Here is a 72,089-nt window from a genome sequence, read left to right on the forward strand (position 1 = left end):
CGGACATCGCGGCCGCCGGGCACACGCACCGAGATCCCATCTGTGGACGTCATATGTCTATAGCTGGGTAATGAAGTGGTTAAAAAGGGCTGCATCAAGCACAGTGTTCCCCGCCATTACCTGGAATTTCATGATAAAGACCCTACGGGTACTTCTTTCCAGGTTATCTCAAGTTTGTTCCTCATTGGAGGGGTAAGTCCTGCCTTAGGGGTGTGCCGCAGCTTGAGATCTATTGGATTCATGAGCTAAAGTGCTACTCACCCCATGGTATAAATGTAGATTGGGATATCAATTGCATCATTAACCGGGCGTGAGTGGCACCATCCCTCCTGGTGTCCCATCTGCGACACACCCTTATTTACATGTTCTGAGGGCCCCTTTTTGCGTTCACTCTGTGATCATTTTTATACATATTCCTTCTTTTATTTTTACTTTTTATTTTTTTCATGCATATGATCCTGGTTGACATTATGTTTTTTATACTTATTTGGGATGTCTATACGACCTAAGGGTATTGCTTTACTCACACTCTGATATTTTTGATGAGTGGTACGATCCCAGGCATTTCCGTAAGTGACATTACCTATGTGTCTGTGAGGAATTTACTGGCTCCTTCTGGTGGACACTGATGAGTTACCTCGCACCCGTTATGGGAGCGGAGGCACTCTTAATGTGTTCCCCCTGTCGGTCTATATTTTCTCCACATGATGGCGTTGTGGTGTGACCATGCACCCTTTAAGGGGTGTGTGCGCGCGTATTACTTGCCTATCCTCTCGGTCCTGCCTGAGGAGTATTGTCCCCCTTTTTTACGCTCTCCGATACTGTTCTCATTTGGGGATTGATTATTTATCTCTCTATTTTCCGTTTGTCCTGGCATTTGTGCGGTCACGTGCCCTTACCTGGCATGTCCACCTCCCCCCACGTCGCCATAGTGATACCAGATGGTGATGCGGGATGCTGTTTGTGGGCAGTTACGAGATCTGACGACCCCGGAGTCACATGCTGGGTTCAGGACGTGCGCCTGACGTGGTTTAGCGGAAGTGACGTTGTGGCTGCTTCCCTCATCCACTATGAGGCTTGGGACACACCATCCCTACGTTCTGGCGGAAGTGACGTTATCGTCACTTCCTACATTCACTACGAGGCTTGGGACGCAAACGTGGGAGATTCTTGTGCTGGATTATAGAGAATATCAATATTTCGATCTAGCGGTAACGATTATTTACCAGGCAATGAGCATTACAATGTCATTTTTAATGTATTTAGGTGAGGTTCGGGACCCATGTTGTCAAATTCACTTCCGGTTCCGCCACGATGGGGGCGGACCCATACAATTTTGTAATTGATATTTTTTATATTTAGTAGCAATGTGGGGAGGTAAGGATATGCTTGAGTTGAAGACTAGTTGAAACGCGTCAGCCCAGCACTTCCTGCTTCTCATATTGCTGTTTTTTACATTTATATTTTTGTGATCACTTTTATCCATTACTGTTTGGTATTTTTATCTCCAATAAACCAACATTGGTTGACCTGCGCCGTGTGGAGCTTCCTTTTTTCTTCTTCCCCCATGATTGAGCGCTGATGACTACCTTCTGATTATCGCTATTTTGAACTAGTTCGGCTGCTGATCGTTTTGGAAACCTCGCTTTGGAACCATCACCCAACCTTGAGCGGATCGGATTTCGTGGTCATTACAGTACCATCCAGCCTGGCATCATCTCACCACTGGAGATCCAGTACTATAAGCCTATCAGACACACTGCCATACGGTAGGTGCGTCCACCTGATTCGGTAAGAGTACCCACCCTCTCATCTGAATGTTTTCATGTTTTTTGGTGCATTTTTGGTCCATTATGACCACGTATTTTCTGCTTCAGTTGAAGATTGAAGAGAAAGTCTTTCATCTATTGGACACTATACATGTGGGCATTTGGTCATTGGATCATTGCGGTTTATCGCTATTATTTTACAGCACTTTGATGTCACTTATATTTATTTTTGTCCACAGGACTTTATTTCCATTTATTATATATTTCCACTTTATTATATTTGAGGGTGGTTCAGTTGTTTTAATTTTTTTCAGCGCTACACTATCTTTTTGATCTCACTACTTGGACTTGGTTTGTTTGTGTGTTAGCAGCTTATTATCATCTTTTTTTCTCACGCACTTTGTGGGTTTAAGCGCAGTATTTTTACCCTTTCCCTCACAGGAAAGAACTCTTGCCTCCAGTGATGTTCTTGATGAGCTTGTCCAGGGATGCACCAAAGAAGTGGCCATCCGCAAAAGGCATGTCAGTAAGAACTTTTTTTTAAAAGGTCTTATGCACAGACCAGCACTTGGTAAACCCTTGATAAAAGTTTTTTTTCTCCCTCCCCTGCAAAGTAATGACATAATGTGCTAGTATGCGTCGTATACTAGCACATTTTGTGACACCTGCATACGAAACCCGCATCCATCTTAGCAAGTCTTCCTTCTGGGGGTCGCGGACTCCTGCTCTGTGACTGGCTGCAGCCGCGTGGGAGCCATTGGTAATGGCACTCGCTACTGAAGAAACGGCACGGGTACCCATTTCTTCAGTGCATGCGCCGATAACATCTTTGGAGCAGTATACTGTAAATATCTTTCAAACGGCACACGTTTAGGAGATATTTACAGTACCTATAGGTAAGCCTTATTCTAGGCTTACCTTAAGCCAGAGAAGCTTCAGCAAATCAACAGCAGACAGACAAATGAGAAGCCAACTGGCCAGAATCCAGTGCCACAGGTATTAAAGACCTTGAACTAGTTGATCCACCAATTCCACATAAGCAGGAGAAACTTGTTTTGAAGCCAAACTGTGGCATAGCAATTTAGCCCCTTCAATCAACGTCTAAGACAGTGGTCATCAACCCTGTCCTCAGGGCCCACTAACAGGCCAGGTTTATGTATTACCTTGGGGAGATGCAGGCTAGAATACTGCAATCAATGAGTAGCAAATTATATCACCTGTGATGTATTTCTGTTATCTTGCAAACCTGGCCTGTTAGTGGGTCCTGAGGACAGGGTTGATGACTACTGGTCTAAGAGACAATTACAGAGTATTGAACGATTTACAATTCCAGAAACTGCGTACATAGAAAGTGCAGTGATCTCCATCTCCGTGAGATGGGTCTCTAAAAGGAAGAGAATTCTTTGGATTAATGACTGCAGCCTTTTTCAGCCAGGAAACTGGAGGGTTCACTACTAGAGGGGTAGAGCAAGTTTTGATAAATGTATCCTCAAAAGAGATATCGCATGTAGGTAACGTAATTTACTTGATTGGCCATAACCAAGGTATGTAGATAAAATTGTCAAAAAAGGGGCCATATGAAAAAACTTTTTGCGTCTGCGAGTCCCATAGGACATTTGGGAATCCAACACCTGGGATTGGGAATCTTCCATTTTCAAAGTTTCCCTGACCACCATAACGAGATGCAAGAAACTCCTCACGTGCAATTTTTGCCTCCAACAGCTCCTCTTCATCAGCAGAAGGCATAGGGGAGGCCTCCGCCTCAGATGTTCCTGGATTCAGGGAAGGTGACTGTTTAGCATTTGCATAGTTGGGACACAAACGCGAGAGGAAGTGAGCAAAGCTAAACCCTGCATCGTGGCAGAAAATGAGTTAAAAGTTAAGGGGGGCCCCCGATAACCCCAACACCATCTGACTTGCGTCTGAAGAGGGAGCAGAGCTAAGACCAAAGGAGTCTGGCAGGCTAAGCAGTGTGGTTCATCCAAAAAGTGCCCTTTCCCCTATGGATACACTCACACCTGGACTGGCACCTGATTGCAGAGAGCACACTACAGGTGGACACAGACAGGAAGAGTACGAATGCTGTAGTCCTCCAAGCCGTATAGTTTTCTGTCTGTCAGTAGGGTGGGGTCCTGCTGTGAAGCATGTGCATTTGTGTGTGTTGTGAGCATTGATCTGTGTCCTCCAGTGGCTGACAGAAATGTGGCAATGGTGTGTGTGAGGTAAGGACCACCTCCTCCTGCCCACCCCAGGACTGAGAAAACAGAGAGCAGTGCCTGAAAATGGTGCTGAGGCTCCACCCCCAAGAACATGCCCCCCTCCCCTGGAACAGTGTATATTGCTGTGAGAGTAGCATGTGATGAGAGAATACTCAGCTGAACAGTGTGATGCTGTAGAGGGGAGCTATGACGAATGGAAACACTTACAGTAAAAAGAGAAAGATAGCCACAGGCAGAGAAAAGTACCAGTTCTCATTAAAAATAAAGGCACTGGATAATACGCATAGTCCAGAGGAACCCTGTCATCATAGACTGTACATACTATCTGTCGTATACACAGTGAGCGCAAACAAGTATTTGACCCCGTGCTGATTTTGTAGGTTTGCCCACTGATTAATAAATATCTAGAAAAACGCATTTAAAAAAAATCTATGAATTAATTTGCATTTTAATGAGTGAAATAAGTATTTGATCCCCTATCCATCAAGATTTCTGGCTCCCGGGTGTCTTCTATACCGGTAACAAGCTGAGATTAGGAGCAATCCCTTTAGGAGACTGCTCCTAATCTCAGCTTGTTACCTGTATATAAAAAAAAAAACACCTTTGTTCCATCTGCGAATAAACGCACCAACTGTCAATCTCCCTCCAGTTGGGGCTCTATGCACGATCTCACCTCGTGGCGTTTCAACGTTCATGAGAACCGTGAGGAATCAGCCCAGAGCTACACGGGAGAATCTGATCAAGGCAGTGACCATAGTCACCAAGAAAACAAATGGTAACACACTATGCCGTGAAGGTCTGAAATCCTACAGCGCCTGCAAGGTACCCCCTACTCAAGAAAGCACATGTACAGGCCCGTCTGAAGTTTGCTAATGAACATCTGAATGATTCAGAGGAGAACTGGTTGAAAGCGTTGTGGTCAGACGAGACCAAAATCAAGCTTTTTGACGTCAACTCAAGTTGCTGTGTTTGGAGGAGGAATGCTGCCTATGACCCCAGGAACAACATCAAACATGGAGGTGGAAACATTATGGTTTGGGTTTTTTTTTTTTTTTTTTCCTGTGAAGGGGGCAGGTTAACTTCACTGCATTAAAAGGGATGATGGATGGTGCCATGTACCATAAAAAAAAAAAATCTTGGGTGAGGACCTCCTTCTCTCAGCCAGGGCATTGAAGATGGGTCATGGATGGATATTCCATCATGACAATGACCCAAAACACACAGCCAAGGCAACAAAAGGAGTGGCTCAAGAAGCAGCACATTATAGTCATGGAATGGCCTAGCCTCAGGACCCACTAACAGGCCAGGTTTGCAACAACTCACAGGTGATATCATTTGCCGCTCAGTGATTGCAGTATTCTAGTCAGCATCTCCCCAAGGCAATACTTAAAAATCTGGCCTGTTAGTGGGTCCCAAGGACAGGAGTTGAGAACCACTGACCTAGCCAGTCTCCAGCCCTTAATCCCATAGAAAATATGTGGAGGGAGTTGAAGGTTTGAGTTACCAAACATCAGCCTTGAAACCCTAATGACTTGGAGAGGATCTGCAAAGAGGAGTGGGACAAAAGCCTTTTGCTATATGTAGAAAAGGTTCTCCCTGGGAAGCAAGGAACACAGTATTATTACTGATCACAGATTATGCAAGCATATAGATTAAGTACTGCATCCATGTAGGATTGTGTCCAAAATCTCACTGACCTTTGCAAAACTGAGACATAGCAGTATTAATTTAGTCAACTAAAATGGCATTTTGGTCAGACTGACTAAATCTAAATCAAAAGCAGTACATTTTAATCAACCAAATTCTAATCGCTTTAGTAAAATTGTAATGCACTTTTTTAAGTCTGTCTCTAGAATTTCCAAACTCATTATATAGTCCAGGAGTAAAAATATATAAAACTTATATCACATCACAGCGGCTCTGGCATACGCTCCAAACCACTGAGCATGCCCAATCTTCCTCTGTGACAGCAATTGAGCCTCCTGCCGTACAGCACGCTTTAGATGTCCCCCAACAGTTTAAGGGGCAGGCTCACTGAAGTTATAGTCCCCCTTGATTGGATGAGACTACCATTTGACTGCTGGAAACTCGCTGTAGTGTGCTGTTTGGGAACAAATGCAAGGTTGCAGTGTGTTAAAGTGGAGTTCCACCCAAAAATGGAACTTCCACTTTTTGGATCCCCCCCCTCCAGTGTCACATTTGGCACCTTTCAGGGGGGAGGAGGGAGCAGATACCTGTCTAATACAGGTATTTGCTCCCACTTCCTGGCATAGATCACCGCGGTGACCTACGCCACTTCTGTCACCTACCCCGTCCTCCCCGCTGTATTCTGTGAGACACAGAATACAGCAGGGACCTAAGAGGATGCGTAGCAGGGAACCAGGAAGTGAAGCCGCACGGCTTCACTTCCTTATTCCCTTACCAAGGATGGCGGCGGTAGCAGCCGAGAGCCGAAGGACGGATCGGCTTCCGACACCGCAGGCTCCCTGGACAGGTAAGTGTCCATATATTAAGTCAGCAGCTGCAGTATTTGTAGCTGCTGGCTTTTAATATTTTTTTTCAGCAAACCTCCGCTTTAAGCCATCCCCGGACCAGTGATTGAGGAGCTGAGCCGTGATTCCTTGCAGTGTTCATGTATAACCCAATATATGCTGAGTTCTGGTAAGCAGATTGGATTCTCACGTGGTGCACTTCATCATAAGCACTGAAAATTGGTGAAACCACCAAATCTTTCATCAATTTAGACTGTTGCCTTATATTAGTCCCACATGTGGTGTGTGTGTGTATATATATAGTTTTTATATATATAAAACTTTTTTTTTTTTTTGGTTAATCAACAAATAGTGCTGGCTGCTTTTTCAGATTTGTATAATATTTAACAGTTGCACAGGTCCCAAGTGTCATGACGCTTGGAATACTGAAGTATTTCTCCTTTGATGCTATTACAGAGCGTGGGGGTCTTCTGCCCTGTTTTAAGGCTAACACCCCCCCCCCCCCCCCCCCAGACAGCTTCATGGCCTGGAAGGAATGCATTGTTCTATGTTTGACTGTTTATGTACTTTAACCACTTGCTTACAGGGCACTTAAACCCCCCTCCTATCCAGACCAATTTTCAGCGCTGACACACTTTGAACGACAATTGCATGGTCATACAAAACTGTACCCATATGAAATTTTTATTATTTCTTCACCACAAATAGAGCTTTCTTTTGGTGGCATTTGATCACCTCTGCAGTTTTTACTTTTCGTTTGTAAAAAACTGAATTTTTTTTTTAAATTTTGTTATAAAAAATTAAAAACAGGTAATTTTTCTCCTTCATTGATGTACACTGATGAGGTGGCAGTGATTGGCACTGATCAGTTACACTGATCGGTTGCACTGATTGGCACTACTGGTGGGCACTGATTAAGCAGATGTGCCTCTTCCACTCCGGAACCAATGTCCCTCACATCTGAGCCGGTGATCAGCTTGCTTTTTTTTTTTTTTTTCTCTACTCACGCTGTCAGCGTGAGTAGAAAAAAAAAAAAAAAACACGATCTTTTGTTTACATCATGTGATCAGCTGTTATTGGCTGACAGCTGATCACATGGTAAGGGGCCGGGACTGGCCCCTTCCTTAGATCGGTGAGCACCCGAGTCTCAGTGACTCTGGGATCGCATGCACAGGGGAGGCCGTCATATGACGGCCTCCCGGGAATTCAGGTCCGCACTGTGGCCGTCGATCGGCCATAGCACAGATTGCCAAGTGGTTAATTACCCCCAGGGGCTTCTGTGTCATTATACATATCAGTCCTCCTACTCAAGTTTTGGGACCAATCCATGCTGACCCTATTTCAAGTCCTCATTTGCATGGCCAAGAGAACTTGAGTGAGAACTAAAGTGTACTTTACAGTTGACAAATAGGAAAGTGGTTGTTTGGGCAGGGTGTTCACACTGCTGTGTATAAAGGGATGTTGTGTGCATCCAATAAAAGTGAGATTCCTGTTTGAACTTGTACAGCCTGCCTGGTGTTTGTTCTGAGCCATCACAACTGGATTTGAACAGCATATAGCTGTAGTTTGAATCCCAGCACATCAGATGACCAAACCATCAGACGTTACGATCAGCAATCTGATTCAACAGCTGCAGAGGAGTGTCAGGAAAGTGGAACCAAGCAATTTATTGACATTGTTATATCACATCACAGCAACTAAATGTGTCTGTACTGCATGTTCAAACCTTTATTATAATCCTGGAGTAATAAATATCTGAAATATTTTTCTAGAATTTCTAAAGTTTGTTACTCTACCAAAAAAAAAGTATTCCGTCCTTTAAAGCAGTGCTCATCAACCCTATCCTCAGCGCCCACTAACAGGCCAGGTTTGCAAGATAACAGAAATACATCACAGGTGATATAATTTGCTGCTCATTGATTGCAGCATTCTAGTCTGCATCTCCCCAAGGTAATATATCTAAAACCTGGTCTGTTAGCAGGCCCTGAGGACAGGGTTAATGACCACTGCTTTAAAGGATGAAAACCAGGACAGTGCACATGTGTGATTTGACCCCTTGTAGCAGCTGAAATATCTGGCTGATCCTGCCAGTTTCTACCCTTGCCCTGTAATTTGACCACAGTTTATCATGGCTGCTCCGTCTCAACACTGGTCCGTGTGTACCTCATCAGCCACCCTCTCCCCCATGCTTATCAGCTTGCGACAGTGTCCACCTCTCTCGCTGCTATAATTAATTTCTGCAATCCTGTTAAGATAACTGCTATCTATATCTATAAAGCCCCTCTATACCTCATTTCCAAACACCATTCACATGACCAGCCACCTTTCTCTTCCCAACTGATGTCAGTGGAAATTCTCAGCCCCTCCCACTGTAGTTGTCAGATCGGGCAAAGGAACAGCAGACGGTCAACATGAACACCAAGCGGCACTGAGAAATTAAAAAAAAAAAAAAAAAATACAGCAGCTTTTTTAAAAAAAAAAAAAAAAAAAACAAAAAACAGACACTGGGAGACATTGCCTTATTTAACACAGGATGGTCAGAAAATTATATAGTTTTACAACCAGTGTAAAAGGCCAAGTGTACTTTTGAAATTACAGCTCCCCATGTACCAATATAGCATTAATGTACTTTCACAAAAATAAAAAAACTTTCCATTTAATTTACAAACAGCTTAGCTCACTGCTTGATTATTTCTGCCTTTACTGGACAGACTACAGGTCATGACATAAAAGGAATTGACCAGCTGAGGGGTAGAAGCAGGGTGTGTACTAAGATAAGCTGGTCAACTCCTTCCCGTGTCACAACCTAAGGCCCCTTTCACACAGACAGATCGAAAGGTGCTTTTAGCTGCAGATATTCTAGTTTTCTACTGTACACACACACACACACACACACACACACACACACACTTCCTATGGCCCCATTCACACACTGCATTTAGATTACATGCAGTTTGGTGCGGATAGAAAAAATAAAATAGACTGCGTCCAGGAGCAATTTAGCGCATAACTGCAGGTAATCGCAGTGCACTGTCAGCTGCAGACAACAGCACCGAGCTGCTGAGTGGGAAATGACCCGCACTGTTGGGTACGAATCTTAAAGGGGAACTCCACATCAAATTTTAAATAAAAACCAGCATCCCCCCGAGCATAGCAGGCCCTTTGGTCTGGTATGGATTCCAAAGGGCACCCCCTACGCCAAAAAAAAAAAAAAAAAAAAAAAACACTAGACAGGTTTTTAAAGTAATTAGGCAGGTCTTCCGACTTAGAGGGAGAAGCGTCCTGAGACCCCCGAAGTCAGAAGACCCCCGGACCTGCCTCATAAATTACTTTAAAAACCAGTCTAGTGTGTGTTTTTTTTTTTTTTGACACTTTTCCCCAGGTGAATGGGTAGGGGTATTTAAAATTTGGCATGGAGTTCCTCCTCAAGATTCATCCCAAACCATGCCTGGTATTGGCAGGGATCCAAGTCAGATCCCCATTCAATATGAGTCGGTACCCTGTCTGGTTGCTATGGAAATGGAAAACCGCAGCTAATCGCACTGTACAAATGCAGCTGATCCCAGTGCCTGGTGTCTTGAATTTCACAGGAAAAAACCATGCTTTTAACTGTGGCAGAATAGCAGTCCGTGTGAAAGGCACCTAAAGCCTGTCTAGGAAGTAAGGCAGATGTAATCAAGCAGTGTGTTTAAATGTCCATAAAGTCAGTGAGGTAAACATGTGTAGATTAAATGGAAAGCAGTTTTTGCTAAAGTACATTAATGCTATATTGGTACATGGGGGGCTGGAATTTAGAAAAAAGTGGACTTATCCTTTAAAGGATGCATTACAATTGGCAAATGCAGTTTAGTTCAACTAAAATATTGTTAAGATTTTAGTTGACTAAAAGTCAACGAAAACTAAAAACAATTCAGATGACTAAAATTCAAACCAAAATGCTATTTTAGTCAAAAGACTGACAATCTAAATTGAAATTTGACATCAAAATTATCATAGCTTCGTAGGTGGGTATATTTGTTTCCACCGGAGCAAAATACACCTTCACCGCATTCAAAAGGCGTATGGTTAGAGGCTTTGTATATTTGATAGGTCTGTTTGATAAGAGGTAAGCAAGCAGCCGGGTTGTCACTCACATCTACTAACCTAATGACCAACTTAAAGAATGAACCCGTTTTACCTTTCCACATAACTGTATGCATCCAGGATATGCCCATCCCAGGGGCCTACCCCCAGAGGGGTCTTTAGGGTTTGGGAACTAAAAAGAATGAACCACAGCCCTGTACAGCACACTGCGGCTAACCACACCCTATGCTTCAAATAGGTGATCCAGTGCCTAAAATAAAAACTACTACAGCATGACATTTGTTTTTTTTTTTTTTTTTAACCTATATTTGCAAGTACCTTCTCTTACCTAAAGTGTTTTAGCAGCATCACCATATGTTGGTTTCACTTTTCTTCCCATGCTGCCTGAGGTGAGCTATGCATTTTGAGGATTGGGTGTGCTGTATGCTTCCACATATTTCCCATTTTGAAAAACATGCAGAGAGGTTTAACGCTTTCCACAAGTGCATATGAATCTCCTTATAATACAGAGATCATTGATTCTTGGCAAGAAGCTGGCACTTTGAGCACCAAATGTTCAATTTCAACACATACTTTTATATAGATGGGGTAGTGGGGATATATGAATATTTTATGAATTAACCCCCCCCCCCCCCCCCAAGGATGCTAGCAAAAAACTGGAGGTCAGTGTGGAATAGTGTTTTTAGAGGTACACCCAGGCTTTGCCTGTCATCTGGAGGTGGCAGGGCCAGGCTGTGTCTTGTAGAATCTATTTTCTTATAAATGTGCAGTTATTCCAGGCTCAGAAGAAATGCATAGCAAGAATGTTTCCTTAAGGCTAGGTTCACACCATCTGCAGAGTGGCTTGCAGCAGGGGGATCCAGCAAGTCCCCATTCAACATTTCAGGCCTGAATTCAGACCTGAAACAGATCAAAGACTCACACAGGACCCTTCTGCAGTAGCCCCAGAGATGTGTGAACCTGCTTTGAGAGCTGGTCAGTCTCACGCGAATTTAATTTGCATAAGTGCAAAGCCTAAAGCCCAATTCTAGGAAACTTGAAAGTCCTCCCCCTGAAGGGGAGCTGCCTCTACACTGCAAGAGTTAGATGCTAGTTTAGTGGGCAGTCGTTTTGCTGATCTCCCCCTTTTCCCTGGCAAATGGCACTCTTACACTCTGGTAGTGGAATGCACCTTGGCTTCATGTTTAATGCATGGCTACAGTCCCATTCATCAGTTTTGACAGCAGGGGCATCTGTCAGTGTGCAGGGACCCTTCAGAAAATCTAATAAGCAACTGCTTTACCCAGTCCCCTAAACAGTTAATTACCCTTGGAGTGCACAGCCCCAATGCAAGGGAGGACTTTTCCCCAGAGGTCTATTGTTTACCTATAAAGATGCAGTCAGCTTAAAGTACAGAAAATACTTCAAAGAAATGTTGCAGCCTCAGAATTGCGTAACTACGGTAACATTGAATATGGCTCAACATAAAATCTTAAAATAAAAAAAAACTGTTGTGATTCACACTACCTCTGCCTGCAAGTGAATAGCAGGCAGGTTATCCAGCACTTCATGGAAGACCTGCCCAAAACACATTTTCCATAACCCTTTAACATTTGCAAAGAATGAGACGTCAACAAGTCATCGATGAGCGATTCTGGGGTGTAGATTATGCAAATAGACTAAAGCAGAGGCACAGGATAAAAATGCAGAAGGCCAAAACAGCAAGATTTCACATGCAAGAAAAGGTTTTGCAAAAATCTAAAAAATAAAATTATAAATCTGCATTAAATAACCTCCATGTGTGCGGAGAGAATGTAGACATTTAGTTTTCAGAAAAAAGGGAGACATCTTTAATTTGGTGGAAGAAATGGTGTAAAATAAAGAATTGTTGACATGGGGAGATTGTGTTCATGTTCACTTTACCCACATCTTCCAGTTTCTCATATTTTACTTTAAAGTAAAACGTCACAATCAACATTTTAGTGCTTATGCAGCTAGCATTAGTAAATAGATAGGAACACATAGCATATTTGAATTAAAAAAAAAGTTTAAACAGTTACTTCCTGGTTTCCATGCCTGGGGAAATGTCATACATCACAGTCTACAGTAAGGGAGGAAGGGCCATTAGCCAAGCACACCCTCTCCTGCTTGAATGTCTGAGCCGAGGACAGGTGGAATTCCAGAAGTAAATGCTACAATGAATCATTTTGTCAAGATGGCCTTGGCCAGAAATGCTAGGGGGAGCATTTCAAAATTATTTCTCAACAAAATAAAGCATGGGGGACATGGATGGATAAGTCTGCTTTGAATATTAAAAATGAAGTAGCATTTTTGGTTTGTTGAGCTCAGATGAAATATAGCTTCACTTTAATTTATCCCCATAACCTCTTGGCTGATAATACATACTTTGACAACCATAGCTAACAGCAATAGTGCTGGACATGAGTAGTGATGGTCTAGGCGACAGCAATGAGCTTGCAGCCAAACTTTGCTGAAAGCCCATGCATCTGTTTCGCCACATCATGTGCCAATTCCTGCCAACAAAAAGGGAAATTCCGATAACACCAATTTGGGAAAAAGTAATCACCTGCTGGAAGCGATGACATCAGATGCTAGCATTAAAATGGTAGATATTGCTGAACAAGGAAATTAAACTGGTGGAATGCGCTCCTAGATCATGTATCCACTGACAGCAAAAGTGATAATGTGATTTGGAAGTCCACCTGCCTTTCCAGTGTTGAGACTCAGTCAAAAGGCCACTAGAGGGGGAAGGGGGTCAATAGCAAAAGGACTGCATTTTGTAAGACATTTCACCGCAGTGCTGTTATTTTTCCTGTCATTACTATAATGAAGAAACATGCTACAAAACTATACAAGGCCCCAAAAGAAGTAAAAAATACAGATTTATTAAACATGTATATGCTTGAACTTCAGATCTGCCCAACCATCTTACCATACCTTGACAATGTGTGTACAAAATATGCAGTTTCAGGCATTTAAACATTCTTGGCAAGTATAACAGACCAATGCATTCTCATCTACTTACAAGAAAAAAAAAAAAAAAAATATAAAACAAGATGTGAAACCAAGGAGACAGCAAGAGATACAGGCGGGTTATTTATCTTTTAGCGACTGTCTCCACTTCCAGAGATCTTGTATTACCTGCAATGTTAACAAGAGTATATTAGAATAAAGAGAAATCCATTTGTGTCTTGTACACATTAAAGTAGTCTCAATGCCTGATAATTTGCAATGACAAAAAAGGTACAGTAGATTAATAAGGCCCCTTTCAGAGTTCAAGTGCTTCTGCATTAAAAAAAAAGCACCTGAAAAGCTCAAGAAAAAAGCTTCCATTTAAAATCAATGAACGCTTTCACACTAGGGTGGTGCTTGAAAAAAAAATACTGCTTGCAGCATCTTTGGGAGCTAAAACTGCACCAGATCACACCCCTCCCCACTGAAATGAATGCGAAGCAACTCAAAGATGCCCCACAGAGTTTGACTCACGTGTCTTTTAAAAACAGCACTGCAAACGCCCCAAAAGCGATCAGCGTTTTACTGGCAGTTTTGAAGCAATCCAGTGCGAAAGGAGCCCAATGTTGGCACAACCATGTGAACAAGGAGCCAATGGAAAAATTCTGCTTGCAAGTACCACATAGCACTTCTAAATTAAAAACCCACTTAAGGCATGAAAGGTTTATTTTATTTTGTCCAATTTGCTGGATTTCTGGAAAAAATGAAAATCTGATTTCCATCCATTAACTGTTGTACTACATACCACATTTTAGAAGGTAAGCCTAATCCATAAAGCAGTGAATAATGAATAGTCTGATTTGGAGAAAGTACCTGTCCCATTACCAATGGAGTGATTTACTAGGACTGTACTGGCAACGATTTGGGTTTTGGATATGCACAGATTAACTGATGTTTATTCACATATGTAACACACAAGGTCTTACCTTCTGGTCATCCATCCTGAAACAGTTCTTCACATAGTTTGTAAACTTTGGTTCAATTTTTGGAAGTGCACCACCCTGAAGAGTGAAATATAGATTACACTAATTGAATCTTTACATTGCTACACTGCATTATGCAAATATTTATAAAGTCTAAGTGACTAACATTTTCTTGTTTGTAGCACCTTATACCCCACTGGTTTGTATCTGTGAACCCATGAAGGTATTTTAAGGCTATACTTTTACTGAGATAGCTGCCAAACTTACTGGTCAAAAATTCCCTTGCAAGTCCCATGCAGGAGAGGTCAGGCAAAATCCCCCAACACAAAAGATGCAACATGACAAAATAAAGGAAAATCTGAAAGGGGTAGAAAAAAAAATTCTGATACTCCCATCCCTCACCCAAAGCAATGATGGTCAGCATGACAGTATAACTTGTGATCTGGGTATATAAAGACAGATCCAGCTGCTGAATGCAGAAATCTGAGCCCAGCAACTAAAGGTGCTCTTGCTGGACTTGGCTGTAACCAATTCAAGACCCCTATTGGAGCTAGAGGAGAGGGCTATTTGGGTAGGAGTTGCTGCCCAGGCAAAAGGGACCCAAAAGATGCCACAAGGCATGAAATGACTACCCGATAGTTTAAAAAAAAAGTATTAAAGGGATATTAAGCAATGATATAATCCTGCTGGACAAGCGTTCGGGAAAAATGTCGAACCCATGGAGGGCAAGGTAACATGCATGCTGCTTGGGACATTAGAAAACAGCCATCTAGCACTGGTTTTCCAGCTGTTCGCTAGCAACTTAGCTAGTTTTAGTGCTCTAGGCTTAATGTCTTCCTGTCACACAGGGCAAGTAAAATGTAAGGTACATGTTGCAGCTGCAGGGCCAGGCACCCCTATACCATGCAAGCCCACCTCTGGTAAGGGAAACATTGAAACAAAAAAGTTCCAGCTACACAGAATGTAGACTACATCTGTCTAGCGCAATTAATCCATCAGCCACTTAGCCAGGTGAATGTCCAGAGCTCTGAAACCTGAAAGCAATACTATGACAGGCATTCCCCTACGCAGACCCTTAGTACAAGCACTACGAAACTATTTTTTTCAGAAATAAAGTAATCTTCATTGCTCAACATTTGATGGAATTTTTGTTGTGGCTATACCATGCTAATATATTATTAGGATACAGGATTTATATAGCGCCAACAGTTTGCGCAGCGCTTAATAGAACAGTAAATGTTTGGCTGGAAAAGAGACTATAAAAATAGATGGATGGATAACAAAGTGGGGGGGAGTGGCAGGTAAGCGGTGGATTGCACCCCCAACCCCCCCCCCCTTCCTTTTCTAGTCTCTCCTCCATATATGCCGCAATCTGAGAAGCGGTAGGGGCTTTTGGCTTTCATTTTTGGCCCAAATCAGGTGATGAGGGGCTTTTGTGATTCTCCCCCCCCCCATACCACAATAGAACCCTCTGTATGTATGCTGTGTGGAGAACCAACAGAGTGCAGGCCACCAGGCATGTCCTGAAGGAGTACACAGCACCCCAGCTGCCAAACATCCTATAACAAAGTATTGCCAGATCTATGAGGGACCCTATATATAGCCCAGGCAAAACAACAAAGGACTCAAGGTTTGGGTTCTTGTGTAGCACCATGTGGCTGGCTACGTGCCTTGCACAAAGTGCCAAGGTGAGCACCCATGCAGAATCCATTGCCCAAAGCAATAGCACAGGCTGCACCCACTCCATGGGGTCTGAATATGGCACCCAAGGTTTTACAGGTGTTACACCAATATTGTGGCATTTGAGGACAGTGGAGTTGAATAATCTGAAGATAAAATCAACTTGAGTCAAGTGATTTCTTTGTAAGGGAGAAGAGGGCCATCATAGTCTAAATAGCAAAAAGCTGACGCCTCATGGAGTGGGATAGGATTATTGGGGAGGCACGATTTTAAAATCTTGCCAGTGTTTAATTACCTGCAGACAGGAGCCCATAACCTGAGGTTTATAAATATGCCGCCTGTGCCCTATACAGTTAGGATAACTATACGGTCAGTGCCACTTTGTTGCAAGTGAGGCTGTCGCAGTGGATCTTAATCTAGAAAATGGGTAGACAACAGTCAGCATGCCAGCTGGTGGAGCTACAGTTCCCATGAGGCATTGCAAGACTAACAACCACAGCTACACAGCAGCAACAGGTGCACAAGAATAGAATAAGGCCCAGCAAGCCCAAACTTAAAGCAGTGTTCCACCCGCAATTTTTTTTTTTTAAAAGTCAGCTATAAACACTGTAGCGGCTGACTTAATAAGGACACTTACCTGTCCAGGGGGCCAGCGATGTCAGCCCGAGGCCGATTCGTCCATCGGATCGGGTGCAGGCGCCACCATTCTAATTAAGGGAAACCAGCAATGGAGCCTTGCGGCTTCACTGCCTGTTTCCTACTGCGCAAGACGCCTTGTGAATGGGCCAGCTGTCTTCTGGGAAACATGTCCCAGAAGACATCGGGGAGGGGGGGGCGGATTGGTTTGCCAAAAGAATATGGCGTCCTGTGCCATGGACCGGAAGTACAAGCTGCACTTCCGGTCATAAAAAGGCACTCATAAAAAGGGAAGTTTTTAACTAGCCAAAAACAAGCAGTGAAGAGGCGCTCTCGTTTAAGACCACCTCTCAAAAGTGGGCGGAACTTTGCTTTAATGGTAAACGCACCTCACTGCTGGAGCAAGCAACAGAGGCTTAGCCACTTGGAAACCAATGGTTTGGAAGAAAGAGGAACAGGTGGCAGCTCTCTGCAAAAGAGAGTAGAGACACTAGGTGCTGTATAGGCCCAAGAACCCAACCTTTATGGGGGAATTGGCTCCGGCAGAGACATTGTTCACGAAGGGCAGAAGCCCTGTAAAAAGGGGTGGCAGAAGAACCGCCCAGCTGAGTGGGAGGGGGAAATCCAAAAGGGGCCTTCCAATACATGGAGAAAAAAAAAAAAAAAAAAAAAATTGTGGCACGTCAAGGGAATGTGCCAAATAGGAAATAACCTGAAGTATGGATATCAGAAATTCATCTAGCAGGATTGACTAGCTGCTGCATGTCAAGGAAGAAAACCGAGAAAGGCAGACAAGTGCTGATGCTTCTACAGAAAACACACCTCACTAGTACTGGGTTGGATCTTTTTGCCTTCAGAACTGCCTTAATTCTTCGTGGCACAGATTCAACAAGGTGTTGAAACGATTCCTCAAAACCTGGTCCATATTGACATGATAGCATCACGCAGTTGCCGTATATATGTCAGCTGCACATCCATAATGCAAATCTCCCGTTCCACCACATCCCAAAGGTGCTCTATCGGATTGGGATCTGGTGACCGGAGGCCATTTGAGTACATTAAACTCATTGACCTGTTCAAAAAACCAGTTTGAGATGATCCAAGTATGAAAGTAGCCATCAGAAGATGGGTACACTGCAGTCAAAGGAATGGACATGGTCAGCAATAATACTCAGGTAGGCCATGGTATTTAAAATGATGCTCAATTGGTACTAAGGGGACCCAAAGTATTCCAAGAAAACATCCCCCACTACATTACACCGCCAGGCTGAACTGTTGATACAAGGCAGGATGGATCCATGCTTTCATGTTTACGCCAAATTCTGACCCTACCATCTGAATGTCGCAGCTGAAAACAAACACTCAGACCAGGCAACATTTTTCTAATCTATTGTCCAATTTTGGTGAGGCGAGACAACAAAAAACCTGACAGAAAACCAAGCACATGTCTGTCATCACAGCTATTAGCTTACTTACCTCAAAATGCCTTACCATACTACTTGTGGCATGCAGTAAAACTGTTGGTAGTGGCATGCTTGCTTCTATGCATAAAATAAAGCAATTTGCTGAAGATAATGTATAGTTTAATTGTTCAATAACCTTACCTTGTCTAAAGTCCCCTGCATTTTTGCCTTAATCTCTTCAGGCGTAAAGGGTGTTTTTGGAGTTTTTGGGCTCTGTTTTGCCTCTTGTTTCCCTTTCTGTTCAGGTGTCTGTTAATAGATATACAAATACGTGATACAATATGAGCAGTACACCCATCTTCTGACAGATCACAAATACATAGAACTGACCTAGAGTAGAATGAATTTCAAAACGAGATATTTTGTAGGCTGAATAAAGTTTCTGGAAGGAGGGCAAGAAACTACAGGCCACTCTGTATACCCTCACATTTTGTACATTCAGAGCTACAGCGTAATGTTTTCAAGACAACCAGAATTAGTTTTCCATTTGAGTAAACTTCAGATTACAGCTAGTAGAACAGAATGGTCAGCTCATGTAATGGAAATTTCATTTTTTTTATAATCAAATTTTTTTTATTTCCTGTTATACTTTTCACAATTCATAATTAAACATCCTTAATTTCATATTTTACAATAATTACGCAGGATTAACATATTAAACATTAATAAGAGACCAATTGGTAACATCGTTCTCTTACAACTAATTATAACATCTATTAAAAAAAATAAATAAATAAAACCCTAGGTGATTAGCATAATTCCCATTGATTGTGTGTTTCAATCTTCATATCCCCTTCCTTAGTGACGTTCCCTACACCATGCGCTTACAAACCAGCACATTAAACAATAAGAAAAACAAAAAAACAAAAAAAAACAAGAAAACTAAGAGACATTCACCTTACCACCTCCCTCCCCCCCTTTCACCAAATCAGGTATCTCATTATACAGGTAAAAGGGACAGGACAGGGAAGGGGGGAGAGACAGCAGTCTAAACAAAAATAAATAAAAGAACCCCAATTCCTTCCTTTTCCTCCCTGGCTAAACCCCTATGCAACTAATCCAAGGTATTTATATGGCCCTGGCTCCCTGCACCTTCTCGTTTCATATTTCCCTCTTAATCTATCCCCTCTACACACTGTATCCAGCCTGCCCATATGGCAAATCCTCTATTACTATATCCTCCATATCCTCAAATCCCCCTTTTTTGTCTTTAACTGCATGAATCCATCTTTCCGCTTCCATTGTCCGGTTGCCCTCCCTTTTCCAATCCTCTAATGTTGGGCAGGTAATCTGCTTCCAAAATCTTGGAATATTTTGGCTGCATTTAATGTGGTGTAATGCTCCTCCTATAGGCCTTGATTGTGCCAGTTGTTCCATAAAATAAGTAGTCCAAAAGGTGTACACTCTATAGATCTAGGGGCTAACCTCTTGATCAATGGTGCAACTGCTTCCCAGAATTCCTTAATCCTGGGGCATTCCCACCACAGGTGAAGAAATGTACCCCTTTGCTCGCACCCTCTCCAGCATTGGGCATCTGCTGTTGGATATATCCTATTTAATCTTGCTGGTGTCCTATACCACCTTGTCAAAAATTTATAGGCCATTTCCTGAGAATACGAGCTTATGGATGTTGAATAAGTTGATTGGATCATTTTTTTAATTTGTTCGTCTGATAGTACTTTATTTAGTTCTTTCCCATTCCCTGACAAAGTATGGGATTGTTTTCTTTTGGGTACTAAGTATCAGGCTGTACATCTGGGACAACATATGTCTGCCCTCCCCCAGGTGTACACACGGGCTCTCAAACCTAGTTATTGTATTTAATGGTCTCAGAAGGGGTTTAATTTTTTTGAAAAAACTTTTCATTTGATTGTATCTCCATCCTGTTATAGATATATTCCCTAGTGCTGTAACAAGCTCTGAATAAGTTGCTAAGGTCCCCCGTGGGGCAAACTTGCCACAGGTGACATCTCCATCCCTCCCCCATGAATCCTCCTCCCTCCCCCGGTGCCATGGGACACCCTCCAGTGGCGCAAAGGGGGACACCCGGGGGGAGTACTCTCCTGTTTTATTTAGATTATCCCATGTTATCAGTGTGTTCCAGGTCAGGGGGGGGGGGGTGTGTCCATTTCGAGAGTCCTCTTTCCGTATTCGGAATCCAGGGAGCTCCTGCCAGGTTCCTCCTCACTATAGCTTTCTCTAATGGGACCCACATTTTACTAGGGGAATCATGGCACCAATTCAAAATACGGACCAGCGACATTGCCTTATAGTATGTTGATATATCAGGAAGGCTAAAACCTCCTTCAGCCTTACTTCTACACAGGATGTCATGTCAGCCTTGGTTTTTTATTATTCCACACAAATGCTGTAAAAGCCTTCCGTATCGGTTTAAAAAAAGATTCCTGGTAACTTAATCGGAACTGTATGTAACAAATAATTCTAGGTAGTATACACATCTTAATGGCACTCACTCTTCCAAACCATGTTAAATATTGTCCTGTCCATTTCTTTAAGTCCTCCCTTAACCCAGCTATTAGGGGAGTATAATTAAGATCATACAACCTTTTTTGATCGGAGGTGACATGAATCCCCAGGTAAAACACTGAATCTTTCTTCCACACAAAGGGGTATTCCCTCTTCAATATCTCTGCCATCTCTTGAGGGACATGACTGGGAAGTAGTATTGATTTTTCATAATTGATTTTAAAATTAGATAGTCTACCATATTTACCTACTTCCTGCATGAGTGACACTAGGGAAGTGGAAATTTCATATCTTAAAGCAGCGTTCCAGTGTTAAAAGTCAGCAGCTACAAAAAGTATAGCTGCTGACTTAGCACACTCCAGTCCCACGGTCTAGCGATGCGGACGCCCGGAAAACCACGATTTTACCCCTTTCAAACTCCCTAAATATATGAAGGGAGATTTTCTCCATCATTCATTGAACATACATTAAAATGAAGGTCTCTCTCTCTATACACACATACATATACACACACACATAATGCCTTTATTAAAGTACAAATAAGTAACCCCATCTTAAAGCGGAGTTCCACACAAAAAAGGAACTTTCGCTTTTCGGAACCCTCCCCCCCTCCGGTGTCACATTTGGCACCTTTCAGGGGGGGAGGGGGGTGCAGATACCTGTCTAAGACAGGTATTTGCACCCACTTCCGGCATAGACTAGAGTCTACGCCTCTTCCCGTCCCCACCACGCTGTCTCCTGGGAAACACACAGCTCGACTCCCGCATGCGCAGTAGGGAACCGGGAAGTGAAGCCGCAATGCTTCACTTCCTGATTCCCTCACCTAGGATGGCGGCGGCAGCCACCAAGATCCGAGCGGGTTCTCGGCGTCGCCTGCCGACATCGCTGGACCCTGGGACAGGTAAGTGGCCATGTATTAAAAGTCCTATAGACCCCACATCTCTCCATAGAAAGGACCGGTCACACACTATTCCTACTACAAGGGATGTTTACATTCCTTGTAATAGAAATTAAAGTAGGGATGCACAGAATAGATTTTTTGGTGCCGAAACCAATAATGAAAATACATTTTCCTTGATCCCGAAAACCCAAACACTGATACCGAAAGTGACTATTTTTAAAAATAATTTTATACAGGAGATGGTCAGGTGTCCCCAGTAGTGTAGCCAGTGAAGGGAGAGGAGAGCCGCTGCCTGTTTGATTACAGTGCCGGGAACATCACAGCTTTCATTTCAATAGCTGTGTGTTCCCAGCTGCACGCCGTCACATATAGCCCCTCCCCCTGGTCCAGGGAACTTTGACAGATCACCTGTCACAGGATTGGACAGGTGATCTGTCTCAAAGTGCCAGGACAAGAGGGAGAGACTGACTGTGTGCAGCGGGGAACACAGCTATTGAAATGAAAGCTGTGATGTTCCCGGTGCTGTAAACAGGCGGCGGCTCTCCCCCCTTTCAACGATATAGGAAGCCCCCCTGATAGGTGGAACCAGGGGCGGGGGGCAGAGCCCCACCCCATTTTCAGCTTTTTGCCGAATGGGCCATTTTCAGCCAATATGTTTCAGTGGCCGAAAATTCAGGGCATCCCTAAATTAAAGTGATTAAAAATTAAAGAGAAAGTAAAAATATTTTTAAAGCACCCCAGTACCCACATGCAGAAGCGAACGCATACGCAAGTTGCACTCACATATGTAAACGGCGTTCAAATCACATGTGAGGCATCGCCGCGTGCAGTAAAGAGCAACAATTCTAGCCCAAGACCTTTACTAACTCTAAACAATTAACCTGTAAAAAGTGCCGCCTAAGGAGAGTAAGTACCAAAGGTTGGCACTATTCCACAAGTGAACGCAATTTTAAAGCATGACATGCTAGGTATCTATTTGGCGTAACATCTATCAGTTTTTTTCTTACACAATGCAGAGTTTCCACAGTGAGTATAACAAGCATGCTTTACTGCATATAGACCAATTTTACTGTTGTGGGTTTAGTAACACTTTAAAGGAAACAGCCATTGGAACGCACTGCCTGGGTTAATGGTGATGCGGACACTTTCTATTATGCAAGAATTTTGGTGCCATTTGTTGTCCCACTTTAACCCTGTTCCTTCCCAGGCCAATTTTCAGATTTCAGCGCTGTCACACTTTATGCACAATGTCATGCAACACTGTACCCAAACTAATTTTTATAATTATTTGAGACAGATATAGCTTTCTTTTGGTGGCAATCACTTTTTTGCAAAAAAGAAAAAACTCCAAATTTTGAAGTTTGTTATAAAATGTTCTAAATAAGTAATTTGCTGGGCACTGTTAGTGTCCCAATTATCAGCGTAGATGCCCCATGTGTATTTGCTGGTTATTGGCTCTCCTCCCACACTGTCAGCTGTAACCGGCAAATCCGATAAGGCTTCCTATTAAGCAGTAAGACTTTCATAATGCACATTATATTGCCTTGCAGTCAGATTTTCCTCAACTGAGTTTACCATTTTAAAATGCCCCACCATCCTCTACAAAATATGTTCGAAATAAAATTAGATTTTATTAGATCTGCCAGAGATTGTTCAAAACAAAGTCAGTCCCTCCTTTTAGGTCAAACTTTGCTGACAAGATCTCCTCTAAACATATGGAAGCCAATTGTCCTCAAAACTAAACCTTCCACTTAAAATTCTCAAAGGGTTGACGAAATGCCATCTAGAGACTGGACACAAACAATTCCTTTCCCCCAAAATGGATCCTGGCACTCCATCTCTTAGCAGAGGATTTTGCTGTGAAATGATCTGCCAGTCAATTCCCTTGTAAAACAGATTTAAAAAAGCCCAGACCAGTCTCCTATTAAGAGAAAACCCCCCCCCCCCCCAAAAAAAAAAAACACACAAGTAACCAAAACCTGTGGATATTAACCCCTTCCCACCGAGCGTACGCAGATGTGCAGCCTTGGCTTTCAGGGGTTATACTGCAGCTGCAGGCATCATCCTGGTACCATTTTTTAGAGCGGGTGATTGGCTTTCCAGGGATAACAATCGATGCGCCTAAAAGCCGCTCGATTGTTATCCCAGAGGAGCAGGAGCCCCCCCACACCCCCCGCTCTAACCAAGCCTCCCCTGCCACTTCCGGCAGCTAGGGACAGACTGGCACGAAGCTGGAAACTGCTTTGTTCCAGTCTCTTAATTGTAAACACAGAAGCAAAGTCATGACATCACTTCCTGTTAACTCGGCTGCCAATGGCACCGGTTTTAAAAAAACACAGTAGTCAGAATCGCCAAAAATGTCGATCTGAATAATTTGAAGTGTAAAGGGGGGATTGGAGGTGTTTTAGATCCCCGATCCCTCCATAAAGAGTACCTGTCACCACCTATTACTGTCACAAGGGGTGTTTACATTCCTTGTGAATGTAATAAGTGATTTTTTTAAAACAATTTAATATAAAAAGAAAAAACTTTTTTAAATGGCCCCTGTCCCCACAAGCTCACGCAGTAAAGAACACATATGGTAGTCATGCCGCATATGTAAACGGTGATCAAATCACACGCGAGGTATCGTCGCACACGTGCAACTCTAACCTGGTAACCGTAAAAAAATTTAAAGCATCGCCTATGGAGATTTTTTTGGTACCGTAGTTTGCCGCCATTCCAGTGCATGCAATTATACAGTGTGACGTGTTTGGTATTTATTCGGCGTAACATATTTCACATAATATACAAAAAAAATTGGGCTACCATTTCGTTTTTTTAAAATTCATGAAAGTGTCCTTTTCCCAAAAAGTTGCGTTTAAAAACACTGCTGCACAAATACCATGTGACAAAATATTGCAACAATCGCCATTTTATTCTCTGCTAAAAAAAAAATGTTTGGGAGCTCCAAGTAATTTTCTAGCAAAAAAAATACAGATTTTAACTTGTAAACACCAAATTTCAGAAATAGGCTTAGTCATGAAAGGGTTATTCCACCTCCTGCAGCAGAAACTTATAAAGCTCCCACACAGAATGGGTAATCAGCAGTTTCGGGGGTCTTGCACCTGTGGACTTGGTCCTGGACAGAATTTTGGGCTGAAATTATATAACATTTTATGAAGCCGATGGAAACTGAACCCCGAGTTATCCTATTCCTGTTACCATACATTCCCCAATATTTGCACTTTGTAATTTTGCATCGTTACTGTGATTGTGTTTTAAGAGTGATTGCAACTCTGAATGTATCATATCTTATATAGTTCACAGGTCCACCACTATTGACCTGTATTTATTGGTTGTAACTGCTTTATTTACTGAGGCCCTCTTCTGCACAATTCCCCTTTGAGTACTCAGACCTTTTTAGCCAACAGCTTGTGGCCTCTGATATTTTATTTTCAGGACCATTCAACCGTTTCTGCTGCTAGCTTCGACACCTAGCTATTGAAACACAAGTTCAATGCAGATTCTGTATTCCTGTAATAAAAGCTCATAAGTTGCCTTCCTGCAAGAGTCAAACATTGAAGAGGACTTCCCACTGGTTGAGTCCCTGGGGATTTCCCCACACACTTATCTGGTGGGCCAGTTTTCACCCTTTAGCACCAAAGGTCAAGTGTCTGCAGTCTCCTCCCCCCATTGGGCTGGTTGACCTGTATTTGATGGGGTGGGTACAACCCATTGAATTGTTTTGGGTTGCTTAATCAAAGCATCCCTTAGACCAGGGGTCACCTTTCCACTTAAGGGCCAGATTCAATGTACGAATGCATGGAGGGCCTCATTAACCTAATGAATGAAGATTTTTTTTTGGGGGGGGAGATACAGAGGTAGCTGCGGACAAGGTGGTGGGGAATAAAAGAAAACGCTTGCCCAGGGTCCAACAATATTCCTATTCACTCTGTTTACTGTCATCTGCAAATGTTTGTTATATAATAAAAATGCAGCTATATACCTCAAGAGTGCCACTTGATGTGACCCGCTGCCTCCCTTCTCGTCTGACAATTGCAGTGAGTGGGGCAGAGAATGATGTCAGGAGAGGCTGTGAGTCATCCGAGTGCCAAGCGGCAATCTTAATGAGTTATACAACTGCATTTTTTATACTAGACTTTTGCAGATGACATTATTAAAACAGGCAACCACATGTCCACGGGCCAGATAGCGGCGGAAGGCTGGGTGCGGGCCGCCAACCCCGGCCTTAGACAATAGAGGAAAAGGATTTTTTACTCACCATAAAATTCTTAGTCAATGGAGAAACACTGCTCACTCCATTCAAACCTTTTGTACTGCTTGTGACAGCTGAGCAAGTGTGGGTGTTATGGCCTCAAGGGGGGGCTGACCTCCAGTTTCTTTTTGTGCCCAGAGTCCATTTCTCTTTAATGCGACAGTATAACCCTAGGTTACCCAATTAAGCCATGTCCCTCAAGAAGGACAGAAAACATTTGGAGTACAACATTTCTATTTGGATTAGGATGCAAGGTTTTTTTTATAAAAATGTCCATTTAACAAGGCATATTGTAGCAGGTACTCACTTTAGCAGGTTTAGCAGGAGTGGACGGTTCAGATAACTTTCCGTTGTGGTTGGATTTCTGGGCAGATTTAGGTTTTGCAGCTTGAGGCTAGAGAAAGAAAGAAACTGGATAAATAGAAATTTGCAGGATGATAAACATCACTTTCACAAAAAAGGTATTAAGTTCACCTTTGGGAACATTTTACATGGTCCACATGGCCAGGTCATTACTTCACACAGCTCTGCGTGAGTGAATTTCAATTCCCTAAATCCTTTGTGGCTGTCGGCTTGTAGTTCAATGAACTATCACGGTGCTGTAGAGGGCCATGGTAGTCAATTTATTCTTCCTGTCAGATTGCCTCTTGTTGCCCATACAGGATGTACGGGCACAGATAGACAGACCTGGGGGATACCTATATGGCAGCACTGATCTGCTTATCACTGATGCAATGCTCTTCAGGCTCAAAAAAAAAATTGCTTTTCTAAAAAGTGAACTTATCCTTTAAATAAAAGCACAAAGTGGAATAACCATGACACCAGCCAACTGACCTTAACACCGCATGCATCCCCGTCAGTGACTAGTACACTGCTTTGGATAACTAGGTTTCTAGTATTTAACCACTTCAAAAAAGGGACCCAAATTCAGCAATGCCACAACATTAATGGAAACAACTTTGTACTAGAAATACAAAGATCTCACCAAAAAAACAAAAACAGACCTTTGACAGTGGCCTAGTCACATCTCAGGATTTTAGGACACATTTTACCCAATAAAACCTAAAGCAGGCCATAAATGGAATAAAATTCATCCCGTTCTGCAGGGACAGGCAAATTTCAATTCACGTATAAGCAGCAGAGTTGAACAGAAGTTGCTCTACCGAGCAAACCGTGCACAATCGCCTTCGATTGAATTAGTTGAATTTTTGACATTTGATTGGCACTACCAGCTATAGCAGAACCCCAAAGTTCACATTCTAAGCGACCCCATTAAACCAGTCCAGCAGGGTTTGGGAACAGTGCTAATAATCAGTGTGGAAAAAAATGCAGAGACCATTTCACTTTCACCCGACTAGGCAAAGCAAGTCTAAAAGTCAAGCTTTCAATATTGCACCAGTACTGCCAAAAGTATTTAAATGGATACCTTTTTTACAGGCGTTTCTTCCTCTTCGTCATCATCATCATCTTCATCCCTTCAAATATATAAAAAAATTAAAAAAAAAAAAAAAAGTAGAGGTACCATTCGTTGATAAAAGCAAAGAACTAAACCATTATCACTGTAGACAAAATCTCCAGCACCAACTTATTACCCTGTAAAGCAGTTGAGCTCAGCTCAGGACTTGGTGGTGGCCTAATACTGCTCCTAGGTGGGTACTTGTGTGTTGCCATGTGGTTTGTGAGCGCCATTATCCTACAAACTAAAGCCAATCTGTATTTAAAATATTTTGGATATTGAGGAAGGTTTGATCAAACCACTTTTTGCTGCTCCCCCAAGTAGATTTCCCGCCACCCATCCTTCAACACTTATTAAATGTTATTTAACCACTTGCTGACCGCCCCACAGGACCTTTACTGCAGGTCACCAACACAAGCAGGCTGGAACACATACATGGATGTCATTCAGCCTGCTCTGGGTCAGGGGTGAGGATACTAGTACCAGTTGATCCTGTGACAGCTATGCAATCACACAATCATGTCAAAGCCATTATAAAATGAATTACAGCAATTTCCTAAGCTGTGATTGACCCACAGCTATCACATGGTACCCGGGCCAATTAAAGTACCCTGTGATTAGCTATAGCCAATCACAGCTGTTCTTCCAGGTTTGCTGACCTTGGTGATATGAATGACCAAGCCAGTGATGAAAAGCAGTTTACGGCACAGATATGCTGTTCATTCAAAACGCATGCAGTGATAAAGTCCCGGGCTGCATTTAAATTAAATGTCTCCTAAACCGTGCATGTTTAGAAGTTATTTACTGTACCTATAGGTAAGCTTTACCCATAGGTAAAGATTATACACCGGAGTTTACTCACTTTAAAAACAATCTGGTCCAAGGAAATGTGACATGTGTCAAATTGGTTACATGTCTGAAAGAGCTAGAACTGAATACACAGGTGTAAGGGCACTAGTGCGATGTCTGAAATCGGATGCGATTCACATGGCACTGCAAATCACATGCGATCTCAGCCAGATAGTATGGCTGAATTCACATCGCATTCAGAACAAACTCGCACAGGACCCTTTTCGTCTGCAGCAGAACCAGATTTCTGTCAGAGTTTGCAGTTCACACAGCGAAATGCTAACTGATTTGAGGGTTTCATTAACTTTCAATCGATACTCCCAGCAGTTTGCATAGGGCCGTGTGAACTACTGCCAGGAGACATGCGATGTGGGAACAGTGGATTCGCAGGTATCCCGCATCGCTGTAGTGTGAACAGAGCCTAAGGGATGCATTACCACTGTAGTTGTGTTGTGCATTCCTTTGGCAGAGCAAACATTTGTTTGCAATTTAGCATTGGCTCCCTTTCATCTAGTTTCTGCCACAGCTCACAGAATAGTGGATTAGGGTGTCTAAGGAGGTTGCAGTAACCCATGTGCACACTATCCTGAAACAAATCCTCACAGTGAAAGGAGTGCTCGAATACCCGACATGTTTCTCAGCCTTTCAGTCAAGGCGCCCTTTAAAAATTATGAGCAGTCTCAAGGTACCCTATTCTAAAATGTAAAAACTATTTAATAGTGTTACATGATATGGCAACGTTCACACACGTAGGACACCCAACGTTAGAGGCGCTTCATCCAAAGCAAATACACTTCTGCAAACTGGTAATGACTAGTATTCCAATGTTACACTTCTCCCTTAGTTTTTCTCCACTCAGCTAATTGACCCCAGCACTGATTGAGGGGGACAGGGAAAACAAGGATGCGATGCAGAAAACTGACATCCTCCATAACTACTGACGCCATTGGTCGTCTGGCAGCTAGAAGGTTGTAATGGTGCACAATGAAAATCTGTGGCTTTATGCAACTAAAAGGCAGCCTTCAGCCACACCAGTTTGTATAAAATTTTTGGGTATATTTTAGGCATTTTGCCAAGGCACCCCTGAAGAAACATCAAGGCACCCTTTTTGAAAAAGGCTGCCTTAGAAGGGAAGTAAAAAAAGAGGCATCAAGTAAGCATCCAGTGGTGTGATTAACACTGTCATCCACCTGAGCTTTGAGTGGTGATTGAATTTTACCACCAAGTTTGAAAAGTTTACACGAAGTGAACACAATTGAAACAGACCCATTTCACAGAGTGACCCAAGTCCAGCAAAGGCCATCAGGGACTGGTTTCTATAGCAAGATGACCACGGCTCTGGACCTGAATAGCACCCTGCGGATAATGCAAAGCAATGCACCAAGTGCCAAGGTGAGCACCCATGCATTATCCAAGGCACCCAGATGGTGTGTCTTCTAAAGCTTTGCTAGTGTCCAACCACCTGACACCATTCTGTCTGTGTCCCGATCTGTCAAAAAGTGAACTGAATAAAAAGTGGATTTGCCCACAGGGGCCTGCAAAACCTTGCACCTGCAATCAGTGGATTGCTAAGAACAGGGATGCTCAATCTACTGGCCTGCAACCTCAAACCGGAGAATTGCATGCCCCTGCTGAGCTCTGGGATGGCAGATAGTAAAGCCCAATCATGATAAATTAGTTGGCAACCCACATTTCCAGAGCATTAGTGTATGGAGCAGGAGCCACATAAGCCAATGCTTCCCCTGTAGCAACGACTTCTGTCCCAGGCAGAGTGATACCAAGTGCACTTTGCCTGGGATCTTTCTAGCAGACTGAAGAGCGATGTCAGCAGATGCTGGAAGAGGGACAGGTCAGTGTGAAGGCCTGTACACACTATACGAAAAGCGGAACTAACATTTCATCCCGACGATATGCTGATTTTTTGGATCATTAGTAGGGTGCTTTTGACAGCCGATTGTTTTTTCGTCCAACAAAAGATGGATGTGCAGACTAAATTTGTTGTATGTGAACTGTTGCGATTTTTTTGACGAAAATCGGACGTGAAGCAAAGACTACGCATGCTCAGAAACAAAAGAAAACATACAAAACTATTCAACACGTTACATCACTTCTGAAGTTGTATTCTGTCATACGAGAATTTCCGTATGAGTGTAACCTCTTCACTTTGGACAAGAGACTAGCATGCAACAAAAGACGGATGAACAATAATCCGAAAATCTGATAATGTGTACAAGGCTTAAAAGATAACATACAGTGCACGTTTGCAAAGGGCATATTAGCACTTCTAAAAGTATTAAACTGCTTTCACACTGCTCCGCACGTGCCGTGTACTTGCAGCTTTACTGCACTGAGCCATAGACTTCTTATATCCTGCAAGAATGGTGCACTCTGAAAGCACACCAAAACACCTGCAGTACACCACATCTGTAAGATGTAAAAGAAGTCTATGGTAAAGCACAATTAACCCAAAGGTGCACTGCACCCAAGGTTTGGGTAAACCACAGAGCAGTGTGAAAGCAGCCCTATAGGGAGCTCAGGACAGTAAGGGCTTGCTTACAGTTGCAGTTTGGGGGTGGTAAAACCCCATAGTTTGTGGTCTGTGCACAGGTTACCAAATCACTTAATTGGCCCTTGCTCTTCAAAGGTTGAGCGCCCCTGGCTTAGAATATTACATGCTAAATACAAGCAACATATTACAAAAAGTGAACTTATCCTTTAGAAAGGCACCCGATTCACACTTGTCACTCCATGGCATACCCCCCATCCTAGCTTTATTGCACATTGCTGCTGGCTTTGTACCCCACTGTCTTCAAACTGGTTACCAATTGCCCATTGAGGATACTGGATACTTATTGGCTTCTGTCTTTTACAATAGTTTAATACTTTGGCTTTTGGCCAAATATGAACACCCAAGATAGTAAGTGAAATGTGCACAATTCACTCACTCATCATCATCTTCATCATCATCTTCATCAAAATCATCTTCATCTTCATCTGCTTCTATTTTTGCCTTTTTCTGTGGCACCTTTGATGTAGAAGCTGCTGCAGCCCTTTTGGCATTTTTTACTATGCCAGCATTGTCGTCTTCCTCCTCCTCTTCCTCCTCATCCGATGACTCCAATCCTTCTTCCAAAGCTGTCAATGGAACAAAAATGGGATATTTTAACCCTTTCATGACTAAGCCTATTTCTAACATTTGGAGTTTACAAGTTAAAACTCGTATTTTTTGCTAGAAAGTTACTTAGAGCCCCCAAACATTATATATGTTTTTAGCAGAGAATCTAGAGACTAAAATGGCGATTGTTGCAATATTTTATGTCACACGGTATTTGTGCAGCGGTGTTTTAAACGCAACTTTTTGGGAAAAGGGACACTCATGAATTTAAAAAAAACAAAACCGTAAAGTTAGCCCAATTTTTTTGTATAATGTGAAAGATGTTACGCCGAGTAGATAACATGTCACGCTTTAGAATTGCACGCACTCGTGGAATGGCGACAAACTACGGTACCTAAGAATTTCCATAGGCGCTGCTTTAAATTTTTTTACGGTTACCAGATTAGAGTTAGAGGAGGTCTAGTGCTAGAATTATTGCTCTCACTGACAATCACGGCAATACCTCACGTATGATTTGAACAACGTTTACACATGCGACGTGCCCTCCCGCTCCTTTGGGATAACAGCCAAGCAGCTTTTAGCCACATCGGTTATCCCTGGGAAGCCGATCGCCTGCTCTACAAAACGGTAACGGGATGATGCCTGCAGCTGCGGGCATCATCCCAGTATAACCCCCGAAAGCCGAGGCCGCACATCTGCATACGCTCGGCGGGAAGGGGTTAATGAACATTGCAAGTTAATCTAAAATTACAATCGCACCCATTTTACTTTTAAAGTGATAAAGAAATCAGATACCTGCCCTACCTTGTGAAGGAAAAAAGCCATAGCAAACCATGCCCAAGGTTCAAGGTATGCAGTGAAACCTCCAAAAAGGGGCAAAGGACATTGACACAGAGGTAGGACAATGCCCTCATGCAACACAATCGGATAGTCCCTTTGAAAGGAGACAGCCAAGTGCAGGTTCCAAGGTGGCAACTGGGAACATACTGGGGATGCCACAGGACAAACCCCTCAGGGTAAAGACAGATTCAAGGAGAGCGTAAACAAGGGATGTTGAAATAGGACAGGAAAGGCAGAGACCCGACCCCTGATACGCAAGGCAAGCTTACACTCAACACTGCATTGGAGAAAAGGTAAAGATCAGAGCCACCAAGAAAGCAAGTGGGACCCCCGTAGCCATGTTACACAAGAAAAGCCTGCAAAGATTACATCTTTCAGGGGATAGTTAAGTCTGGGCTGGTTAAGTACAGACTTCTGGAGGATCAGGACCCATCCAAAGACCAGCAACACCAAGACCGGAGCCAGCACCATGGTAAACCTGAGCAGCAGAGGCCAGGTGAAGGTGAAGCACCACAAACTGAAGTTAAAAGTCAAAAAAGTTAAACTAAAGTGAAATTTGACATCAAATTACCACTGGTCTGTAGTTCATGTTCAAATCTAAATACCATAAATTTTATTTTTCACTCCAGCAGTACGAGTTTGGAAATTGCAGAGAAATGCTTAAATAATGCATTATTTTAACTACACACATTAAATTTTAGGTGACTAAAATGTACTAGTGATTTAGTCAACTTAAACTAAAATTGCAGAAGACTAAAGCGGGACTAACACTAAAATGCCATTTTAGTCAAAAGACTAAGAAAACTAAAATCAAAATTTGCTGACGAATTTAACACTGGTTATCAGAGCAGGGAGGTCCACGGCCCACAAACCAAAGTTAATCCCCCACCTTGGAAATAGGTGAGGCAAGCCCTCACAGAAGGCCCCCTGTCGGTGGATCTAGCAGGCCCAGGAATGCACTGCAAGTCCCTGCAGGAACCTTGAAGGGGTTGGGATCCTTCGGGGACAATGGGGGTGGGGGGACTTCCTGTATGTAGAGATAGTACCATGAGGTTCTTTCTCCAACAGATTGTGGGTGAAAGACACACCAAGGCCATTTGGAATGCCTAGTCATCACACCCAACACTTGAGCCAAAGAACTTGCAAAAGCACCAGCACTGAGACAGAGCTCAGAAATAGCAGGGCTGCACGCAGAGAAGCTGCACACATTTGCTGGAGGCCTGGGACAACATGCCCCTTACACAACAGCATAGTACAAGTAGTAAGTTGGGAGACATGACACATCCAACCTGGATTGCTGGACTGACAATTGTATACAAAGTGTGGCAACAGTTTCCACCATCTGGTGCACCAGATCCTTCAGAATCAGTGTGACATAATTCAATCACAAGGGCACAGCCACCAAAGAAGCAGAGGTGAGTATAAGTCCGTACTACTTCAATGATTAGACTTGAAGTGACATGTGCATCCCCCCTGTAAAGCCTTTCACTGGGAGACTGGTGTGCCGTTTCTCCTCCCCTAGCAGAGAACAGATTAGATCACTTACAAAAAGAGGAAAAGGTATTTAGGGTTTTGTATATACACATTTTTTGCCTTGTATTTTAAACTGAATGGATTTTACAAGGTAAGGGTTTACCATCACTTTAGGCATTAAAGATATGAAACCATGGAGCTCAGGTCTTGTCCATTACCAGGTGGATAGGCTCTTGGGTAGATCATGAGGAATAGGGCTTATTCATATGTACAATTGGTGAATTTAGAGGTGTAGTTTTGTACACATCCAAACACCACACCATAGGAATCAACTGGTCCATTCAGAGGGAAGAAAAATAAAGCGTAGGACAGCTGCATCAGGGGCCATATAAATCTTCAGATTTTACACCAGTGTCTGCACAAATGCAGACACAGGTAAAGTCCTTAGAGTTGTACTCATCTTGCACAAGTAGTTTAGGCATGCATTTTATGTGGGATCTTCTGCTAGCTATGCCAGCAGGAACTAGTGTTCCATGCAGAAAAGTATATGGCTCATGTGAAAGCAGCAATATACTGTAAACAGTTGGACTGTGGAGTCGGGCATGACATAACTGACAAACATTTTGGTAATTAGAAGATTTGCCATACAGACTGGTGGTACAAACAATTTATTAATTACTTACCAATAAGATGCTGCCCACTCACATATACTGGGCCAGAACCAGCCTTAAGCCGTAAAGTCACTGGAGGTGTAATTTCAAAGCCCCCAAGAGATACCTAGAAGGAAAAAAAATAATTTGACAAATTGTAATACACACATGGGACAGTAACCTTAGCCACATGCACTAACATTCACCCAAGCTGATTGGGTTCCATAAAGGCCTTTGGATGTACTCATCCCCAAAAGTGGTAGTATCTTTAATAGCATACTAGCAGGTTTTGACTAACATGCCACACAGGTTATGAGCACCCAAGTGCGCAAACCTCATGTGGCGATCACTGAGGAAAGCCAAAAGGCAATGCATAGCCTCCCAGATAGACCACGACAATGCAATCAAGAGCAGAACTCCATGTCATCCAGCAAAGGCACTAGGCTGCTCATTTCAGAGCTCCATCTAGGGAAATTAGCACAGTCTGAACCACTTCCCACCCAGCCTATAGCAGATTGACAGCCGGGTGGTGGTTCCGTTATCCTGACTGGGCGTCATATGAAATCCAGCAAGATAACATGCCACCGCACACCCGCGCAGTGCGACAACGATCTTGGTAAAGAGCCTCCAATCACGATGTCAATCGGGGGGGGGGGGGGGGGGGGGGGGGTGTCTGCGCTGATAAACAATTAAACAATCCCCCTCAGATGACCACACTGGACCACCAGGAAAGGGGGCAACATGTGGATGGCCAGGTATGTATCCCATGGCCATCCATATGTGCCCACAAATTATATTTATATACATAATTTACAAAAATTTAACAGAAGAAAAATTTTTCTTCAAAATTTTCTGTCATTTTTTATTTGTTGCACTAAAAATAAAACCGCAAAGGTGATCAAATACCACCAAAAGAAAGCTGTGGGAACAAAATGATAAAAAAATTTTTTGGGTAATGTTGCATGACCACGCAATTGTCATTCAAATTGCGACAGCGCTGAAAGCTGAAAATTGGCCTGTGCGGGAGGGTGTCAGTGCCTGGTATTGAAGTGGTTAAAGAATGTTACCCCAACATTTCATAGTCCTGATATCTGTTGTACCGCGTGCTTGTGTCAAAGTATCTTTGTACTGTGTCCTTTGTGTGAAATTCCTGGTGAATCTGTGTCCCCATATCAAACTGACTACACTTGGCATGAGAGCACATCCATCCCATCAGTTTATTCCTGGGTTGTGCTGGGGAAAAAAGCCTGCCTGTCCTCCCATGATCAGACTCGCACTGCACCCCCTCCCCACCTACAGGGCCATTCACTGGGAAGATTAGCATCCAGTTTCTCCACCCCCACCTCCCTAAGCTACTTAGGCAGCCAAATATATATATTTTTCCCCACACAAATTGTGTGCCCTTTATTTCTATTGTAAACTGAAAGTGATCACATACCAGGCCTCGACAAATCCCAGGTCACCCTGGCAGCTAGAAATTGCATCCTGGTGCCTGGGCTTTTGTCAGCCCATTCAATGTTGGCATCAGGCCCTGGAGTTTCCTGGAGTTGTGTGGGGGGGTTAGTTTTGTTTTTATCTACAGACTCCCCCTTACCTGCCCACACTGCGACCTGTGATCACCACCCTTTGAACTTGTGTTCTTGTTTTGCCATTCTTTTTGAAAAAATAAACTGAGCTGTGTAAATACTATACCGTTGGCTGTACAGATGGTTTCAAGGATGCAAGCACAATCTTTATTGGTTTTGCGTGATAGTTCATTCCTTCAGCTTCAACAACATGCAGTTCATCTTTAGCACCAACACCCAAAGTAACCTAGAATAAAGAGGGGGGGGGAGAGTTAATTTATTCTGTAAAAAAAAGCTGCACAATCAGTGGCAGCTGGTGCTCAATTTTCTTAAGGGAGCAGCCCAGCCAGCCAACACCACCCCCCTGGCGCTCGCTGCTCCCCCTGCACTTGCCCCATCCAGTTCACAGCTTGCACCCCTGCATCTCCTCCCGAGTTGCAGCGATCACTTCTCCCAGCCAATCAGGACCCGCTTCCCGATTGGCCAGGAGGATAAACAAGGCGACATTCGTGATTATTAAATTCGCTAATATCACAACTGGGTGGGCTCCGGGCGCAGTGTTCTTCGCTTTGAGCCCACCAATTTTGAAGCCAAACAGAGCTTTGGAATATTGAGGTACAATACTTGATGATGATTAACCACTTCATGCAAAATCACGTACATCATTTTGTTGAAGTGGTTATGCCTGCAGCCAGAGGCATCACCACAGCACCATTTTTTAGAGCGGATGGTCGCCTTTCATGTGATAACTGATGCAGCTAAACAGACACTTGGCAGTTATCACAAGCAGGAGGCGATGTCATAAACCCTTTCCTGTCCCACCGGGAGACTTGAGCGACCAGCCGGCACATTCCGCCAGCTGACCAGAGTCCCGAACACCAGAATCGGCTTCGATCGGATCTCCGATGTAGTAACCCGGAAGCAATGTCACTTCCGGTTTACTCGCTAGTACTTAAAAAAAAAAAAAAAAAAAAAAAAAAAACGCATGCACAAACCACACCCGCAAATATAAACGGTGTTCAAATCACGTGAGGTATCCCCACGACTGTTGGAGCGAGGGCAATAATTCTAGCAGAAGACCTAACTCTAAACTGGTAACCATTCATTTTTAAAGTGTCACCTATGCAGAAGTACCGTAGTTTGTCGCTATTCAATGAGTGTGTGCAATTTTAAAGCATAACACGTTCCGTATCTATTCACAATATAATGTGTAAAAACACGTGGAAAGATCCCAAGGTAAACTTAGAAAGTCACCGCGCAAAAAAGTTGCTGCTTAGACGCGGGGTACAACAGCTTTGGCAGGGTTGTAGAGCACCAGGGATAATGTGTCCTCCACCCAAGATAAGGGGGATGTACTCTTCCCGGAAGTAGTGGACTCGTGTCAGTGACGGCGAGCCATTGTGCGAGAATGGACACGAGCGGCAGACTTTTGATCCAGGGAATCGAGCAAACTCAAAGAACGGATCCTGGAAATCATGCAGATGGACATGAGGCTGGAACTCAGATGTTAAGCAGCTAGGTTGGAAAGCCAAAGAAACTCATCTGAGGTGATATAGAAAGAAAAAATGCCTCCATACGGTGTAGGTGAAAAAGGTGGCTGTTACTGAAAAAGCCAACCTTCATTCATAAAAACAAAACTGACCACAGAATAAAAGCAACTTGAAGGCTGAAAAGCCAGGCCCAATGCGTTTCATCCCAAAGGACTTCAACTGCATGCCCCAGTTGAAGTCCGTTGGGATGAAACGCATTGGCCTGGCTGTTCAGCTCCCTACATTGCTTTTATTCTGTGATCAGTTTTGTTTTTATGGATGGTTTTCAATAAAACCCACCTTTTTGACCTACACCAAATGGAAGCATTTTTCCTTATATCCCCTCAGATGAGTTTTTGGCTTTCCAACCTGGCTGCTTAGGACACATTATCCCTGGTGCTCTACATGCCTGCTAAAGCCGTGGTACCCCATTTCTGAGCAACAACTTTTTTTGCAGTGAACTTTATACAAGTTTACCTTGGGATCTGCCACACAAAAAATATATATCACATACATATTTATTTGGAGATTGATTCTTAAGTTTGGTACACTTATTCCTTAGCGCTACATATTTATTAATTCTTTATACTGAATTTTGGTCACATTCCAATGTAGCAGCTGTTTTTCCTTCTCACATATGGAGTTAGTGCAGTAATATTCCTTATTCACAATATACACAAAAATTGAAAGTTCCCGAACAGAAGGGTCATTGGGCCCACAGGAGAGGATTGGCTGAGCTTAGACATCAATCTCATGCGAGTAATAGGTGAGAAGGGGCAAAGAGGAAGACGATCCCCTGGAGGTAAGGGTTGTCCAAGGAAGGGGTAGGAGGTCACAGGGCACCGAGGCCCTCTTCATGACCACCCATTGTTTAGTGAAGGCATTATAAATCCAGTTTACAAGTCTAGAGGACAGCTGAAGTGTGGTAAAGCTGGAGGGTCAGGCACCCCTGCTTAGGGAAAGTCAGGAATGTCCAATGTAGCCTAGGCTTCTGGGACCCAGATAAACTTTGTGAAAGCTATAATAATGTCTTGAAAGGGCCGGGGGACAGAGATAAGTAGAGTCTAAAATCGAGGAACCGTGCTTGGTCGAACGATGTCACACACGGGCGGTTTAGTCAGATCTCACAGTGGGTGCCAGCTTCTTAACCAGCTAGTTCAAACCCTGCGTGGCTGGACAAAAGTTTTTGTTCACGTTATGAATTGACTTTCTATATCTATCATAGGGCTGGGGGAAAAAAAAAACGATTTGAATCTTGAGTTGGTCAAATCGATTCAAATTTTCATCAGGACCGGCGCTGACACTGCACCAGTCCTGAGGAGCTGCAGGCAGGAGAGGCCGCACGCCGCAGACTAGGCCAAAGCTGCATCCTCACCTAAAAACCCCTGCCCGCAGCTCCTCAGGGCCGGCGCAGAGTCCATAAAAAAACAAAAAAAAAAAAACAGATTTTTTGAGAAAATAGCTCAGCTCTGAGAGAAATATAGATATATAGATATACACACACATACACAGTATTTACAAAGTATTTTTGCAGTGAATCACATGAGATTTGGGTTAAATGTCATGAGATCCACAAATCTAATGCGATAATCTTTTGTGAATTGACCCAGTCTTAGTTTGCTGTACTTAAAAACTTACCGTTTTCAAAGACAGCTGATGATCATTTTCATCGTCATCCACTTTAAACGCATATTCTTTTTTGTCAGCCTTCAGTTCACAGCCTACAAGAATCAAGGTAGCAAGTTAGCCTTACTACTGAACACAACAAAATGTACATTTAACAAAAGACAAAATTAACATGGACTCAAATAGGTCGTTTTGATATGCATCTGTAAAGCATTGTTTGATATAAATCAATAAGTATAGTCCACTTAAGAACCTAGCAAATAATCATGTTACAGGGCTGGTTTCCACCAGGTGCAATCCAGTATTTTCTATTCTGCATAAAAAATGCATGGGTTGTGTTTAACATGGATTCCAATGGCCCTAGTTCATACCAGTGCAATGCGTTCCACTGCAGTCAACAAAAGTAGAACATTTTTTCTTATGGAACATGTCAAAACACATCAAAAACATATATGTACTGTAACTGATGAAAATATGATCAAAAATATGTATGCAGAAACTATGAATCCAACTGTACACAATGCAACACATGCGTAAATGTAGTGCATCACTAGGGCAGAAGGCTACTAATCGATGAAAATAGAGGACAACTATTTCCATACTTAATCGGCCTGCATACAGAATGTGTTATTTGTTTACATATCAGGAAATACAGTGCAGCACACATACAGCTCAGTACCCCATCATTACACATCAGTACATGCCTGAGATCTTGTGAATGTGTGAAGAGCAATGCCTCAATGTAGTCCTGGGCAAGAAATAGTGGTTCGAAAGGCAGAAGTTTTTTTTACATTGCTATAGGGGCACTCTATATACTATAATTTGCAGCTTGCTGTTGGTGAACTCTGAAGACAGGAGGAGCCAGAAGCATTGATGGGGGACGCCAAAAGAGGAGAATCAGGGCTGCTCTGTGCAAAACCACTGCATAGAGCAGGTAAGTATAACATGTTTATTAAAAAAAAAAAAAAAAAAATTTAAAGACTCTGCAGAGAAGATCAGCATCTGAACTCAGAAATGTGGAGGCTGATAGACTGGAGGTAATAGAAGGCATTACAACAATTACATTTAAAGTGAACTTACCAAGTGTGCATCATATACATTGTGCATCTGCCTCATGCAGATATAATGCGACAGAAGGGCACGTACAGGCAGATTAACCTACCTGTACATTGCCCTTTAAGAGGCGGCTTGCGGATGCGCCTGGTGCGAGCTCCGTGATCGCGGATCCCGCGATCGTATCACGGAGGGGAAGAACAGAGAAATGCTAATGTAAACAAGCATTTCCCAGTTCTGCCTAGTGACAGGACACTGATCACCACTTCCTGTAATCAGGAGCGGTGATCAATATTGTGTCACACAGCCCCTCCGCCCCCCCGTTTGAATCACTCCCTGGGACACACTTAACCCTTACAGCACCACCTAGTGGTTAACCCCTTCACTGCCAGTCACATTTACATAGTAATCAATGTATTTTTAATTGCACTGATCGCTGTATAAAAGTGAATGATCCCAAAATAGCGCCAAAAGTGTCCAATCTGTCCACCATGTCAGTCACGATAAAAATCACTGATCGCCGCCATTACTAGTAAAAATAAAAATACCATAAAACCCCCATTTTGTAGACACTAACTTTTTCGCAAACCAATCAAATGCTTATTGCGATTTTTTTTTTTTAGCAAAAATATGTAGAAGAATACGCATCGGCCTAAACTGATGGGAAAAAATGGTTTTTATATATTTTTTGGGGAGATTTAATATACCAAAAAGTAAAAAATGCATTTTCTTCAAAATTGTTGCTTTTTTGTTTATAGCACAAAAAAACCTCAGGAGGTGATCAAATACCACCAAAAGGAAGCTCTATTTGTGGGGGAAAAAGGACGGCAGTTTTGTTTGGGAGCCACGTCGTACAGCTGTCAGTTAAAGCAACAGTGCCGAATCGCAAAAAGTGCACTGGTCTTTGGCCAGCCAAATGGTTCGTGATTCTCAAAAAATCGTGATTCTCATTTTGGCCAGAATCGTGCAGCTCTAATAGATATATTACTTTCATTGTAGAAATGAACCCCTTATAGTAGCAATGATCTGCTCTTTTTGTACAATAAAAGGGATAATTTTAGTTTAACCCCATTATGACAGGTGACAAAAAAAGCATGCTGCTACTAAACATCTTAAGCCTGGTTCACACCTATGCATTTTTGGTGCTTTTTGCAGAAACGCACTACAGTTCATTTACCATGGTTTCCTATGGGACACGCTCGCATCTATGCTTTTTTTCAGCTGCTGTGTATTTGGAAAGGGTTAAGGACTTTTTTCAACGCAAAACGGTGTTTTGTTTGGTTCAATAGACCTCAATGGAGGAGCTGCAGAAAAGCATTTAGTGCATTTTTACTGCAAATTTGCATTTTTGAATCTACCCAAAATATTGGACAAAAATAAACAAACGCAAATTGTAGCAAAACCGCATATGCAAAAATGCACAGCATAAATGTATCAAAAGCAAACTGCATAGGTGTGCACCGAGTCTTAATGCTTGCCATACACGTATCGATTTTCAGACAAGATATTCATTTGAAAAATCTTTGTACACTTGCTAAATGAAAGAATTTCACTTGCTTTTAACATGGTTTTAAAATAAAATGTATTTTCTGAATGAAAACCACATACACACTCTGAAAATTCCTTTGACCAAGAAGTTTTCCATTCTGCTCCTTCAAATTTTCCCATCATGGTGGTCGAAAATAAACGTCGATTTGTGCTGCACACATCAGGCTTTTTATCTTCACACATAGAATGCATGAAGATAAAAAACCTTCCTTTACAACCCCCCTTTAAGGTTGCACAGCGGTTTTCAAACTATATACAAGCGGGTCTATTAAACAACGATACTGAACCCACCTAGTAAACAAAGCAGTCAGAATATATAATAACTGCATGCGTGGCAACCTCGAACCCACATGACAAGCAGTAACACTGATGTCCAGTTGATTGTAAGTCACTATTTAGTTTGGTTGTGTTTTCTGTAGTGTGCCGAAAAAAATGCCAAGTTTATCAGTTGAACAATGTGTCAATTTGCAATTTAGTAAAATTGTACAACACCAACAGAATGTTTTCAAATGCTTACTACAGCTTATGGGAATGACGGCTTGTCTCGTGCGCACGTTTTAGTGGCACAAAAGATTCAGAGAGACATGAGAATGAATTCCCAAATGTTAAATCAGTACTTAACCACTTCAGCCCCCAAAGAATTTACCCCCTTCCTGACCAGAGCACTTTGTCGCTTTGACAATGGTGCGGTCGTGCAACATCCGCACCCAATTGACATCCTTTTTTCCCCACAAATAACGCTCTTTTGGTGGTATTTGATCACCTCTGCGGTTCTATTTTTTGCGCTATGAAAAAAAAAAAAAAAGCGGCAATTTTGAATTAAAAATCAATTTTTTATTCTTTGCTATAATACCTACAAAAAAACAATTACATAACATGCCGATATGTATTCATCTACATATATTGGTTTGCACAAAAGTTATAGTGCCTACAAAATAGGGGATAGATTTGACATTCATTTTTTTAAATTCGTAATGGCAGCGATCTGCGATTTGTATTGTGACTGCAACATTATGGCAGACACATCGGACACCATTTTGGGACCATTGTCATTTATACAGCAATCGGTGCTATAAAAATTCACGGATTACTGTATAAATGGCACTGGCAGGGAAGGGGTTAAACACTAGGGGGCGATCAAAGGGTTAAGTGCCCCAGGGAGTGATGCCAGGGGGGGGGGGGGGGGGGGAGATGGGCTACCACTGACAAGACAGCAATCACTGCTCCCGATGACAGGGAGCAGTAGATCTGTCATGTCACTAGGCAGAACAGGGAAATGCCTTGTTTACATAGGCAACTCCCTGTTCTGAGGCTCCGTGACCGCGAACTCTATGTCCACCGATGTCCCGCAATCGTGTCACGGAGTGGCAGAACGTACACCGTTGTGCACTGGTTGGCAAGCGGTTAAAGGGCACATTTTGAGTCAGCTGATGCTGTAAAGAAAACGGCAGATGTGTTGAAACATCTGACAGAAATGGATTTTCTCCATGCCTGCAGCAATGTATTAGTGCAAATGGGGAATATATTGAAGGGGACAAGCATTACATTTGTAAAACATAAGAGTTAATCAGTCTAGTTATTTATTAATTAGACACCTTGTATTCTCCTCAGGGTACACCTTACACCAGCAAGGCAATTTAAAATGGCCATGAAAGGGAACCCATGCACCAGGTATTCTAGAGATTGTGGGAATCCAATTCATCTCGTGGATAAGCCCTAAATTACACCTTTACTGGAGGAGCATCCTTGATAGGGTATTACAGGTTGATTTTTGTGCGGATCCTAAACTTTGCCTTTTGAGTATCCTGGACAATCTTCAGGCAGAAGAGGTTATGAAAAAGGCAACAGTCAGGGCCCTCTTAAAACCGATTCTTAAGCATTGGAAATACGCTGGCCCACCCTTGTGGAAAGCATGGATTGCCCAAATGGGCGACACCAGGTCTAGAAAAGTATGTCATCCAACAGTGTGCCCAGGCAAATTTCACACCATTTGGTCTCCCTGGCTGAACACAGGGCTATCCCTCAGTTGAATTGGTCCTGTATAGTATTGTGAAATCTTATTCTAGAACGGTGGGTTTAGCATTGGTGCTGTGTACATTTAGGAATCGGTGTATTGTTGGAGACGCAGTCTAGCTTCAAAATCAGAGCTCAAAACCCCAGGTCGCACAAGTGACTAGAAATAGCAAAATAAAATTAAAAAAGCCGCGCATTAAAGGCATACTAAATAAATACAAAAAAATTAGGTTGAAAAAAAAAAAAAAAAAGACTTAATAAAAAATGAATATATTCCTTGTGAAAGAATGTCCAACAGCCAAAAAATATGAATACAAAAAATCCTCAATAGTCCAATTGCTGATAGTAGAGGTTCAGGTGAAACAAATTCTCTGTTAGATGAAATGCTTACCAGATAGCAAGCCAAGCAGATGGCTTTAAACCCAGCCTGGGCCTTTAAGGAACCAATCCTGGTATGCACTGGACGAATCGCACTTGTAAACCGAATTGGATCCACAGATTTTACCCAAAATTTTTTTAAAATAACATAGCGTAATACTGACACGGATTGAGTACCAGAAGGAAAGAAAAAAAGTGACACTCCACCAGTGACAAAATCATAAGATCACCCAGTGCCTATAGGCACACATAGGGTTGTTACGTGAGTGACATGCAATTCATGCAATAAAGTGAATAACCTCCATTAGAACTAGTGCATATCTTACAAAAAAGCCGCTTACCAGATGTTATAAAACAAATAAGCATATAACTATCCACCGGATGATAATGGAAAGGGATATCCAAAGTGCAGCAAACCACATAAAAAACCTGCTTACCAGATAGCAAACTCTATATAAGCAGACTGACAACCACAGAAACGGCTTCCTGGCATGGGGCGGCGTAGATCCATCATAACTTCCATGTCACAGGCTCCGCAGTACACATTATAAAGAATAGCAGCAAATAGTGTGATAACGTTTTAAACTAATTTATTTTAAAAACGAAACACTTACAATAAAACGAAGCATAAAAAACACTGCCGGCATTCAAACAGACTCCTGTCCTCAATGGGGCAACTTGGTGACGTCAGCACGTACCTCCTAGACGCGTTTCGTCATAAGGTGATGTTTTCAATGGGGAACGGGCAAGCGTGTTGAACCACCACTTAATATACATACACAAAGCCTCGCCTTGAGTCCCGCTATGAGAATCTCAAAGCACCATCTTGGATATGGGCACAACCAATATACGTTCTCTAGGAGAAAGGAAAGGACTATAGTAACTCCATAAAGAGTATTTAATAACTCACAGGCCTGTAAACACTTCTCCTATTTAAATAAAATGCAATTAAAATGGTCAGACCAAAAAATATACAACGAATGACTGATAACTCTAAACAGTACTTTCATCCATTAATAAATCATGACTCGCCTTAGATGCCAATACAAGGGTTTCAAAGCACCATTTTAATTATGGGTATAACCAATACTTCTATTGAATTATCAGTTAGAAGGGAAGGACTATCATTAACCCCTTGAAAGATGGTTGATATCACAGGCCCAAAGATATTCCATTTAAATAGAAACAAGTAAGGGCAATTAAAGAGATCTTAACAAATAAATCAAATTAAATAAATTGATCACAAAAATATGTAAAGATCATATCCTTAATACTTGATAGCCAAAAAAATATAAATAAAAAATATAAACATTCTCTTTTTTACTAGAAATAGCACCCTGGTGTCTGGGCCACACTGCGGCAGGTGTCTTGTTCCCATGTGGCCACCCTGCCCATGGACTAAGATGCCACACCAGCCTGTAATTGAGGCAGCAGCTCTGCAGCCTGCAGGAGCGAGATGCTTACATTGGGGAACTAGCACCCTCTTGTGGTGGCCAGGGCTGCAGGTTTCCCCTGCCTGTTCTTACTGCCTACCCATCTCCTTTGCAAGAGGAGAGGAGGTTGAAAGTGTTGTGAGCTTGATCTGGCACCATGTTCTTAACAGTGAGTAGACCGGGAGTGTGGGGCAGCTGGTTGGAACAGATCCACACAAAGATGGAAAACATTTTTTTCCTTCTCTCCCTGTCATAACACAGGCAAAGGCCCCTTTCACACAGGCTGTCAAACCAGGGCTGCTTGTCCGTTTTTTCAGGTGGACCTAATCGGACCTTCCAGTCTTTTATGGTGTGGCAGATGTCCACTGACCCCTGCCGCCGTCCAGTCCTGTCTGCCAAAAACAGATGGATGGTGGTCCTATTTTCCATCCACCCAGTGGATCGGGCAGAAATGGACAGGCAGTCCATTTCCATCTGATTTCCCCAAAGAGCAGATTTGTGTCTGTTCGCTCTGCATAGCAGGTCCAGACCTGTCATCCGCATGTTCAGCGGAGATTAGCAGAGAAATCCCTGCTGAGCAAGCAGATTCCGCTTAGGGGAGGCGCCAATGTGCAAGGGGCCTAGGGTGGCATGAGTTACTGGATCGCCCATCGCTCCCCCTTGCTGCACTGTCCTTCCCTAGTGAGCCGCTGCCCATCCCACAAAACCTAGTACACACGGGCCAAATGGCAGGCAACATCAGGCGGTTCAATAAAAACTGGCTGCTATTCGGCCCGTGTGTATGGCAGCCGGTCTGACAGAAGCAGCACATACAGCATACTGAAAAAAAAGCTGGCTTTTAACTTTTCTAGCTGGCTCCCAGATTCCAAGCAAATTTGTCAAGCCCTGCACTGAATAATACCATGACAACATTGGATTATTCAATTGTAATATGTTCTCTGGAATAGTTTGCAGCGGTTTTGTAAAGAACAGCCCGGATCCTCCTTTTCATAGGAAGTCATGTTTTCAGGTACCCTGCCAGCGCTCCTGGGCCCCCCACACCTAGTGCCCCCAAAGCAAGCAGCTTGCTCAGGGGGGGCACCCAAACAGGCTCACTCCTGAGCCGTGACTCTGCATGTCCATTCACACACAGCCATTGCTCGGTCCCCTCCCATCTCATTGGCTCACCAACTGACCGCAGCAGGAACCAATGAGGATGGAGAGTGCTCGAAGAGCTGAGGCACTCGTGCACATCGCTGGATGCAGATGGGACTCCAGCGAGTATTTCCTGGGGCTGCAGGACACAGGATTTTTACCTTCATACATAGAATGCATGAAGGTAAAAACCTTGAGCCTTTAGAAAAGATTTGAGGAGCTCCAGGCTGGGCAAAAAAAACCACCACTTTTAAGACCAGCACTTTTTTCTGACATTTGTTGTTTACAAGTAAAGATCAGTATTTTTGGTAGATTACTTAGAACCCCCAATTTTTTTTTTTTTAGCAGAGACCCTAGAGAATACAATTGCAGCTGTTTCAATATTTTATGTCACACTATTTGCGCAGCAGTCTTTCAAACGCAGTTTTGGAAAAAAAAAAAAAAAAAAAAAAAAAAAGTGAAGTGAGCCCAATTTTTTTGTATGTGAAAGATTTTTCACCAAGTAAATGGATACCAAACAGGTCATGCTTTAAAATTGCACACACTTGTAGAATTGCAACTAGGGTACTTAAAAATCTCCATAGGTGACGCTTTACATTTTTTTTTTCACTACAGGTTAAGCGTTTAGAATTACAGGTAACGGAACACGTTTACATATGCGGACATGACTTTCAAATGCTTCTGTGTGTGAGCATGGAGTAATGGGGAGCCAAGCTTTAAATTTCTTGTTTTTACACTGACCCTTTTTTGATCACTTATTTCTATTACAAAGAATGTAAACACCCCTTGTAATAGAAATGAGCATGACCGGTCCTCTATTGAAAGATCTGGGGTCAAATAACCCAAATCATATTTACCCTTAATTTTTTTTTTTTTTACACAGACCAAAAAAAAAAATCTTTAACCACTTCCAGCCCAAGGCCATCATATGTTCTTGACTTTCAGTGGGAATATCTGAATGCCTGCAGCTACAGGCATTCAGATATCCTCTTCAGCAGGCGATTCTGTGCACCATGATCAGTTCCGCCACTTGATCATTCTTACAGGCGATGGGAGGGCACCCCCCTCCCCTCCCGCCACCATCCGGTGCTTCTCCGGGCTCTCACGTGCCTTCAGGGACCTGGAGAAAGCATCAGCCGCCAGGTGACAACCATAGAGATTTCCAGTGACCAGATGGTCACCAGTCATCTCTATGGTCAGAGGCCCGGCGATTGTAAACAAAGCAGCTGGTAAGCATGAGATCGTGAATTTTTTTTGTTTGATATCATGCTTTCTAGCTCAGAGAAGAGATGTGGGGTCTTATTGAGGACCTGTCACACACCATTCCTATTACAAGGGATGTTTACATTCCTTGTAATAGGAATAATAGTAGGGATGCACCAAAATTTCGGCCACTAAAACATATCGGCCGAAAATGGCACTTTCGGCAAAAAGCCGAACGAATTCTTGCCGATCCTGGCGCCAAAAATTGCACATGCGCAGTAGAGGCGGCAGAACCAGCGGGTGATGTCGCTCGTATGGGCGGCGTGCATGTTCCTTAAGACGCCACACTCGTAAGAACCTTCCCCGCGGACGCCCGGGAAGCGAGAGAGACGGCACCGGGAAGCGAGAGTACAAGAGTGGGTACTGTCACTCCTGGATGGCTACCATTACTATTCGCCGGTGAGCATTGCTGCTTTTGCCTTCTTAAACTGAAGAACTAGTAATTTTATTTCTTGATTATTTTATTATAGTACTAGTCTAGTACTGACTATTTAAAATGACTGTCTGCACTGCAGTACATCTGATCTGACTTGTAGACAAAAAAAATATATAATTGAACTGACTGTTTAAATATGAATTGAAATGAAATAAATGGATTTGCAAGCCATTTTTTTAGCTATTCTGTAGTATACAGTATAAAATTCATGCGCTTGCTGTTATTGAATGTGTCACTGACAGAGTACAAGTTATACAGTACTGACATGACAGCAAGCGCATTAATTTTTCTTAAACATGAAAATATTTCATATATAATATATTAATTATATTTATTGCGTACTGTCATGTTTAAAAAAACTCATGCGCTTGCTGTCATGTCAGTGTCGTATAACTTATAATACTACGCTGAGACAAAGTGACAAATTTTATTCAATGACAACAAGGTGCATGAAGTATACTGCAGAGTAGCTCAAAAAAATAAAATAGCATGCAATTGCAAGCAATGCAATCCATATCAAATTTATTCAGTTCAATTATATTTTTTGGTACAAGTCAGAAGTACTGCAGTGCAGACATAACTACCTTGTTGCATGCCAAGAGCAGCACCATTAAAAAAAAAAAAAAAAAGTTAGTTTTCATTTTTTGAAGCTGCCTCCTGGGGATTAGCATTTAAATTGATTCCGTCTTTTTTACCCCCCCCCCCCCCCCCTCACAGGCAATGTAGGACAGTGAACTTCAAAGCATACCATGCATGGCACACACGCTACAATTGGCTGTGAATGAGTCAGCCCTCTGGCACCATATCTGATATTGTATCAAAAGGAAGAAAAACTGTGGGTCACTTTAAGCATTCTCTGCTTGCTTATTCCAGATTACAAGCTTTGCAGATGCAGTTTGGAATGGCACCGAAATGACTGCAGCAAGATGTAGCCACTCGTTGGAACAGCACCTACTATATGCTACAAAGTTTTTTTTGAACAAAAGCGTGTTTTAGCTGCATACATTGCAGATTACAAGCTGCCAGCAACACTGAGTGCACATCAGTGGACGTTAGTTGAAAATAGTTTGCCTCTTCTATCTCCATTTGAACAGGTAAGCTCAGCTAATTCTTCCATTTCTGAAGTCATTCCCTTGATTGCTGCACTGAAGAGTCTGCTTGGAAAAGAGGTAGAAACAGACCATGGTGTAAAAACGGCTAAAACCACTCTGCTGGAGGCAGTTACCAACCAGTTTCGAGACAACGAGTCCAACCCTCTGTACTGCATTGCAACAGTTCTAGATCCTCGATTTAAAGAGCATTACTTTAACCACCTCAATACAGGGCACTTTCACCCCCTTCCTGCCCAAGCCATTTTTCAGCTTTCAGCGCTGTCGCACTTTGAATGACAATTGCGCGGTCATGCAACACTGCACCCTAATGAAATTTTTATCATTTTTTCCCCACAAATAGAGCTTTCTTTTGGTGGTATTTGATCACCTCTGGTTTTTATTTATTGCGCTATAAACAAAAGAGGGACAAGTTTGAAAAAACACATTTTTTACTTTTTGCTATAAAATATCCATTTTTTTTTAAACAAATTTTTTCCTCAGTTTAGGCCAATAAGTATATTTCTAATTTTTTTTTTTTTTTTTAACAAAAATATCGCAATAAGCGTATATTGATTGGTTTGCGCAAAAGTTAGTGTCTACAAAATAGGGGATAGATTTATAGAATTTTTATTATTTTTTTACCAGTAATGGCGGCGATCTGCGATTTTTATTGTGACTGCGATATTGCGGCAGACATATCGGACACTTTTGACACATTTTTGGGACCAGTCACATTTATACAGCAATCTGTGCTATAAAAATGCATTGATTACTGTATAAATGTGACTAGCAGGGAAGGGGGTTAACACTAGGGGGTGAGTGAGGGGGTTAATGTGTGTCCTAGGGGAGTGATTCTAACTGTGGGGGGAGGGGACTGACTGGGGGAGGTGACCGATCGGTGTCCCTATGTACAAGGGACACATCAGTCTCCTCTCCTCTGACAGGACGTGGATCTGTGTTTACACACAGATCCACGGTCCTGCTCTGTTACCCGGCAATCACGGTGCCCGGCGGACATCGCGGCCGCCGGGCACGTGCATCGGGTTTCGAGCGATGCGGCGGGCACTCCCACCCCCTAGTGGCTCGGGAAGGCGATCACATCCGCCCAGAACAGCTGCCTCGTCCCGCCGTCATGACAGTGGGTGGGCAGCTAATGGTTAATGTGGAGAAAAAGCAGCATGTACGGGAAATGATACTGCCACAAATGGAGGTGCTGGAGGCATCTAGTGAAGGAGTTTTATGGTGTCGCACAGAGGAAAGTGAGAAACGGTTGCATACAAGTGAAGGGGAACACACTCCCTCCATATCTGATATGTTTGAAGAAATTATACATGAATGCATCCCAATCCATAGCGGTGCCACAAGTGCAGCTACCCAACAGCTGGACATTTAGCTGAACAGCCTATTGCCAGAAGCGACAATCCCCTTGAGTACTGGCGCATCAAAGAACGTTTTCCCTTGCTTGCACAGATCAATATCTGCCCCAAGCACCAGTACAGAGAGAATATTCAGTCTAGCATCTCATATTCTTCATGAGAAAAGAAACCGTCTCCTGTTAGAAAGCTGAACAGCTTTTGTTCTTAAAGCAAAGTTTGCCACTTACTGAGATAAATTTAAAAATCCGTAGCATAGACCAATTTACCATGTTGAACATAGTAAATTGATTGGTATTGGACTGTGCTATAGTACTGGACAATTGGAACATACAACATAGTATGACTGACTACCTAGTATGTTCCAATTGTCTAGTTGTGCCATTTGTTGGTTCATTGTAGTAGTTCTACAGTTTTTTTGCACTTCAATTTAAGAGAGAACTCCAGCTTTTGAACTACTGTACCATAGTTTGTTGCTGTTGGGCTAAACTATGTCTCCCCCTAAGCTGTCAGCCCGCTGCATGTGCAAATGCAAAACTATGTTCGGTATCTGTGGCTGTCTACATACTACAGTACTATACCGCACTCTGTTCCTGGTATGGGCGTTGACTTCCATAAACACAGACTAGTCTACATTGCTTGCTGTGATTGGCTGAGCACCGCTGCTGTAGACTTAGCTGTAGGAGCTATTTTGCCCTCACTCGACTTCCGGCCTAGCCATCTGTTGCATCGGTGCCGGGCTTACCGACTGCTCCAGTAAGCTCAGAAACTACTGGGAAGTGGTAGGGGCGCCTCTCCCGCCACCTATAAAATGAACCGCTGGGATCACTTATCTGAAAGCTGGCCGCCCAAGGGAAAAATTATGCTGGGGTTATGGGCAACTAGCATAACAGTACTGAACGTCAAAATGATAACGTATACAGTCAGATTGTCTACAAGTGGTTAAGGCACTCTATGCGTTAAGGTGAAAAACCTGTGCTGCAGCTTGCCCCCTCCCCCGTTGCTGAGCCCATCCAATCCAGCAATGTGTAAGAGCATAGCAGCCCCCACCACTCTCTCCTAATTGGACAGAATAATATCAGCAGGAAAATTAATAGGTATTCCCACGCTGTGAAAGAAAGAGGTGATAGCTGCAGGGCACTGGAAGGTTACTCCATAACCACAGGAAGAAATCAAAAACAAAAATAGTGCTGCGCTGTTAAGTAATGCTGACTAATGTGCTAAAGAGCAAATGTGGTAGAAACACCTAGTAAAACTACATGCACAAAGAACAGTAATGTGCAAATATATCAAAATGTACTGTGCATATAAAAAAAAAAAAAAACTTTATAATGGAATTAAAATCTTCCGAACAGCAATAAAAAGTCCTCTGAAGAGTGATAAATGGAAAAGTGCAACATGCAAAAATAAATGATGATCTTTTTTTTTGCAAAAAAAAAAGTACAGTATGAGTCGCTGGTGACACCCTGTACGCCACACATCTGTGCATGTGCACCCAATTTAGTGGTGCAGGGTGGTGACCCAAAAGTGACAGCCTCTTCCCTCGCGACTGTAAGGCAACAGCATGTTTATAATACTCACAGGAGATAAATATATATACAGTCACTATGAAGATGGAAGTCTGCTCCTTTACGACCAAATACCGCTATCCCTTCCACAATTTCACCAGTAACTCCCACAGTGAGATTGTATATAAAATGATACGGAAGAAGGGGATTGCATAAGACATACTACACTATTCTGGAATCCGCTTCTTCCCTATGTCATTTTATATACAATCTCACTGTGGGAGTTACTAGTGAAATTGTGGAAGGGATAGTGGTATTTGGTCATAAAGGAGCAGACATATATAGCATTTATCGGCGTATAACACACACCAAGTTTAGGAGGGAATTTTAAGGGAAAAAAAAAAAAAAAAAAAAAACTTAAATTCCCATCAATGCAGCCTTATCAGTGTCCACCTGCAGCCTTGCCCTGTCTCACTGCAGCCTAATCGTTTAAAATTAGCGCCGCCGAGATACAGAACCGGATGTCCTGTGTACTCGGCTCCTCTCGCAGTCCCGCCCTATGGCCCAGCTCCTATGACAGACATAACACAGGACCAATGGCGGGACTGGGCGGGACTGGGCGTGACTGCGAGCAGAGCCAAGTACACTCAGCTATGTGTATTTTGGCGCCGCTCACTCCTCTCCCCCTCTGTCAGTGGGGATCGGTGCCTAACACGCATCAACGATTTTCCCCTGATTTTAAGGGGAAAAAAAGTGCATGTTCTATGCCAATAAATAGGGTATATTTGCCCAGTCACTTCCAGGATAGGGGAACCACCTGTGGACTATTATAAACATGCTGTTACCTTACAACCGTGAGGTAAGAGGCCATCCATTTTACAGTGCATCACACGGAAGAGGCCACTTTTGGGTCACCACCCCTGGATGCACATGCACAGAAGTGTGGCGTAGAGGGAGAAAAAAAAAACAAAAAAAAAACTGCACTTTACCTTCTCTTTTTTGCAAAGAAAGACAATCACTTTATTTTTGCACTTTTCCATTTATCACTCTTCAGAGAACTATTGCTGTTCAGAGGACTTTTTAATTTGAATTCCATTATATTAAGTTTTTTATATGCACAGCACACTTTGATATATTTGCTCATTACTGTTCTTGGTCGTTTTACTAGTTGTTACTACCACATATGCTCTTTAGCTTATTAGCATATTAGTCAGTATTACTTCATAGCAGCAGGAGCCAATCAAATCCAGTGACATGGTGGGGTGAGGGGGTGGTGGGGCCATGTCCCACTGTGGTAATTTATGCACCAGCAGGACTCGGGGTCAAGCACACACTGGTGCCTACAAGGAAAGTGGCGTTCCCTGGGGTCACCTGATGAAGAGGAGCCTGTAGTGCCTGTAGTGCTGATGGGGGCCCCAGAAGAGGCTTGGGGTTGCTCTGTGCCAAAACAATATTTTTAGGGGGGAAAAAAAAAAAAACTGAAGCTTAAGAGCCGGTTCACACGGGGCGACTTGTCAGGCGACCTAGCCGCCTGACAAGTCACCCCCCGTTCTGTACAATGGAACCGTTCTAATCGGAGCGACGCAAGCCACTCCAACTTAGAAAAAAGGTTCCTGTACTACTTTGGGGGCAACTTGCATAGACTTCTATACAGAAGTCGTTTTGCAAGTCGCTGTGGCAGTCGTGTGCAGGTGAGGCGACCTGCAAGTCGTGCCGCTTCTAGTGTGAACCGGCTCTAAGGGCTCATGCACACGGCAGTTTAGAGCTCAAAGAGGCGGCTGGCTCGTACAGGCATTTGAGCCTTTTTTTATGCCTGGAAACTCCCATGTTAGTCAATGTGTCCATGCAAACTATGGCTTTTTCAGGCATATGCTTATGCTTCTACAGGCAGAAAAAAAAAAAAAAAAAACACCACTCACTTTTTTGAGAGGACCTAGTGCTCCAAAGAGCTAAAAAAAGTGCGAAAGCGTTTGTTCAAGCTTTGTTTTGTTTATATAGTGGTTAAGAAAATACTATCTATGAGGGTTTGTAAAAAAATGCTTATGCTCAAAAAAGTGCACAAGAGCACAAACTTCAAGCCGAAATAAAGGCTCAAATGCCTGTAAAAACAGCTTTTTTTGGGCTGCAATGTGCATGAGCTCTTACAGCCACTTTAAGCTTTTTCCCTCCATCTGGGGATCCTTGCCAGTGTTTAACAGAACAAACTTTCCTGCAAATGTAGCAGTGTTGAGAAACCATTTACTGCCGACATGGGTGCTTACAATTTATGTAACACTTTTACCCCATAAGAAAAAACAGTTGCTGTAACTGCAGTGCAAGTTAAATTTTGGCTTCAATTTGTTAGTGTATTTAAATATGCATAAACATTTAAGACCACCGCCCCCCCGACAATGCTGCTGTCCACACTTTGCTTATTCATCCATAGTGGGGGTACTCAATACATGTGGGGTATTACCACCCAGATTGCCAGGGGAAAAAAGCCTAACAAAACAAATGCAGCCACATCTATCGACATTTTTTCTTTGGGATTTAAAGTGGTTGTATACCAATGGACTTTTTTCCCCCTTCAATGTAAAGTCATAATGTGCTAGCATACATAGCATGCTAGCACATTATGTGAAACTTACCTTGAAACAAAGCAGTACCGACACTGCAGGGGCTCCCATCTTCAGCTGTCTTTCTTCTGGGTTCGCAGGCTCCGAGTAGCCAGGCCACAATGACCTCACATGTGCCGCCATTCCTTAACCACTTAACCGGCCCATAGCCAAATGACGGTTACAGGGCGGTTGCTTAACTCTGGGAGGGCGTGCAGTGACGTCCTCCCAGAATTCCATTCACGCGCACCTCCGAGACTGCCGGGTACAGAGGACCCGAAGGATCACGGTAAAGGGCCGCCGATCGCGGCCGTTTACCATGCGATCGCTCCGTCAAATGACGGAGCGATCGCATGTAAACAAACCGGCATCATGACGCCGGCTCCCATCTCCCCTGTGTACCGATCGGTACAAAGGGGGAGAAACCAGATGGCAGCAGAGCTGTGGGCTAGATGTGTAGTGCCCAGAGCGCTGCCCTGTGACAGAGCCACATCCATCCATGCTCAGAAATACCCTGCGCCATACACAATACTCTGTGCAATTCCCTGTCAAATGACGGAGTGATCACATGTAAACAAACCGTTCCTCTCCCCTCTGTGTACCGATCGGTACAGAGGGGGAGAGATCGGATGGCAGCAGCGCTGTGGGCTGGATGTGTAGTGCCCACAGCTCTGCTCTGACAAAGCAGCCACATCCATCCCTCCATGCTCAAATACTGTGCAATACCCTGTAATGCCCGGCCATACTTGGCTGTACTCGGCCTCTGTATGTGGCCAGGCTGTGGAAGTCTCACATGTGGTATCGCCGTACTCAGGAGTGGGAGAATCTATTTTGGGGTGTCATTTTTGGTATGTACATGCTATGTTAGAAATATTGTATAAATGGACAACTCTTAAAAAAAAAAAAAAAAAAAAAAAAAAAGCGTTTTAACCACTTCCCGCCCGCCATACGACGTCCTTGACTTTATGCGGGGATATCTGAATGATGCCTGCAGCTACAGGCATCATTCAGATATCAGCTTTTTCAGCCGGCGATTCCCTACACCATAAGAATGATCATAGCAGCTGTTCCACTGCTTGATCGTTCTTACAGGAGGTGAGAGGCGACGCCCCCCCCCGATGCTTCTACCGACTCACCGCTATGATCGAAGCCAGGATCTTTTTTTATTTCAGGCTTCCCAGCCTAGAGGAGAGATGTGGGGTCTTATTGACCCCATATCTTACTGTAAAGAGGACCTGTCATGCCATATGCAAGTCCCACCCACATATGAAAACGGTGTTCAAACCACACGTGAGGCATTGCTGCGATCGGTAGAGTGAGAGCAATAATTTTGGCCCTAGACCTCCTCTAACTCAAAACATGTAACCAGTAAAAAATGTTTTAAAGCGTCACCTATGGGGATTTTTAAGTAGCGAAGTTTAGCGCCATTCCACGAGCGTGTGCAATTTTGAAGGATGACGTTAGGTATCTATTTACTTGGTGTAACTTCTTTCACATTATGCAAAAACATTGGGCTAACTTTACTGTTTTTTTTTTTTTAAAGCAATGATCACCAATGTATTCTCTAGGGTCTTTGCTAAAAAAACATATGTTTTGGGGTTCTATGTAATTTTCTAGCAAATAAATTATGATTTTTACATGTAGGAGAGAAATGTCAGAATTGGCCTGGGTGCTCTAGAACGCCTGAAGGTGCTCCCTGCATGTTGGGTCTCTGTATGTGGCCACGCTGTGTAAAAGTCCCACACATGTGGTATCGCCGTACTCTGGAGTAATAGCAGAATGTGTTTTGGGGTGTAATTTGTGGTATGCATATGCTGTGTGTGAGAAATAACCTGCTAATATGACAATTTTGCAAAGAATTGTGGGAAAAAATGACAACTTCAAAAAACTCACCATGCATCTTTCTAAATACCTTGGAATGTCTTTCCAAAAAGGGGTCTTTTGGGGGATACACCGATTTGTACTTATTTTTACCAAAGATATGTAGCAGTATAAATTTCGGCCAAAATGTATGAAGAAAAATTACTAATTTGCTAAATTTTATAACCGAAACAAAGAAAAATTATTTTTACCGAATTTTCAATCTTTTATAGCGCTGATTAAATACCACCAAAAAAAAGCTCTATTTGTGTGAAAAAAAGGACAAAAAATTCATATAGGTACAGTGTTGCATGACTGAGTAATTGTCATTCAAAATGTGAGCACCGAAAGCTGAAAATTGGTCTGGTTATTATGGGGGTTTAAGTGCCCAGTGGTTAAAGTGTTTGCAAACCCACAAAAAAAACCCTGCAAGACAAAGGCATAATGAGCTAGTAGGCATAGCCTACTAACTCATTATGAAATACTCACCTTAGATTGAAGTGTATACCGCTCTGGTGACAAAAGTGTGAAAACGTTTATTCCAGCTTTGTTTATACAGTGGTTAAGAAAATACTATCTACTACTATACCATCTAGGAGGGTTTGCAGAAAAAAAAAAAAAAAAGTTACTTCCGGATTTTGCGGGCTCCGGCGCACTCCAGGCATGGAGCTGCCGGTAACGGCACACTAGCTGAAGCAATGGCAGGCATGCTGATCTAAAAGGCTATCTCCTGAACTATGCAGGTTCAGGAGATATCTGGGGTAGCAACATGTAAACCTTATTGTAGGCTTACCGGTAGCAAAAAGTGGCCAGTAATGGGTTTACAACCACTTTAAGAGCGCATGCGCCAGTGATGTCACTGGCTGCACGTATTGTAAACATCTCCCAAACTGCACATGTTTAGGAGATACTTACACTACCTATAGGTAAAAGTCACTAAAAGGTTTGCTTCATCTAATAGCAGGTATAACTGTTAGAAAAAGAAAAAAAAAAAAAGAAGTGCTATGAACTGTGTTCTAGGTCATGGCATGAATTGAATCATGGTTTCAAACTTTCTGAAAGTGTCGCTTCAATTAGGGCAGGTTGGGCAAACAACTAGCAAAGTGCATGGCCTGTTTTAGAGTCTAGCTGTACTGCATGCGACGATCAGGCCTACAGTAGATGGCCATATATACAGACAGAGGTCTTCCTCGCAAGCACGTGGCTAATCACACGTGGCGGTGCGTTACAATAGCTCACCGGCCAAATCACGACTACAGAGCTCACGTGCCGATCACATCGTACAAATCAGAGATCGAAAAGCGAACAAGGTTACTTCAACAGATAACAGTATAAGCTTGCCCGTTCATCAGGTCACCCTTCTAAGAGCATGCAGAAAGAAAGGCGGAGAGGCCTCGCCAGCAGCACAAACACGCCGCAACATACACTACAACAAAAAGGTAAAGGACAACCAAAGAGCCGCAAAATACCGAAAAGAAAGTTCTGGGGGCGCAGGGGGGCCAGATTTTCCATGTCCATGCTGTCTTCCATCTTTACACGCTGCTCCCTTTCTTCCACCGCTACGTCTTTCTGTAATGGACGGTCTACTGAGGGCGGGCGGGAGAACCAACCACTACTTAAATAGACAGCCTAGATCTCGCGAGACAAGTGCTTGGAAGAGGTCGGCGTATTATCCAATAACGAGGCTTGGCTTTGTCACCTGGTGTGGCGGATGCGCGTGACGTGTGTCGTACGTTCTACCATGCGAAAACCACGCTTCTTTGCTGCTAGTGTCTGGTCTAGCATAGGGCAGAGCTACTAGTTCACCATTAATTACATTGTAAAGGATTCTATGTATTGCAGCTTTAATTGTACGTTATAAATCTGCCCTCCATGTTTTTCTTAAATTATCCTTTTGATGCTGCTTTTATCATGCACGAATCAACATCACAGACCTAAAGCCTAGTAAGAGAATAGTTGCACCTAAAACACGCTTTTGTAATTCGGACTGAGATTGGGGTTGATTTACTAAAACTGGAGAGAGCAAAATATGGTGCAGCAGTCAGCTTTTAACTTCAGCTTATTCAATTAAGCTTTGACAAATATAACCTGGAAGCTGATTGGATACCATGCATAGCTGCACTAGATTTTGCACTCTCCAACTTAAGGCTGTTTTCACGCTAAAAGCACAGGCCGTTTTAGCAGCACTTTACCCCTGTTTAAGCGTCGCTTTTCGGCTGATAGCGCGGCGCTTTTAAAAAGAAAGGGTTACAAATCGGCGGCGCTTCCAAAGTGCTTTTCAGGTGCTTTGGAAGCGCTGTCCATTCATTACAATGGGCAGGGGCATTTTGGGAGCACTGTATACAGCGCTCCCAAACTGCCCCAAAGATTCTGCTTGCAGGACTTTTTCTAATGTCCCGCAAGCACACCGCCCGGGTGTGAAAGCACCCATAGCAGAGAATGGGAGGCAGTTTTCGCCAAAACGTCTGAAAACTGACTCAGCATGAAAGGGGCCTTTGTAAATCAACCCCACTGTATTCTGAGCCTTCCTGATTCAACTCCTACTCAAGTGTGAGATTTAAAGGATTAGTTCACTTTTAACAACATTTTAAAGGCTCCATTCACAGTTTGCATTTTGGGATTGCAGCACAATCACTGCGATTCTACTTGAGATCCCAAAACGTACTACAGTAGCAAAATACAGGGGCCATTATTTTCAGTAGCACCCAAAATGCTGATCGCGTGATTGCCACGCAGCAAATTGCATTGTGTAAAGCTTGTCGCCCAAAAGAAGCTCCTGCTCCTTTTTTGGTGGCAAATTTCACACTGAGTGGCGATTTGCGATAAATCATGCGACAATCGTGGCAACTGCATTTTGCAATTGTACGTTTCTGAGATCGGAAACACAGCAATTCTGCTGCAATCCCAAAACACCAATTGTGAATGGAGCCTAAATGAAACTGCATATGCATTACAGTTTAAAGTGGTTCTAAAGCCTTAAGGTTATTTGCCTTAATGCATTCTATGCTGCCAGATTCCCCCAGCCCCCCTTATGCTTACCTAAGCCCGACCTCAATCCAGCAATGTTACATAGTCAAGTTGAAAAAAGACACAAGTCCATCTAGTTCAACCAATAAAAGGGGAAAAAAGAAAAATCATACAATTCCATATACCTAATCCTATACCCACAGTTGATCCAGAGGAAGGCAAAAAACCCCAGCAAAGGATGATCGACCCAATTTGCTCCAGCAGGGGAAAAAAATTCCATCCTGGATCAACTTTACCTATAAACGTTAGTATCCAGTTATAGTATGTAAATTTATGAAAGAATCCAGGCCTTTTTAAAAGCAATTTACTACTGAGCTGGCTAGAACTAGCTCTTGAGGGAGACTATTCTACATTTTCACAGCTCTTACTGTGAAGAAACCTTTCCGTATTTGGAGATTAAATCTCTTTTCCTCCAGACTAGAGTTGGGCGAACAGTTCGAGCCAAGCTAAAGTTCGTCCCAAACATTGCCTGTTTGGCGAACGCATGACTTTGTGGGGTGCTTGGCGAGATTGAATCTCCAAATAGTATGTTTGACCTCCTGGATCACAGCACTGCATCTGATCACCTGCATGGCTCCTGCGGCTGCGGAGGACTTATTTCTACCATGCCTATCTGGTGGTAGAGTGGACTACCTCTCCTGGATGCTCTGACCTTGGGCAGGGGTGACCATAAGGGCACTGTTCGTCTGTTTCAGTTGAACTGGTTATATGTTCTCAGGTTATTACTAAGTTTCATGCCCCAGTACTATCTGGGTGATTCACGATCTGCAGGGATGAATGGTCCCCTTGTTTTTTCATTACAGGCTACAATTTCTTGACAAAGTACTGTTTGACTTTTCTCAGGTTCCTTTTGGCCTACTGCCTCCCACTGGCGACTGACCATGATATGTTTGGGGATTAAAGCACACCGAGGTTTGGTGGGTGTTGGGGGGAGGGAGTGGGAGGGGATGTTTTGTCGGACTGTTTTTATGTTTGTTTTGAAGTGCATTATGTCTAGATTGGGAGAGCCGAGATGGTGGGCATGGGCTCACTGCCTACTACTATATCACCCACAGTACATGTTTACTGCTAAGAAAGTCCATAGGGGTTCAGCTGGAGGTTTGGTATTTAGGTGGCTATTTCTATCATCCAATTATAATGGCGCCCCTTATAGTGATCTCCTGGAATATCAGGGGCTTAAATTCTAAAATTAAGCGTTACCTCAAAACGATATCATCCCCATATACAGTATGTATAATACAGGAGATGCATCTCGTGGGTGGTAGGGTACTTTCTTTCTTAAGAAACCCTGGGTGAGTGCCTATTACCATGCCACCTATTCCTCCTACTCTCAAGGGGTGAGCGTACTGATTCATCCTTTGTGCTGTTGGACCTCCATCTGGACCCGGAGGGGTAATATGTATTTGTCCATGCTATGTGCAATCCAGGGACGGACTAGGAATAAAAACCAGCCCTGGAAATAATTTCATACCAGCCCCATAGCATTTTTATACCGGCCCAACAGCATAACGTCACAGAGGCTGTGCGAACATGGTACAGTACATGAGGTGGTCCTAGGCTGCGCGGACATGGTATAGGAGGTGGTCATAGGCCATGCGGACATGGTATAGGACAGGAGCTGATGAAGAGGCTTCCTGGGATACAGACGACTTTCTCCCCATAGCAAGTGCAACTAATACTGTAGTGGCAGCAGTCAGGGTAAGTTAAAGAAAGCCAATCAGCAGGAAAGCACGATTTTAGCCAAGCAATGCAGGGAGCTCCTTCACTATGCATCTGCTCCGGTCGCCATCTTGGACACACCCCCCATAAATAGCCATACTTAAGCTGGCCATAGATGGACCAAAATTAATCTGGTTCAGCAGGGACTGGTTGAATTTTGATCTATGTGTAACCGCTCCTGTTAGAAAAAACTCTGATATAGAACAGTATAACACAAAGTCACATGCAAATTACAAATAGCACAATTCAACCAACTTTCAGTAAATCACTCTAAAGCCTCGTACACACGATCGGATTTTTGTCCGGGAATTGTGTAATGACAGATTGTTTGCCTAAAATCCGATCATTAGTACAGTCCATCAGATAATTGATGGCCAACTTTCCGCCAACAAATGTTGGATGGCAGGCTAGTAAATTTTCGGCGGACAAGGGTCTGTTGTCAGATTTTCCTATCGTGTGTACAAAAGTCTGTCACACAAAAGTCCAAAGTACAAACACGCATGCTCGGAATCAATGCTCACCAAACATGACATTAGCAGAAAGTGCCCAAAGAGTGGCGCTCAAGAGCTAAAATTCCTCATCGTACGTCACTACGTTCGTGTTTGCTGGCAGACAATTATGTGCCGTTAGTATGCAAGACAAAATCCAGGCACACACCCTTTGGACAAAAGTCTGATGCTTTGTTGGCAAACAATCCAATCGTGTGTACGAGGCTTAAGGTGACCTATGTGCTCAGGCATGAAGGAAAACAGGAATGGCTTGTTGAAGGTCAGTCTGTTTCCCTAAAATCCTGAAATCACAGGCCCAGAAGATAAATGCGAGATACAACAGGCAACAGTGTGAATTATCAACTTTAGGCTTAAAGTTAGAGTTCCTCCTTAATGAGTCACTGCTAAATGAAGAAGAAACGTGGAAGTCCACACAGTGGAGATGTCCGGTATCTTTAGCTAGCTCTTAAAAGTGTGTTTGCAATGTCCTGGTAAGTGGGTTAAGAATAGTCCCTTTCAGCAGGGTGAAACAACTGATGCAAAGGGGGTCCCCTTACAGGGCTTGATGAAATGAGTAAAGTAAAAGTGTCTGCATGCAGTGTCTCTCTGTATCCGTATGATGGCCAAATGCCTGCTCACCAATCTTACGACCAAGGTCCAAAGGAGATGTACTGGCAGGTAGGCTCTTTATCTTGCTCGACTGGCTACCCCACAACCGGACATCTCACACGATATATACCCAGGGTCCCTCTCTGGTGGAATGTCTGGGACCTGCTGTGGATCTGTGGCAGGAAATGGGCACTCCCACCCTAGATGGCAACCCCTCTTCTCCTGTGTCCGGTCTTCTCCTAGCCTCGTGGTCTCTGAGTCCTTTTCCCAGGCAGCCTCATGGAGTCCCATTCCTCCCCTTGTGTGAGGGCATGCTGGGCTGTGTAGTTCCTGCCCCCAGAGTTACAGTAGGGCTGCCTGTGTCGGGGACTACATGTCCCAGGATCCCTTACTGCAGCAATCCTGTCATTTCATTGGCTCTCCCCCTCTGTCAATGAGGAAGCAGGGGAGGGAGCAGAGCGGGTGGCTGGATGAATGAGCGCTGCTCCGCGCACTGTGAAGTGAGGAGAGGGATTGGGAAGAAATCCCCCACAGCTACTAACAGTCTCACTCTTACTGCCAGTGCATTGACACTGATACCATATGGTTTTCATGGTTGCAGTGCAGTGTACCTGCAGTTTCCGTGTGGGTTAGTTGCACTTTGCCAAAGACTTCTATTATATCCTGCGGTTTTGGTGAGCTTTCTGCAAAACAAAAACTGAAAAAGTGGTTTTGGTGCACTTTCAGAAAGTGCATCCAAACCATGGGACAATAGAAAGCTATGGCAAAGTGCAGCTAACCCCCGCGAAAACCCATGGTGTGGGAAAACTGTACCGCATTAGTCTGAAAGCCAAGCTGATTGTTTATTATTACTGACCTTACATAGTTACATAAGTGAGGTTGAAAAAAGACACAAGAGACAAGTCCAACCTATGTGTGTGATTATATGTTAGTATTACATTGTATATCCCTGCATGTTGCGGTTGTTCAGGTGCTTATCTAATAGTTTTTTGAAACTATCGATGCTCCCCGCTGAAACCACCACCTGTGGAAGGGAATTGCACATCCTTGCTGCTCTTACAGTAAAGAACCCTCTACGCAGTTTAAGGTTAAACCTCTTTTCTTCTAATTTTAATGAGTGGCCACGTCTCTTGTTAAACTCCCTTCCGCGAAAAAGTTTTATCCCTATAATGGGGTCACCAGTACAGTATTTATACATTGAAATCATATCCCCTCTCAAGCGTCTCTTCTCCAGAGAGAATAAGTTCAGTGCTTGCAACCTTTACTCATAACTAATATCCTCCAGACCCTTTAATAGCTTAGTTGCCCTTCTTTGTACTCACTCCATTTACAGTACATCCTTCCTGAAGACCGGTGCCCAGAACTGAACAGCATACTTCAGGTGCGGCCAGAGTGGGAGTGGGAGAATTATCTCTTTATCCCTTTAATCCCTTTTTTAATGCATGTCAATATTCTGTTTGCTTTGTTAGCAGCAGCTTGGCATTGCATGCCATTGCTGAGCCTATCATCTACTAGGACCCAAGGTCCTTTCACATCCTAGATTCCCCCAGAGGTTCTCCCCCTAGTGTATAGATTGCATTCATATTTTTGCCACCGAAATGCATTATTTTACAATTTTCTACATTAAACCTCACTTGCCATGTAGATGCCCACCCCATTAATTTGTTCAGATCTTTTTGCAAGGTTACCACATCCTGCGGAGAAGTTATTGCCCTGCTTAGCTTAGTATTTTCCGCAAATACAGAGATTGAACTGTTTAACCCATCCTCCAGGTCGTTTATAAACAAAATAAATAGGATTGGTCCTAGCACAGGACCCTGGAGGACCCCACTACCCACCTCTGACCAAACTGAGTACTCCCCATTATCACCACTGTCTGAACTCGCCTTGTAGCCAGTTTTCAATCCATGTACTCACCCTATGGTCCATGTCAACGGACCTTATTTTGTACAGTAAACGTTTATGAGGAACTGTGTCAAATGCATTTGCAAAATCCAAATACACCATGCCTACGGGCCTTCCTTTATCTAGATGGCAACTCACCTCCTCATAGATGGTTAATAGATTGGTTTGGCAAGAACTTTTCTTCATTAATCCATGCTGATTACTGCTAATGATACCGTTCTCGTTACTAAAACCTTGTATATAGTCCCTTATCATCCCCTCCAAGAGCTTGCATACAGTTGATGTTAGGCTAACTGGTCTGTAATTCCCAGGGATGTATTTTGGACCCTTTTTAAATGTGGCCTGAACCGTACCAGGCCACATGCCCTCAACATTGGGAGGGTGCTTTGGGGTAGCCCCCCAAAACACCTTGTCCCCATGTTGATGAGGACAAGGGCCTCATCCCCACAACCCTGGCCGGTGGTTGTGGGGGTCTGCGGGCGGGGGGCTTATCGGAATCTGGAAGCCCCCTTTAACAAGGGGACCCCCAGATCCCGGCCCTCCCCCCTGTGTGAAATGGTAAGGGGGTACCCTACCATTTCACTAAAAAACTGTCAAAAATGTTAAAAATGACAAGAGACAGTGTTTGACAATTCCTTTATTTAAATCAGGGGTCTCAAACTGGCGGCCCTCCAGCTGTTACGAAACTACAAGTTCCATCATGCCTCTGCCTGTGGGAGTCATGCTTGTAACTGTCAGCCTTGCAATGCCTCATGGGGCTTGTAGATTTGCAACAGCTGGAGGGCCGCCAGTTTGAGACCCCTGATTTAAATGCTTCTTCTTTCTTCTACCTTCCTTTGGTTTCTTCCTCCATCTTCTTCTTCTGGTTCTTCTGGTTCTTCTGGTTCTTCCTCCGGTGTTCTCGTCCAGCATCTCCTCCGCGGCGTCGGCGTCTTCTTCCCTTCTTCTCCTCGGGCCGCTCCGCATCCATGATGGCATGGAGGGAGGCTCCTGCTCTTCTCTTCATCTTCTTCTCTTCATCTTCTTCTCTTCTTCATCTTCTTCTCTTCATCTTCTTCTCGGGCTGCTCCGCATCCATGGTGGCATGGAGGGCGGCTCCCGCTGTGTGACGCTTCTCCTCTTCTGACGGTTCTTAAATAACGGGGGCGGGGCCACCCTGTGACCCCACCCCCATCTGACGCACGGTGACTTGACGGGACTTCCCTGTGGTGTCACGGGGAATACACCAGGGAAGTCCCGTCAAGTCACCGTGCATCAGAGGGGGCCGGGGTCACCGGGTGGCCCCGCCCCCCGTTATTTAAGAACCGTCAGAAGAGGAGAAGCGCCACACAGCGAGAGCGGCCCGAGGAGAAGAAGGGAAGAAGTCGCCGATGCTGCGGAGGAGATGCTGGACGAGAACACCGGAGGAAGAACCAGAAGAACCAGAAGAAGAAGATGGAGGAAGAAACTGAAGGAAGATAGAAGATAGAAGAAAGAAGAAAGAAGAAGCATTTAAATAAAGGAATTGTCAAAAACTGTCTCTTGTCATTTTTAACACTTTTGACAGTTTTTTAGTGAAATGGTAGGGGTACCCCTTACCATTTCACACAGGGGGAGGGCCGGGATCTGGGGGTCCCCTTGTTAAAGGGGGCTTCCAGATTCCCATAAGCCCCCTGCCCGCAGACCCCCACAACCACCGGCCAGGGTTGTGGGGATGAGGCCCTTGTCCTCATCAACATGGGGACAAGGTGTTTTGGGGGGCTACCCCAAAGCACCCTCCCAATGTTGAGGGCATGTGGCCTGGTACGGTTCAGGGGGGGAGCTCTCTTGTCCCCCCCCTCTTTTCCTGCGGCCTGCCAGGTTGCGTGCTCGGATAAGGGTCTGGTATGGATTTTTGGGGGGACCCACAACGTTTTTTTTTTAATTTTGGCGCGGGGTTCCCCTTAAAACCCATACCAGACCTGAAGAGTCTGGTATAAATTTTGAGGGGGACCCCACGCCATTTTTTTTTAAATTTTGGCCGGGGTTCCCCTTAATATCCATACCAGACCTGAAGGGCCTGGTATGGAATTTAGGGGGACCCCCACGTCATTTTTTTAAAAAAAATTTTGGCCGGGGTTCCCCTTAATAACCATACCAGAACTGAAGGGCCTGGTATGGAATGTAGGGGGACCCCCACGTCATTTTTCTTTTTTAAATTTTGGTTCGGGGTTCCCCTGTGGGGAATTCCCATGCCGTTTTTATCAATTAACTTCTATGTGCATTGTCGGACCGGCAATGCATTAATAGCTGCGAGTAGTTTTAAATGACTTTTTTTCCTTTGAAATGTCATTTTGCTGTCAGACTGTTCTAAACACGGGAAACATGCGCCCCTTTACAGCCATACTATAGACACCCCCCAGGTATGAAATTTAAAGGGATATTACACTTTTATTGTTTCACTTTAAGCATTATTAAAATCACTGCTCCCGAAAAAACAGCCGTTTTTAAAACTTTTTTTTGCATTGATCCATGTCCCCTGGACAGGACCCAGGTCCCCAAACACTTTTTATGACAATACCATGAATATAAGCCTTTAAAATTAGCACTTTTGATTTCTCCCATAGACTTTTAAAGGGTGTTCCGCGGCATTCGAATTTGCCGCGAACACCCCAAATTGTTCGCTGTTCGGCGAACTTGCGAACGGCCGATGTTCGAGTCGAACATGAGTTCGACTCGAACTCGAAGCTCATCCCTAGTCATAAGGATAAACACTGCCGTTTTGGTTACTGAAGCCCCCCGATTCCCTCGTGAAGACTGAGGAGGAGAATAAATTCAATACCTTCGCCATCTCCCCATCCTTTGTAACTAGATGTCCTTCCTCATTCTTTATGGGACCAATATGGTCTGTCCTCCCTTTTTTACTGTTTACATACTTAACCACTTCAATACCAGGCACTTAGACACCTTCCCGCCCAGACCAATTTTCAGCTTTCAGCGCTGTCGCAATTTGAATGACAATTGCGCGGTCATGCTACACTGTACCCAAACAAATTTTTTATCATTTTGTTCCCACAAATAGAGCTTTCTTTTGGTGGTATTTGATCACCTCTGCGGTTTTTATTTTTTGCGCAACAAATAAAAAAAGACCAAAAATTTTGAAAAAAAACAAGTTTTTCTTTGTTTCTGTTAAAACTTTTTTGTAAATAAGTACGTTTTCTTCTTCAATGACGGGCACTGATATGGCTGCACTGACGGGCACTGATACGGCGGCACTGATGGGCACCGATGAGATGGCACCAATGAGGTGGCACTGATGAGGTGGCACTGACGGGCACTGATGATGGGCACTGATAGGCGGCACTGATGGGCACTGATAGGCGGCACTGATGGGCACTGATAGGTGGCACTGGTATGCGGCACTGATGGGCACTCATAGGTGGCACAGATGGGCACTTATAGGCGGCACTGATGGGCACTCATAGGTGGCATTGATGGGCACTCATAGGTGGCATTAATGGTTACTTATGGGTGGCACTGATAGTTGGCACAGATGGGCATGGATGGGCACTGATAGATGGGCACTGATGGGCATGGATGGGCACTGACAGGTGGCATGAATGGACACTGATGGGTGGCACTGATGGCACTGCTTGTTTGCAGTGATGCCCCTAAGGGTGGCATTGCTGGGCATCACTGCAACATAATGGTGCAAATCAGTGCCCATTTGTGGGCACTGATTGGCACAGATTTGGCACACTGGGCACATGTGGATGGCCATGGGGTACATACCTGGCCATCCACATGTTGCCCCTTCCCTGGTGGTCCTAGTGGCGATCCCTGGTGGTCCAGTGTGGTGATCTGCGGGGGGGCTGCACTGATAAACAATCAGCGCAGACCCCCCCTGCCAGGAGAGCCGCCGATCGGCTCTCCTCTAATCGCGTCTGTCAGACGCGAGTGAGGAAGAGCCGATCAACAGCTCTTCCTATTGACAGCGTGATCAGCCGTGATTGGACACGGCTGATCACGTGGTAAAGAGCCTCCGCCGGAGGCTTTTTACCAAGATCAGTGTAGCGGTGTGTCAGACTGACACACCGCTCCACCGATCGCCGCGATGCGCGCCCCCGGGGGCGCGCTGCGGCATGTTATCCTGCTGGACGTCATATGACGTCCAGTCAGGATAACAGAACCACTTCCCGGACGTCAATCCGCTATAGGGCGGGCGGGAAGTGGTTAAAGAATTTCTTGGGATTTTTTTTGCTCTCCTCCACTATCTGTCTTTCGTGTTCTATCTTAGCCACCCTAATTGCACCCTTACATTTCTGGTTGCATTCTTTATAAAGTCTGAATGCTGATGATGATTCCTCAACCTTGTATTTTTTGAAGGCCTTCTTCTTTGCTTTTATATGCATTTTTACATTGGCATTAAGCCATCCAGGACTTTTGTTCACTTTTTTAAATGTATTACCTAATGGAATGCATTGCTCTTAATGCTCTTAAAACAAACCCATCTCTCCTACGTGTTCTTTGTTCCTAAGATTTTATCCCAATTCATACCTTCTAACAAGGTTCATAGTTTAGGGAAGTTGGCTCTTTTGAAATTCAGAGAAGAGGGGAGAAAGAGCAGCGCCGCTCCAAGCGTAATAAATAAGTTGAAAAAGAGCTTTAATATGCTTAAAATACACTCACATTCTGGCAGTGTTAATCAGGCATTTGGATGAAAGTTTGTTCTCTCAACTGTGCTAAATGTTCCCTCGGTTTCATGGCTGGGCAGCAGTGATGAAACAGTCCCCGACCTCTGCAGTGGCATCCATAGCTCCGAGGCTGAAGGTATCACACACAGGCACGTCAGCAGGAATTCGCCACAGACTGCAAGGTTCAGCAGACCAACACTGTGTTTCAGAGGCGCAATAATATACTTCTATTGAGCAAGGATTGATATGGACATGTGCAAAGCAGGGGGCTGTGTGTTATTAATGAATTGGCAATACAAAAATCATGTATAGGTAAAATCAGAGGACAAAAGAAATAAGAATAAGGGTGATATTACTAGAATAGAGTAAGTAGAAAGAGAGAGAGAGAGAGAGAGAGAGAGAGAGAGAGAGAGAGAGAGAGAGAAAGAGAATAAGATAATATAATAAAAATAAAAATAAAATGCATTAAGTGCATTAAGGTGAAAAACACCTGTCAGTGACCAGCCCCCAGACACCCCCCCCCTGTTTTACTGGTCTCGGGAGCGCACCCGCAAGGTAACCCCCCAGGAGAGCGCTTCTCCCAGGGGGTTATCTGATGCGGGGAGGAGCCAAGAGAGCCGAAGAGGGACCCCAGAAGACGAGGTTCGGGGCCATTCTGTGCAAAACGAGCTGTACAGTGGAAGTAAGTATGACATGTTTGTTATTTAAAAAAAAAAAAAATTTACCTTTAGTGTCACTTTAACCACTTCCCTGCCGGTCAATAGCATATTGATGTGGTAGTGGTTGCGTTATTTTGACTGGGCGTCATATGACGTCCAGCAGAATAACATGCCGGCGCGCGCCCGATCGTGTGAGGAGAGAGCAGGGATCAGTAAGTGAGATCAGTGTCTTGTCTTTACAGTTTTACTGTGCACAACACGCCCCCCCCCAATAAAGAGGACCTATCACACTGCCCAGCCAATCAGCCCATCTGTCAACCACCCCATCTGTCAAAAAGCCCATCTGTCAATCAGCCGATCTGTCACAGGCCCACCGACATCGGTACCACCACACAGGCTACCAGTACCGCCATCGGTACCACCACCAGTACCGCCACTAGTACCGTCATCAGGCCCACCATCTATACTGCCATACAGGCCACTACCAGTATCGCCACTAGTGCCGCCATCGGTACCACCACCACCTGTACCGCTGTCGGTACCACCATCGGTACCACCACCACCCGTACCGCCACCTGTACCGCCACCACCACCTGTACCGCCATCGGTACCACCACCTGTACCACCATCGGTACCACCACCCATACCGCCACCATCACCACCACCCGTACCGCCGTCGGTACCACCACCCGTACCGCCATTGGTACCACCACCACCCATACCGCCATCTGTACCACCACACAGGCTGCCACTAATACCTCCATCGGTACCACTATCACCAGCAGTACCATTACACAGGCACGCCAATAAGCACTGCCATAATGCCCCAAAGGGTTTACACACCTGAGGAGGCATATGATATTCTTGCCATGTCAGATGATGAGAGCAGCGGGGAGCTCCCATCATCCGATTCTGGTTCGGAATACGAGCCAGTGGAGGATAGTGGATCAGAGTCTGAGTCCGCAGAGGAAACCGTCCCTCCCAGAAGAATGAGATCAGGATCAAGATCAGAACCAAGATCAGGAGATCTGCCCACCACCAGCAGTGCCAGACCCCAGGAAGAGGAGCCCAGTACAAGTACTGGAAATACACGCCCGACCCGAAGAATCCAGCCCCAGTCCTACCTTCCCGATGCCCTGGCAAACCCCTTATGGTTGCCTGCCAACTCAGGATCTGCTATCATCCCCCCTTTCACCACACAGCCAGGTGTGCAGCCCGACACTACAAATTTTTCTCAATTTGATTATTTTTCTTTATTTTTCCCACAAGATTTTCTGCAGAATATGGTGGATCAAACTAATTTGTATGCATGCCCATATATTCCGCTGTCATGTCCAGGATAAGATTCGACATGATTATGAGTTTTCTCCACTTCAATGACAATTTACAGTGCCCTCCCCGAGATCATCCCAACCACTACAAATTGTACAAGATACGCCCCTAATAAATTCCTTTTCCCAGCGATTTAGAGAAGTTTTCATCCCAGACCAAAAAATTTGTGTGGACGAGTCCCTCATACATTTCACTGGCCGACTGCACTTTAAGTAGTATATACCAAACAAGAGAGCCAGGTATGGGCTGAAATTAAATAAATTATGTGATCGAGCCACTGGATACGTCTTCACATTCCAGATCTTTGAAGGCAAAGACTCCCAGCTCCAGCCCCGTGACTGCCCCACATATATTGTAACCAGTGGAAAAATTGGGAGCTGGCATACCACTGAAAAAGGATACCATTTATATGTCGACAACTATTATCCCCTTCCCGCCGAGCGTACGCAGATGTGCGTACTCGGCTTTCCGGTGTTATACCGGGATGATGTCCGCAGCTGCAGGCATCATCCTGGTACCATTTTTTACAGCGAGCGATCGGCTTTCCGGGTATAAAAACCGATGCGGCTGAAAGCTGCTCGGCTGTTATACCGGAGCAGCGGCAGGGAACGTCCCCCCCTCCCGCCGCCGTATGATCGGGAGGCCCGGTGACCAATCGGCTGCCTCCGGCAGCTGGGGACGGGCTGGAACGAAGTTGTGGGCAGCTTCGTTCCAGTCTTCTAAATGTAAACGCGGAAGCGACGTCATGACGTCACTTCCCGTTTACTCGGCTGCCAATGGCGCCGATTTTAAAAAGATACACAGTATTCAGAATCGCCGTTTTCAGCGATCTGAATACTTTGAAGTGCAAAGGAGGGATTGGGGGTCGGGGTTTTAGACCCCCGATCCCTCCATAAAGAGTACCTGTCACCACCTATTACTGTCACAAGGGATGTGACAACAATATATGTCATCAAAATTTTTTTTATAACACAATTTATAAATATAA

At 43.8% G+C, this 72,089-nt stretch overlaps 1 protein-coding gene across 1 annotated transcript; it reads right to left on the reverse strand.

Moving 5' to 3' along the window:
* Positions 1-13,428: 13,428 nt before the first annotated feature.
* Positions 13,429-58,336, reverse strand: NPM1 (nucleophosmin 1). Its single transcript, XM_073620751.1, has 10 exons — positions 58,180-58,336; positions 39,039-39,121; positions 35,999-36,118; positions 34,340-34,433; positions 31,174-31,363; positions 27,350-27,398; positions 26,231-26,317; positions 18,419-18,526; positions 14,502-14,576; positions 13,429-13,704 (listed from the first exon to the last, which is right to left on the reverse strand). Exons 1-10 carry the CDS (start codon positions 58,238-58,240, stop codon positions 13,657-13,659), a joined length of 915 nt encoding a protein of 304 aa, XP_073476852.1. The 5' UTR covers positions 58,241-58,336; the 3' UTR covers positions 13,429-13,656.
* Between the last annotated feature and the right edge of the window lie 13,753 nt (positions 58,337-72,089).

The sequence above is a fragment of the Aquarana catesbeiana genome, linkage group LG03 (assembly GCF_042186555.1).
Source record: "Aquarana catesbeiana isolate 2022-GZ linkage group LG03, ASM4218655v1, whole genome shotgun sequence".
In the NCBI taxonomy this organism is placed as follows: domain Eukaryota; kingdom Metazoa; phylum Chordata; class Amphibia; order Anura; family Ranidae; genus Aquarana; species Aquarana catesbeiana.

Coding starts and splice junctions, on each gene's coding strand:
- NPM1 (XM_073620751.1), bottom strand. CDS start 58,240: ATGGAAGACAGCATGGACATGGAAAATCTGGCCCCCCTGCGCCCCCAG. Junction 34,434..35,998: donor AACCATCTGTACAGCCAACG/GTATAGTATTTA, acceptor TTTTCCTTCTAG/GTATCTCTTGGGGGCTTTGA. Junction 13,705..14,501: donor TCAGGATGGATGACCAGAAG/GTAAGACCTTGT, acceptor TTAACATTGCAG/GTAATACAAGATCTCTGGAA.